The following is a 71,926-nucleotide window of genomic DNA, read 5'->3' as shown; positions in this document are numbered from 1 at the left end:
TTGCCTGCTGCAACTTTGAAGTTAGTCCAAGGATGTTGTAGAGACCCATAACAGTAATTTGAATAACAATTCTGTCATGTTGCCTTTTAAGATTGAGTTTGTTATGAATACTTTAAAATGCAATTAAATGCTTCTGAACTGTATGCAAAAGTAGAACTGAATCAGAGTCCAGATTGTGGTAACATACTTAAATAGAAAAGTAGAATTTGTCTTTCATTGGAATGTTAAAGATTGGGCGACTTTCCCTTTATCTTTGGCCTTCAAAAACATGCATAGTCAGAGCTAGGCAGAGGGAGGGGAGAAGACCACAGCACTTGTTGTGATTACTGGCAGCTTGCAACTGCAACACTTCAATACTGGCTGACATTCCCGGTGCAGTCCTGAGCAGGTAATTAACCGAGGTCTGGTCTGCCCTCAGCTGAACATAAAAGATGCCAAGGCTGCTATGTGGGAGAAAAGCAAGAGTGTTTATCCTGGAATCCTGGCCAATATTTATCCAGTCAACCAGCATCACTAAAACAAGACTATCTGGTCATTATCACATTTCTGTTTGTGGGACCCTGTTGTCTGCAAATCAGGCACTATATAAATGCAACTTGCTTCTTTCTTTAATTCTGTGATTAATCTTTTGTTATTTATTGTCCATGTCCAGGTCAGGAAATATCTTCCACCTGAGAAGAAGGACTGGGCCAAGAGGATGCTTCTCCTTTTCCTGTCTGTGGTCATTGTCCAGGTGTACACTGCCACAGAGGTGAACGAGGAAGTCACCAATGTGGTCATCACACCAGTTGCACCAGGCAACCCGCAGGCCAACCTCAGCAGAGAATGTGCCCTGGGGGTCTCAACCTCATCAGAGGAGCTCTTCATCCTCACCAAACAGCCACATGACCCCACTGCCAAAGTTGCCCATGAGTGGGGATGTTGGCATCAGCCCAGCAGTCACCAATCCACCAGAGGTAGCCATGTGCTGTAGAATGTGGTCTGGGCCTACAGCTTGCTTGTAAATTAACCTTCATCCTACCAGGACACTTCTCAAATGGCACTGTGTCACCTCCAACCTCCAGTAAAAGCAAAGTAGGAACACTACACAACCCAGATGACACATCCAATGAGGAGAGGACGCAAGTCCACAGTAATAAGAAACAATCTTGTCCTAACTGGACAAAATATACAGCCCTCAAGGTGTTACTCACAGTAAGGGGTTGTGGTGGAAGAGTTAATCCAAGCTGGTCTTTTGGTTCAAGCCGGTTTATTTTCAAGACAACTTCTCAATATTACTGACTTCCAAATAGCTTCCACACAAAGTGTTCCAGCTGTATCTTTTTATTCTATTTAGATGGGCTAATCAATGCCCATCACCTGTTTAACCAGCACTTGTCTTTAACAAGGTGATTGCCACATTGAACAAAGGGGTTCACTAGGGAAATCCCAATCAGATTTATGTAACTCTTTCGAGTACAAACACGTTTCCATCTGTTCCTATTCAGATGAAGTTACTTTGTTTCATAGTTTACCATTGTGAGATTTGAACTCTTGATGTGATTTTTGTGGTTTAGCATCTCTTTCTTTTGTAACTCTTTCGAGTACAAACCTGTTTCCATCTGTTTCAGATGAAGTTACATTGTTTCATAGTTTGCCATTGTGAGATTTGAACTCTTGATAATCTTTTAAAAACTTGTTTTCCATCTGTTTTTCAGATGAAGTTACATTGTTTCATAGTTTACCAGTGTGAGATTTGAACTCTTGATCTTGGGGTTACAAGCCCAGTACCATAACCACTTGGCTATTTAGGCCAAGCTAAACAACAAGTACAAACACATTTCCATCTGTTCCTATTCAGATGAAGTTACGTTGTTTCATAGTTTACCATTGTGAGATTTGAACTCTTGATCTTGGGGTTGCAAGCCCAGTACCAGAACCACTTGGCTAATTAGGCCAAGCTCTCAGATTTATGCACATTGAACGAATCTTGTGTGAGTACATTTATCCACTTGTAACTCTTTTGAGTACAAACATGTTTCTATCTGTTCCTATTCAGATGAAGTTACATTGTTTCATAGTTTGCCATTGTGAGATTTGAACTCTTGATCTTGGGGTTAACAAACCCAGTACCATAACCACTTGGCTATTTAGGCCAAGCTCTCAGATTTATGTACATTGAACGAATCTTGTGTGAGTACATTTATCCACTTGTAAATTGTCACCACCAGTAAAGGGCTTCATTTGGGTACTTGAGGCATGCTTTGCAAACGATATTCATTGATTGACCCATTGCCTTCTTCAAGAATCGAATGCAGTTTGAAAAAAAGGAGCAATTAGTGTACACTCTGAGGACGTGTATATAAATATATTGACTGACAATGTAATTATATTGATGGATATGTGAGCTATGAGCATCTTTCTCAGTCGTGACTCAGTATGTTCTGTGAACAGCCATCATTAAATCATATTTGTGATGAATTCTCTGCGTTTTCTTGCTAACAAGCGATTACTAAATTGAAGTTGAAAGTTTCCGCAGTATTATTTTAATGCTTAAAACTGCTTCAAACTTCTTTCTTCCTTTGAATATAGATACAGCATTGTAGACTTTCTCTCCTCTCTTGGTTTCCACACAATGTTGAAATCAATAATTGGCACACTGGCTTCTCATGCAACACACTCTTTCCAGGATCCTAGAACAATGAAACTCCTCACCTGCCACAGTCTCCTCTTCTGACAAGTTAATTGTTTTTGAAGCTGGCATTTCCTGCTCTCTCTTTTTCAATTTAAAACTAAATAATGAGGTAGGCTTCAATGTAATTCATAACAGATATCTATACCTCAAGTATTGGATAACATTGGGGTGAATAACAGGCTAGAATCTCATAGGTTGAGTCAGCTGGTTTATTTATAGAATACTGAATACCTAGGGATGAGTTTAAAATTGAAATTCAATCAAGGGGTTCAGATGGTTTATATAGATAGAATAATGGATACCTAGGAGTGAGTTACAAACTGGAATTTAATCAAGGGGTCAGATGGTTTATATATAGAACAAGTGAAGAGGGCACTCAGGAGACCGTATAACTCTGCCATGCTGTGTTAACTCAACATAAAAATATATGAATTAGGAGCAGAAGTTGGCCACTTGGCCCTTTGAGCCTGCTGTGCCATTCAATGAGGTCATGGTTGATCTGATTGTAACCTCAAATTCACATTTCCGCCAACCCCCGATAAACTTTCACCTGCTGCTTATCAAGAATCTACCTCAGTCTTAAAAATATTCAAAGACTTTACTTCCACTGCCTTTTGAGGAAGAGATTTCCAAAGACACTGCCCTCTGAGAGAAAAAAAATTCTCCTTACCTCTGTTCTAAATGGACAATCCCTTATTTTTAAACAGTGGCCCCTAGTACTAGATTCTCCCACAAAAGGAAACATCCTCTCCGCATCTAATCTGTCACGGCCCCTCGGGTCCTTATGTTTCAATTAAGTCGCCTTATTCTTCTAAACTCCAGCAGATACAAACTTAGCCTGTCCAACCTTTCTGCATAAAACAACCTGCCCAATCCAGGTATTAGTTTAGTAAACATTCCCTGAACTGCTTTGAATGCATTTACATCCTCCCTTAAATAAGGAGACCAATACTGTACGTGGTATTTCAAATGTGACAAATACCCTGTACAACTGAAGCATAACCTCCCTAATTTTGTATTCAATTCCCCTCGCAATAAATGATAACAATCTATTAGCTTTCCTAATTACCTGCATACTAGCTTTTTGCAATTCATGCAATGGGACTCCTAGATCCCTCTGCATCTCAGAGCTCTGCAATCTCTCACCATTTAGATAATATGCTTCTTTTTCATTTTTCCTGCCAAAGTGGACAATTTCACAGTTTCCCACATTATATTCCACACGCCAGGTCTTTGTCCACTCACTTCACCTATCTATATTCCTTTGTAGCCTCCTTGTGCCCTCTTTACATCTTGCTATCCTACCTTTCTTTGTGTCATCAGTAAATTTAGCAACCATACCATCTGTCCCTTCACCCAAGTTATTTATATAAATTGTAAAAAGTTGAGGCCCCACCACTGATCCCTGTGGCACACCACTCATTACACCTTGCCAACCTGAAAAAGACACATTTATGCCTACCATCCATTTCCTGTTAGCTAGCCAATCTTCTGTTCATGCCAATATGTTACCCCCTAAACCATGAACTTAATTTTCTGTGATAAACTCTGATGTGGCATCTTATCAAATGCCTTCTGGAAATATAAGTACAGTATATCCATCAGTTCTCTTTTATCCACAGCACATGTGGCTCCTTCAAAGAGCTTTAATAAATTGGTTAAACATGGTTTCCTTTTCACAAAACCATGTTAACCCCACCTGATTACCCTAAATTTACCTAAATGCCCTGCTAGAACACCTTGAGTAATAGCATCTAACTTTTTCCCTATGACAGATGTTAAACTGTCTGGCCTGCAGTTTCCTGTTTTCTGTCTCCCCTCCCTTTTTGAATAAAGGAATTATATTTGTTATTTTCCAATCAAATGGAATGTTCCCCAAATCTAGGGAATTTTGGAAAATTAAAGCCAACACATCAACTATCAAACTAACCACTTTTTTCAAGACCCGAGGATGAAGTCCATCAGAATCCAAGGACTTGTCAGCCTGCAGCTCCAACAATTTGCTCAGCATCACTTCCCTGGTGATGGTAATTTTCTTGAGTTCGTCTTCCTGATTTACAGCTATTCCTGGGATGTTACTTGTATCCTCTATAGTGAAGGTCAATGCAAAAACTGGTTCAATTCATATGTCATCTCCTTATTTTCCATTATTACTTCCCTAGACTCACTTTCTATAGGACAAATGTTAACTCTTTTCTTTTTTAACTATCTATAGAAACTCAACCTTATTACAACAACAAAGCTCTTCCTTGAGGCTTTTGCCTGCCTGGTTGGTGCTCTGTAACTACAAAGTTATTGGGAGGTGCCACCTCACTGAGGAAGCTTCTTGTCAATCCACATCCAACAACCTGCTCTGAAAACTCTACTCACATTTTGACAACTGTGACAAATTCCACCACAGTGGTTGAGACAATCCACAACATATTAAAACAATCGATAACATTTTAAATCAAACAAACCACAACACTCTTTAAAAAGTCAATTTGCCTCATTGCCCAATGTTAACAGATCTTTTAAAATATTCCAGCATCCAGATCCAGCATCTTTGCCAAAAACTAATCCATTCTTGCTTAGGCCATAACCTTATCTGTGTACCAAGTTCTGTTGAAATCCGTCCTTTTGAAATATATTGTTCACAGACAAATAGACTAAAAATAAGGGGTGAAAGCATTACCTGCATACATCTTCAGTGGCAGAAGTAATAATGGGACTGAGATACAGACTGGAACCTAATTGAGGAGTTCAGATGGTTTCTATGTAGAGCAATGGAAACATGGGAGTGTTATGGTGTCATTTGCATCATTCAGCCTATTGAGTCAATGTTAGTTCTCCATCAAGCAACCCAGTCAGTCCCATTCCCCTTCTCCATCTTTGTAGCCCTGTGGGTTAATTTGCATCAAGTGCCTATCCAATTTCCTTTTGAAATCATTGATCATCTCTCTTTCCATCTCTTTCATGGCAGCAACCTCCAGGTCAGTACCACTCACTGAGTAAAAAAGTTTGTCCTCACATTTCCCCTGCATTTCTTGCCCAAAACCTTATTTCTGTGTCCCCCTAGACATTGTACCATCAGTTAATGGGAACAATATTTCATTGCCTACCTTATCCAAACCTGTCATAATCTTGTACGCTTGTACTAAATCTCACTTGATCCAAGGAAACCAACCTCAACTGATTCATTTAACTTTTTAGCTAATATCCATCACTCCACCATCCTTGGAACCATTCTCATCAATCTCCTTTGCATCCTCTCAAGGATCCTTGCATCCATCCTAATGCATGGTGACCAGAACTGAATACAATACTCTAGTTGTGGCCTAACCAGTGCTTTATAGATTCATCATAACTTCCCTGATTTTGTACTTAATGTCTTTATTTAAGAATCCCAAGATCTCATATGCTTTGTTAACCATTCTCTCAATATGCCCTTCCACCTTCAAAGATTGATGCACATGCAACCTCAGGTTCCTCGATTTATGCACACTCTTTAGAACTATTAAGTCTATGTTGCCTCTACCTCTCCCTCTGCCAAAATGCATCATCCCACAATTCTCTGGTATTAAATTCCATCTTCCACTTGTCTGCCCATTCTGTTAGCCTCTCTATGTTCCATTGCATGTCCTGTTAGTATCATTCTCAGTGTTTGTGTTATCAGCAAATTTTGAAATTTTACTCTGTATTCCAATATCCAAGTCATTTATATATATCAAAAATGCAATGGTCCTAGCACTGACCCTTGGGGAACACCATTGTCTACCATCCACCAGTTTTAAAAAAATACCATTTATCATAACTTGCTGTTTTCTGTCCTTAAGCCAACTTTTTTATCCAAAGTGATACTGATCCTCCTATTCCTTGAGCCAGAATTTTGTTCACCAGCCTTTTATGTGGTTCTTTGTTGAATACTGTCTTAAGATACATATATACAAGATCTATTTCACTCCCTTTATCAACATTCTCTGTTACTTCATAAAAAAAATTCAATTAGATTATTCATGCACAATCAGCCTTTTACAAAACCATGCTGGGTCTCCTTAATGAATTCAAACCTCTCCAAGTGCCTGCTGATTTCTATTCCTCATTATTGTTTCCAAAACCTTATCCACCACTGATGTTAAACTAACTGGTCTGATGTTGCTAGAACTGTCCTTACACCCTTTCTTCGTAAGGGTGTCATATTTACGACTCTCCAATCCTCTGGTACCTTCCCCTATCTAGGGAAAGTTGGAAGATTATGGGAAGAACTTGTATTATCTCCACTCCCATTTCCTTTAGCATCCTGGGATTCAAACCCTCTGGACTAGGTGACTTATCCACTCTAAGCATAGCCAATTTTTCAGGTACCGTCTCTGTCTTCACTTTTCACGCCATCTATTACCTCTACCATCTTTGCTTTTACCAATATTTTGTCATATTCTTGTTCCTTAGTAAACACTGATACAAAGTACTCATTAATTATTCAGCCTTTCTCTGCATCTCTAAGCACATGTATCCCACTTTGTCCCTAATGGGACCCACACCACTTCTTACTACCCATTTACTATTTACATGCCAGTAGAAGATTTTTGGTCTTCAATAGTCTCCTTTCGCCAGTCTTATTTTCTCCTTCACTTCCCCTCTCAAACTATTGTATTTGACCTGGTTCCCGCTTGAAGAATTCACCTGACTCACACCATACACCCACTTTTTTTGTTTCCTCATTTCTCCATCTCTCGCATCATCCAAGAATCTCTGGTTTTGGTTCTCCTACCTTTGATCTTTCTTGGACTGCACCTAACCTGAAGCATCTCTTCCTTAAAAATCACCCATTGTTCCATTACAGTTTTTCATGTCATGTCTTTGGTTTTACCCTGATTATCCCTTATACGTTAGCCCTCTTCCAATTTCAAGGTTCTACTTTACATTGTTCCTTGCTCTTCTGCATTACTAGTCTACACTTTATGGTATGTTGATAATTCTCACCCAAGTTTTACCCCCCAGACACTTGGTCCACTTGGTCCATCTTATTCCCAGCCCCAAATCCAGCAATGCCTCCTTTCTAGTTGGACTAAGAACATACTGATCAAGGAAGCTCCCCTGAACACATTTCAGAAATTCCTCCACCCCCCCCCCCCCCCCCCGCACCCCCCCGCCTTACCATTTACTCTAACATTATTCCAATCAATATTTGGGTAATTCAAGTCCCCCAGTATCATCACTCTATGGTTCTTGCATCTCTGTGATTTCCTTGCAGATTTGCTCCTCCATCTCTCCATTTGGAGACCTACAGAATACCACAAGTGGCATTATCATACCCATTTTGCCTCTCAACTGTAACCAAATGGATTCTGTTCTTGGCCCCTCAAGAACATTCCCTCTATCCAACACTACAATGTCTTCCCTAATCAGTACTATCACCCAACCTCCTTTTTATCCTTCTCTATCTTTTCTGAACATTTTATAGGAACATAGGGACACAGGAATATAGGAGCCGAATAAATCACCATCGAGCCTGCTCCACCATTCAAACAAATCATTGCTGATCATCTACTTCCATGCCATTTTTCCCACCCTATCCCCATATCCCTAGATGTCATTAGCATATAGAAATCTATTAATTTCTGTCTTGAACATTCTCAATGATTGAGTTTCCACAGCCTTCTGGGTACAGAATTCCAAAGGTTCACCATAATACGAGTGAAGCAATTCCTCCTTATCTCTGTCTTAAATGACCTTCCTCTTATCCTGAGACAGTGTCCCTTGGTACTAGACTCACCAGCCAGGAGAAACATCCTACCTACATCCACCCTGTCACTCCCTGTAAGAATTTTGTAACTTTCAATGAGATCACCTCTCATTCTACAAAACTCTAGAGAATACAGGCCCAATAGATATCCTTATATTCTTGAATATCATGCAGCCAATCCTCACCATTTTGAAACCATCTTTCCATTATTGCCATTATATCATATTCCCGTTTGGCTATTTGTGCTTGTGGCTCACCAATCTTTTTTGCCACACTTTATGCATTTCCATACATGTATTGCAAAACTGCCTTTATATTCCTTGTAGTCATTCTTAGTCCAATCCTATCTAATATGGAACTACTTTTTACTCTAGTACTATCCAACATAGTCACTTTATACACCTTATTCCTCATTTCTACTTCTGTACGCTGGTGCACACCCTCCTGCCAATTTAATTTAAACTCTCCCCGATTACACTAGTGTATCTTGCCACAAGGACATCGATCCCATTATGTTGAAGTGCATCTGCCTCTTTTGAATAGGTGCCTCATGTCCCAGAACTGCTCCCAATGCCCCAAGAATCTGAACCCTGCACCTGTGCCTCAAGCTATGCACTGATCCTCCTTATCTCCCTATTTCTACTCTCATTAGCACATGCCATTGGGAGTAATCGAGAGATCACTAACTTCTAGTTCCTACTTTTTAACTTCCTCTCTTGTTCTCTGCTCCCCCCTACAAAATATTCTGCACCCTCTCCATGATGCCTTTCACCCAGTTACAGACAGTTATCCAGCCTGTCTTAGGCTATGGAGTTACTGGCTGGAATCTAATCGAGGATTCAGATGGTTTATATATAGAATAATGAATACCTGGGAGTGAGCTACAGACTGGAATCTAATCGAGGGGGTTCAGATGGTTTATATATAGAATAATGAATACCTGGGAGTGAGCTACAGACTGGAATCTAATCAAGGAGGTTCAGATGGTTTATATATAGAGTAATGGATACCTGGGATTGAGTTACAGACTGGAATCTAATCGAGGATTCAGATGGTTTATATATAGAATAATGAATACCTGGGAGTGAGCTACAGACTGGAGTCTAATTGAGGGGTTCGATGGTTTATATATAGAATAATGGATACCTGGGAGTGAGTTACAGATTGGAATATAATCGAGGGGCTCAGATGGTTTATATATAGAATAATGGATACCTGGGATCCTCACACCTGATCTCATCAGTTTCCTGATGAGCAGTTTAGGTTAAAAATCACCCCCAATGTGTCGAATGGGATCCATATGTATTGCAATATTAATGGTTCTTCCGATTTGCTACTTATTGGGATCCCACTCTGCACAAAAGCTTTATTTATCTATAAAACAGTTCTAGTGTTGCAAATTAACGGATTGCACATCATATGCTTGAGGATATTGCTGACAGCCAAGAAGATCTTGTGTGATGTTATCCCTGATGAGTTGGGAGATACACTGAATAGTGTTCTATGAAACACTGCAACATTTGAGTTCACAGAAACACAGAATTTCACAGTGCAGAAGGAGGCCATTCGGTCCATCGTACCTGCGCCAGATCTCTGAATGAGCATTTCACCTTGTGCCATCCTCCTGCCTTCTGCCCATAACCCTGCAGATTGTTTCTTTTCAAATATCATCTAATTCCCTGTTGAAAGCTTTGATTGAACCCTCCTCCACACACGCTAAGACAGCGCATTCCAGACCCCAGCCACTCTATGTGAATAAGTTTTTCCTCATACCACTTTCGCTTCTTTTATCAATTACCTTACATCTGTGCCCTCTGGTTCTCAACCCTTCCACCGATGGGAACAGTTTCACCTTATCTACTCTGTCCCGGCATCTCATGATTTTGAATACTTCTATCAAATCTCCTCTCAGCCTTCTTTTCTCCAAGGGGAAGAGTCCTAACTTCTCCAATCTGTTTGTGTTTCTGTCAGATAGCAAAGTGGGCAGGCATAACAAGTGTAAGATTATCATGGGTTGATTTAATTACAGCTAATCATTTCCATTTATTTACTTGCTTTTGTCTTATTTCATAGGACTCTGTCTTTGACAATGCAGTAATTTGAGTATTTTGAAGTGTAAGGTACATGCCTGGACAAGGGTCTATTTAAAATTCTATTGTCTAGACAGGTTAGGGACTTTTAGCGAGGACCAGTCTTCACAGCCACTCACACAAACTGAGAAGGAAACCTTAATACAGGAAGTGGATCCCATCAAAAAAAACAGTGGCCCTGATCATGATCACAAGACATTAGGGCAATTTTAAGCAAATTGAAAGATAAAGATACGAGGAGAGTTGCCTTATGTGCCTTGAATACCGACATTAAGGCTAGCAATGACACGGGCCTGTGCACCTACCTGAATGATTGCAGCGGCAACAACACTCATGAGCCTTGACATGTTTCAGGGCAAATCAGCCTGATTAATTGGCATGCAATCCACCAATTTAACCACTGACTTCCTCTGAAGCACAGTGGCAGCACTGTGCACTGTCTACCAGATGCACTGCAACAACATGTCAAGCCTCCTTCAACAGCACCTTCCAAACTCATGACCTCCAGCACCTAGAAGGACAAAGACAGCAGATACATGGGAACACCATCACCTGCAAATTCCCCTCCAAGCCACACACCATCCTGGTCTGGAACTAGAGGTTGGATTCTGCAGGGTGTTGGGGGTTTGGGGGCATATTGCTCCCCCGTCCATTGGAAAAATCAGTCACGAACCGATCAACTTTAAAAATAAGGGCCTCCCCACAGCAATAACATGCTGCAGGTGGCCTAAACAAGTAGTGGGTGGGATTTGCAAACCTCAGTGGGAGGAAGTCCTGCCCTCGAGAGCTGCCAGCCTCTCTGGTCAGTTGGCAGCTCTAGCAGTCCCAGCAGCACCAGAGCTCAGCAGTGGGCGCTGCTGGAACTGCATGCACGCCCCGGGAAGAAGAGCAGTGCACGTGGACTCAGGTAAGCCTGGGATTTTTGGGCGGGGAGGGATTGAGCACTCTAGGGTCAGGGTCGAGTGGGGCCTGATGGCAGGTTTTGGAGGTCAGGTGGGGAGGGGCAGAGTGGGGGTATCATCTGGTTGAGTGGGGAGCATGCCCCTGGTATGCACAGGGCACCCCCTGAATGATGCACCCACTTTCCCCTTTTTCCACTTTTTCACTTCACCTGCCTCTCGCCTGGCTGCCCACACTAACCATTAAGGTGTTGTCAGTGAAATATTCAGGTCAATTGGCTTGTTAACAAGGGAGGGGTCTTCAACAGTGCTATCAAGCGGCACTTGCTTCGCAATAACCTGCTCACTGGCCCCCAGATTGGGTTCTGCCAGGGCCACTCAGCTCCTGACCTCCTTACAGCCTTGGTTCATACACAGGCAAAAGAGCTGAACTCCCAAGGTGAGGTGACAGTGACTGCCCTCGACATCAAGGCCGCATTTGACTGAGCATGGCATCAAGGAGCCCTAGCAAAACTGAGTCAATGGGAATCGGGGGAAAACTCTCCGCTGGTTGGAGTCATACCAAGCACAAAGGAAGATGGTTGTGGTTGTTGGAGGTCAGTCATCTGAGCTGCAGGACATCAAAGCAGGAGTTCCTCAGGGTAGTATCCTTATTCCAACCACCTTCAGCTGCTTCATCAATGACCTTCCTTCCCTCATTAGGTCAGAAGTGCGGATGTTCGCTGATGATTGCACAATGTTCAGCACCGTTTGCGCCTCCTCAGATACTGAAGTAGTCCTTGTCCAAATGCAGCAAGACCTGGGCAATATCCAGGTTTGAGCTGACAAGCGGGAAATAACATTTGTACTACACAAGTGCCAGGCAATGACCTTCTTCAACAAGAGATAATCTAACCATCACGCCTTGATGTACAATGGCATTACCATCGCTGAATCCCCCACTATCAACATCCTGGGGGTTACCATTGACCAGAAACTGAACTGGACTAGCCATATGAATACTGTGGCTACAAGAGCAGGTCAAAGGCTAGGAATCCTGTGACGAGTAAATCACCTCCTGACTCTCTAAAGCCCATCCACCATCTACAAGGCACAAGTCAGGAGTGTGATGGAATACTCTCCACTTGCCTGGATGACTGCAACTCCTACAACACTCAAAAAGCTTGACACCATCCAGGGCAAAGCAGCCCATATGATTAGCACCACATCCACAAACATCCACTCCCTCCACCACCGACTCACATTAGCAGCAGTGTTTACCATCTACACGATCCACTGCAGGAATTCACCAAGGCTCCTTAGACAGCATCTTCCAAACCCATGACCACTACCATCTAGAAGGACAAGGGTAGCAGATAGATGGGAACACCACAACTTGGAAATTCCCCTTCACGTCATTCACCATCCCGACTTGGAAATAAATCGCCGTTCCTTCACTAACACTGGGTCAAAATCCTGGAGCTCCCTCCCTAACAGCACTGTGGGTGTACCTCCACCACATGGACTGCACTGGTTCAAGAAAGCAGCTCACCACCACCTTCTCATGGGCACCTTGGGTGGGCAATAAACGCTGACCCAGCCAACGAAGCCCACATCCTCAATTGCCCATTAATGGGAAACTGTTCTGTTGGCTTCATCTTCATGACTCAGCATCATCATGCTATATTTTATGCATTCAATTTGCAAAAGTAAAATCGAGCCCTGTATCACTGAATCTTCACAATTGCAGGATCAAAATCCTGGAACTTTCTTCCCAGTGGGTGTACCTGCACCAGATGGACCCCAGCCATTCAAGAAGGTGGCTCACCACCACCTTCTCAAGGCAAATTAGGGATGGGCAACAAATGCGACACCCACCTCCCATGAAAGAATGAAAAAAAGTGGCAGTAAGGGGCTGAAGACTTGCTGGACACAGTCTTGGAACATTGAGGGATACAAAGCTTCAATCTAATGTTGTTCTGCGTACAGACATTTCAAGGAAAAGGGGAGTGGAACCTGATGAAACCTGGGACCTGACTCATCTCTAGTTTAAGGATAGAGATGGATTAGCCGAGAGGTAACAAAAAAAATGCCAAAAGTTGGGGGGAAAGGATTAGGGAGAAACGAAACAAAATGGAAGGCCCAGGGCAAAAGATAAAACATGATAAAAGAAAGGCAACATTCTTAAAGAAAAAAACAACTAGGTTTTGTTTTCTATTTGATAGTGTATGAGAGTGTGGGGAAGTGTCCTGACTTGTGAACAAAAGATTTTCTTTAAAAGAGTCTATTTTATGTTTCTTTTTGTAGTAACTATGGTTTTATTTAGTGTGTAAGGTACCTTTAAGGATAATTCTTGTTAGGCAAGATCACATGATGTTATGACTGAGCAGCTGGTAAAGCTGAGTTATTTAAAAATCCCAGAGGGAAGATTTAAACAACTGTCATAACTCATCATTTTAAGTGTTATGTTTGAGATGCAACTCTAAATTCAGGAATCAGACCACCAGTTCTCCAGAAGCTAAATGAAACATTTTATTAATTTACACAAATTAAGTATATACACATGACTACAAATTACTATGATCATAACTTTTAACAAATTCCCAAACTAATCTCCATTAACAGCAACCCATAGATTTAACCAGACACCTGGCAAAGCACTTTCACCTTATGAATTCAGAATGAGGTTCTTTTCACTTTGGTTCCTGTGGAGACAGTTGGAGGTTTACAGCTGCATTTTATCTCACATTGCCTCTGCCCTACACACACAAAACTTCTGAAGCTATACCTAACACCGCCCATTGAATGTAAATGCTCATTGTATCACCAGCCTCTTTGATCCCCACCTTTTAACAATGAAACCCCTTTCATGGTACCAATTTTATTAGTAATATAAACATATTCCTTGGTATCTGCTAGTTAGGTGGTAGTTTTCACTCCACTTCTTGAATGCTTTATACAAAAGATGCAAATGCACTCTACCTCTGTTTACATTTCAAAACTAGTACATATCAAAGCACTCAAGCTAGCTGGCTTTAATCCAATTAGGACACACCCACAAACTAAACCTCTATTTTAAAAGAAAAATATTTTCCAATAATATTATATATATTCTTAGCTTCATGACACATGATGTATAGTAACCGAAAGGAGAGTAGCGTGCGCTACCTCAGCAGTCAGTGTAGAGATAGAGTTAGAGTTGAAAGCACATATGTAGTTGTTGCTGAGCGTATTGTAAATAAACTTAAAGTTTCCACCCAAGAAGTGTCTGCAGATCAACTCCATCATTAATAGTACAACTCAGCCACCCTATAACAAACTGATGACGAGGATGGAACAGGATTGAACAGAAGTCAAGTTAGAAAGAAATCAGCACTGTGCCTCACCCAGCGATTGTAAGTAACAAACTCCATTAGAATTGTTATCCCCTCCCAAAATGCCACAATTTGAGATACTCTTGAGTACTTGTGGGAGCAAAACCTACAGTCTGATTCAAAGTTTGATGGCACCCAGTGCCCCAGATTCAAAGAATTGCGATGAATTGGTGGACCCTGTGAAGGGTCACTTTCAACCAAAGCCCACAGTCACGATGCAGAGATTCAGGTTTAATTTGTGGAATAGACAATTTCCTGCTATGTGGCAAATTTAAAGCAGCTAATGGAACACTGTGAGTTCAGTATAACTCTGAACGAGTCAGAGATGAATGCTCAGGGATCATTTAGTGTGTCATGTGAAAAGGACATTATTCAGAAAAGATTATTGTCCGAAGTGAATCTGGATTTCAAGAAAGTGCTAGAGATAGCGCTGGCTGTGGAAAGCACAGTAAGAAATTCAAAAGCAGTACAAGGTGCGCAAAATGGTGCCATCTTCCACATCAGGTGGGAAACCTCAGCCGAAAGAGGTGCAAAAAAGCGATACTCTGCCAAGAAGTGGGAATAAAGAAAAATAATTTAGCAGTGAAATTGAAGACTAATTTTAATAGAGGTGGAAACAACCAGTCTTTTAGCGATTGGCAGTTTAAAAAAAATCAAATGCTACTACGGTCACAGAAATGGACATATGATGAGGCAGTGCAAGGAAAGACTCAAACAAGCTTGTAAACAAAAGAAGAAACCCAATGAAATCTACGATGTAGAAGAGCCTGAAACAACAAATTCAAACATTTACTTGTTGTTTACTCTGAAAGTCGGAAAAACAGAACCAATATTTGTCAAAGCGAAAGTAAATGACAAACCCGTTCAAACGGAAGTGGACACGGGAACTTCCACTAAAGTAATTGGGGAACATACCTTCAGATATTTGAATAATGGTGAATGTCAATTAAGTTTAGAAGAAACAGCTGGCAAGCTAAAAACATATATGAGTGAAGACATTCAAGTAAAAGGCATAAGCAGAGTAAATGCCCATTAAGGAAGCCTATCGGCAAAGCTACCAGTGTCAGTATTGAGAGGCAGAGGGCCAAGCCTTCTAGGGCAAAATTGACAAACAGAAATCAACCTGATTAACTGCTGAGATCCCAAAAGGAAGCTGGAAGTGTTCCTGTTTTGAAAAAGGAATGTGTAAGGACCCGACAACCTGAAGAAATGCAGGCTGTCTTAAGCCAAAACCTGGCAGATCAGCAGAAGGAACTCAAAGAGACCCCACTTGATGACTGAGTTTGAGACGAGACCTTCGCAGGGAAAGAGAAAACCTGTTGAAAGATCTTCACACATGACAAGATTCCCTCAGGTCAAAGTTTGTACCTCTGGAAAAGTATGAAAAGAAACAGAAAGAATTCAGCATCTCTCTGAACAAACTGAAGAATGAGTTGGCAGACAAGGCTCAACAATGTTCAATTTTCTAGGAGGCAGCAAACAAATACAAAAAAGAGATGGAAGAGCTGAAGAATCAGAATGTGGCCTTGCAGAGTTTGCTCTGTCTCAGATCAAATTACAAAATTCTCAGTCAATTGAAGCTGAAAAATCATATTTTCAAAAATAAAGGGGCATAGTCGTGTGACAATGTATACATGTATATTATCCTGCTGAAACTTGAGTCAGGCTTATGGTGCCAAGCCATTTGAAACTGTGCTCCTGGAAATACAACTCAGCGTTTGGCAATCTGAGTTCACAGCCCATTATAGGGATCGATATTTCTAAGTTGCATGGAAGTATGAAAGTGTCGATATGATTATTGAATGTGTTCATTTCAATTTAAGATTGCTCACCCAGAGCTAGGGAAAATTTTGGATTACCTTTTAAAGAAGTTGGTGTGGATGTTTCAGAGCTCACAAGCTGTGGTAATCGCTGCCCTCTTAACACTTTGGCGTAAATGTTGAATATTATATTTTGCTACTCTTTCTTTAGTTATATTCAGTGCTATTACAGTCATTTGGAAATATGCCTGAAGAAAGAACAAAAAGTGATGGCATCATTTTTTTGTAAGCATGTATTATTTTATTTTTTGTTTTGTTTTGTCTGCTCTGTGTTGTGTTCAATTAATAAAATGCTCATCTGAATTAAATTAGTAGTATTGAAATGAACTAATCTGTTAAATTGTTAAAACCGGACTTTCATTGTGACCAGTGAAATTCCAATTATGAATGTAATTTAAGTGTGTGCTGGGCAGTGTTAAAATTATTTTTCTTAGGCCAGGGTTTTCCAGTCAGCAGGTCATTCAAATGTCCGTTGACTTTGGTGGGCCTGGAAGATCCTGCTGGTAGGAGGGGCCAGAAAATCCCACCCTTAATTTTAAATAGATGGAATTATAATTTGACAAATTATAGGAATTGAAAGTGCGGATGGTAGGACTGACTGGATTGCTCCTCGGCGAGTCGGCATGGACTCGATGGGTCAAATTTCCTCCTTCTGTGCCATAAATAACTATGACAATGACTCTTAAGCAAAGCCATGATGGATTCACTATTTTTCCTCTGAACAGGTGACCATGGTTTTCAGTCTGCATGAATATTCACAGCTCAGCAAGAGATCCAGCAGTTTAAAAGAATTTAAGAACTCATCCGTAGAAATTGGCAGACATCAAATATCACAACTTGGTGACAATCTGGACCAAAGACTTTCCCTTTCAAAGACTTTCAGGTTATTTGTTCCAAGACAAAGTGCTCAAGAAAGGGAAATTGGGAAGTTATCTGTCTAGTTTCTAGCATTTCTGACCTGAATGTTAAAATAAACACCATATAAAAATATAAAGCCTGGGCATTTTCTGAACTGATGATGTAAATTGGTATGAATTGCTGTTTCAAGCACTGAAGGGAATGTATACTTAAGGTTTAAGGGACTATTCAAATTTTAATTCAAGGAAACGAATGGGGAGCAGTTTTCAATGTTTTCACCTGATGAGATCATGATTCATACCTGGTTCTGTGAAACGGTGCAGACAAATGATTGACACCAGACAATTTCTCTGCTGTCATCAAACACAGAAGGAAAATTCACAACAGACTTGAAATCAAGAAGCTTGCTCATTGTGTTTAAAGGAAAGCTGTTGATGACATGAATGGATTAAAACAACACAAGGGAGGGGCACAACACATCATCACAAGGGTACATCATCACATCTCTGTCAATATGTGACATTTAATGGCATTTTTAGGAGCAGACGCCCTGATTATGTGAAGGAATGACAGAGCCGTTTAAACATCTGCGAATTCTATAGCTGCAAGAGGACCACTGCAGTCTACCAGCAAATGTTAAAGTCCAAAATTAAATAGCTACAGTTCTTTTCGTTGGGCTTATTATCACTGTTCGTGCCATGCACACTGAAAACAAAACTTTGTGCAGTTTTCTGTTGAAGGGTACCAGCCTTCAACATCAGTAACCTGGTCCAGAAATTCAATAGGGGTTTTGAGAACCATCTGAGAGAATCCCTTGGTCTCCCACCTGGAGAAGACTAGGAGACATCTATTGTTGTTGACATCTTTTGATGATCTGCTTCTATCACTGCTTGTTTGTCCCTACAACCACACCCCCCCCACTTCTCTCTCTCTCTCTTTCTCTCTCCGCCCCCCACCCCCACACCTTAAACCAGCTTATATTTCAACTCTTTCTTGGACTCGAACTCAAGTTCTGTCGAAGGGTCATGAGGACTCGAAACGTCAACTCTTTTCTTCTCCGCCGATGCTACCAGACCTGCTGAGTTTTTCCAGGTAATTCTGTTTTTGTTTAAGACTAGGAGAACCCTTGTAAAATTTGAACGACACTGCTTTTCTTCCTGACAGACATTTTAACAACTTGCTGTGTGCACGTAGGATAACATAGAGATGACAACACCTAAACAGTCCACTCAGTCCAACAAGTCCTGGATTGGAGTTTAGGGTCATGACCGTTTGACAATTCCATTATAATTTAAGGGGAAATTAGATAAGTACATGAGGGAGAAAGGAATTGAAGGTCATGCTGATGGGGTAAGATTACAAAGGGTGGGAGGAGGCTCAAGTCTGGGTCTACAGGGGGATATAGGCAGGTTAAGTGAGTGGGCAAAAACTTGGCAGATGAAATATAATGTGGGAAAATGTGAGGTTATGCACTTTGGCAGGAAGAATAGAGGAGCTGAATATTATTTAAATGGAAAAAGACTACAGAAAGCTGCAGCACAGAGGGATTTAGGTGTCCTCATGCATGAATCACAAAAAGCTAGAATACAAGTTCAGCAGGGGATAGGGAAGGCAAATGAAATGTTGGCCTTTATTTCAAAGGGAACGGAGTGTAAAAATGTGAACTCTATTTAGACCACACCTAGAATACTGTGAACAGTTTTGGCTTCCTTATCTAAGGAAAGATATACTGACATTGGAGGCAGTCCAGAGAAGATTCATTAGGTTGATTCCGGGATTTTCTTATGAGGAGAGGTTGAATAGGTTGGGCCTGTACTCATTGGAGTTTAGAAGAAAGAGAGGTGACCTTATTGAAACATATGAGATTCTTAGGGGGCTTGACAGGTTAGATGCTGAGAGGCTGCTTCCCCTTGTGGGAGAGCCTAGGACCAGAGAGCACAATCTCAGAGTAAGGGGTTGCCCATTTAAAACAGAGATGAGGAGGAATTTCTTCTCTCAGAGGATAGTGAATCTGGGGAATTCTTTACTGCAGAGGGCTGTAGAGGCTGGGTCATTAAATATATTCAAGGCTGAGATAGACAGATTTTTAATCAGTCAGGGAATCAAGAGTTATGGGGAAAAGGCAGGAAAGTGGAGTTGAGGATTATCAGAGCAGCTATGTTCCCATTGAATGGCGGAGTAGACTCGATGGGCCGAATGGCCAACTTCTGCTCCTACATCTTATGGTCTTATGTAGTTGGGCCAAATGGTGTGTTTCTGAGCAGTACCTTCTATATAATTTATTCAACCAACTTATCTAGGCTGTTGGCCTGGACAATTTTAATCCCACACCAGCACTAAAAATATGGATGATCTGGTCATTGCTGTTTATGGGAGCCTGTTGTTCCACGTTTTCCCTCTTTCTCCTTTCTTAAATAGCAGTGTTACATTTTCTCACTTCCAATCCAGTGGGGCCATTCTAGAATCTGGGGAACTTTGGAAGATCATAACCAACCCATCTCTGCAGCTATCACTTTTAGAACCCTAAAGCTGTAGGCCATTGGATCCTGGGGATTTGTCAGCTTTTAGTCCCTTAAATTTCTCCAGTAATATTTTGCTGCTCATTTTAATTACTTCATTTCCTCACTCTTTTTAGGCCCTTGGTTACCTTTAATTTCTAGTATGTAACTTATGTCTTCTACTATGAAGACCTTGTTCAATGTCTCTGCCACTTTTTCATTCCCCATGATAACAAGAGCAGGTCAGAGGCTGGGAATTCTGTGGTGAGTAACTCACCTACTGACCCTCGTGTCCACCATCTACAAGGCACCAGTCAGGAGTGTGATGGAATATTCTCTATTTGCCAGGATAAATGCAACTCTAACAACACTCAAGAAACTCAACATCATCCAGGACAAAGCAGCCCGCTTGATCAGCACCCCCAACAAGCACCCTAAAAGTTCACTCCCTCCACCACTGGTGCAATGTAGCACATGAGTGTGTACCATCTACAAGATGCACTGCAACAACTTGCCAAGCTTCTTTCAACAGCATCTTCCAAACCCACGACATCTACCACCAAGCAGAATAAGGGCAGCAGAGGCATGGGAACACCACCATCTGCAAGGTCCCCTCCAAGTTACACACCATCTTGACTTAGTACTATGTCGCCGTGCCTTTACAGTCGTTGGGTCAAAACAGCACTGCAGGTGTACCTACACCACACAGACTACAGCGGTTCAAGAAGACAGCTCACCACCGCCTTCTCAAGGGCAATTAAAGATGGGAAACATGAGAAAAAGACAAGAAAAAGTGTTTTCAACAAGGAAATGGATATACCTTTAAAAATAATAACATTGTTGGGCTTTCGATTGATAGTGGAGGTGTGAGACTAACAGGGTCTTTCAGAGGCAGTACAGCTGCAAATAAGCTGTTTAATTCTATGACTCTATGGCTCATGTTACTTGCAAACTGCCTAATAGAAATTGTTTGTTAATTAAAAGATCATCAACGAATCTGAAGGAGAGATGCAAATAGGACAAAAGAATGCATCAGTACGGGAGAAACAAGGAAGGGAGACAACAGCTATTCCAGTCATGAGAGGAAGTTAATATGTTCAATGAGCTGCAAACTATTTATCTGAGAACCAGGAACCTAATGAAATGTCACCTCCTTTAATTATAGCTGAAATGATTGTTTGCCTCTTTTTGTCTCAGTTTCGACTGCACCCCCTATAAAGCATATGGGAGGTTCAATTAGATTAAAAATTGGAAACTAAATGTCACCCCCTCTTGAAAGGATAATTGGACTCCAGGCTTTTCCCTGCCCCCGCTCTGTCTGTGCTCCTGTTCTCTCCGGACTCCCGCTGTCTCTGTGTTCCTGCTCTCTCTGTGCTCCTACTCTCTCCAGGCTCCTGCTGTGCCCTGTTCCCAGTCTCTCGGGGCTCCCATTCTGTTTGGGCTCCTTTTCTCCCTGGGCTCCTGCTTTTGTCATGCTCCCACTCTCTCCTTGCTCCCGTTCTCTGGGCTCCCATTCTCTGCAGGCTCTCGTTCTCTCTGGACACCTGCTCTCTCTGTGCTCCTGCTCTCTCTGTACTCTAGCTCTCTCTAGGCTCCCGCACTCGCCCTGCTCTCGGTCCCTCTGGGCACCCATTGTCTTCCTGCTCCTGCTGTCTCCAGGCTCCCACTATCTTCGGGCTCCCGCTCTCTCCATGCTCCCACTCTCTCCCTGCTCTCATTCTCTCCAGGCACTGCTCTCTTCCTGCTCCTGCTCTCTCTGGGCTCTCGGTCTTTCCATACTCCTGCTCGCTCCAGACTCCTTCTTTCTCCCTGCTCTCATTCTCTCCAGGCACTCAATCTCTTCCGGCTCCTGCTCTCTCTGGGCTCCCAGTCTCTCCATACTCCTGCTGTCTCCAGGCTCCTTCTTTCTCCCTGCTCTCATTCACTCCGGGCACTCGATCTCTTCCTGCTCCTGCTCTCTCTGGGCTCCCAGTCTCTCCATACTCCTGCTCGCTCCAGACTCCTTCTTTCTCCCTGCTCTCATTCTCTCCGGGCACTCAATCTCTTCCGGCTCCTGCTCTCTCTGGGCTCCCAGTCTCTTCATACTCCTGCTCATTCCAGGCTCCTTCTTTCTCCCTGCTCTCATTCACTCCGGGCACTCGATCTCTTCCTGCTCCTGCTATCTCTGGGCTCCTACTGTCTCAGCGCTCCCATTCATCTGGTCACCCGCCCTCTCCTTGCTCCCACTCTCTCTGGGCTCCCACTGTCTCTGTGGTCCCGCTTTCTCCATCTCCTGCTCTCTCTGGGCTCCCGTTCCCTCGGGCTCCCGCTCTCTCTGGGTTCCTGCTCTCTCTGGGTTCCTGCTCTCTCCTTGCTCCTGCTCTCTCCTTGCTCCTGCTCTCTCCTTGCTCCTGCTCTCTCCTTGCTCCTGCTCTCTCCTTGCTCCTGCTCTCTCCTTGCTCCTGCTCTCTCCTTGCTCCTGCTCTCTCCTTGCTCCTGCTCTCTCCATGCTCCTGCTCTCCCCATGCTCCTGCTCTCCCCATGCTCCTTCCCTCTGTGCTCCTGCTCTCTCCATGCTTCCGCGCTCCCGGTCTCTCTGTGCTCCTGCCCTCTGTGCTCCTGCCCTCTCTCTGCTTCTGCTCTCTTCCTGCTCCCACTCTCTCCCAGCATCTGCTCTCCGAGTTCCCGCTCACTCTGTGTTTCTGCTCTCTCCAAGCTCTTGCTCTCTCCAGGCTCCTGCTCTCACTCTGCTCCCGTTCTCTCCCTGTTCCTGCTTTCTCCATACTCCTGTTCTCTCTGTGCTCCTGCTCTCCTTGTGCTCCCACTCTCTCTGTGCTCCTGCTCTTTCCATGCTCTCAGTCTGTCTGTGCTCCTGCTCTCCCCATGCTCCTGCTCTATCTGTGCTCTTGCTCCCTCGCTGTTCCTGCTTTCTCGCTGCTCCTGCTCTCTCTCCTTGCTCCTGGCCTCTCGATGCTCCAGCTCTCTCCATGATCCTGCTCTCTCCGCACTCCCACCCTCCATGCTCCCACGGTCTCAATCTCTCCATGCTCCTGCTCTCTCTCCTTGTTCCTGCTCTCTCCTTACTCTTGCTCTCCCCGTGCTCCTGCTCTCTCTGTGCTCCTGATCTCTCCATGCTCCAGCTCTCTCCCTTCTCTGTGTGGAGAATTCCAAAGATTAATGACCCACTGAGAGATGAAATTCCTCATCATCTGTGTTTTAAATGGGAGACTCCTTATTTTTTAATTGTGCCCAAAATTCTAGACTCCCCTATGAAGGTAAACAACTTCTCAGCATCTACTTTGTGAAGCCCCCTCAGAATTTTATGTTTCAATAAGATCACCTCTCAAAACTCCAAAAGGTATGTAGCCCAACCTGTTCAACCTTTCCTCATAAGACAACCCTTTCAACCTAGGAATCAACCTAGTGAACCTTCTCTGAACTGTCTCCATTGCAAGTATATGGCTCCTTAAGGTGACCTGTATTCTAGGTATGGTCTCATCAATCTGTACAGTTGTAGCATGACTTGCCTATTTTTATACTCCATACCCCTTGCAATAAAGACCAACATTCTGTAACCTTCTTAATCACTTGCTATACCTACATTCTAACCTTTTATGATGCATGTACAAGGACATCCAGATCCCTCTGTACAGCAACATTCTGTCATCTCTCTCCATTTAAATGATATTCTGCTTTTCTATTCTTCCCACAAAACTGGTCATTATCTCATTTTCCCACATTTCATTCCATCTGCCAAGTATTTGACAACTCTCTTAACCGACCTAAATCCTTTTACGGACTCTTTGCATCCTGCTCACAACTTGCTTTCCTACCTATCTATCATCAGCAAATCTGGCTACAATACACTCAGTCGCTTCATCCAAGTCATTAATATAGATTGTAAATAGTTAAGTTCCCAGCACTGATCTAGGTGGCGCCCAACACTAGTTACAGTTTAACAACCTAAAAGTGACCCATTTATCCCAATTCTGTTTCCTGTTCATTAGGCAATCTTCTACCCATGTTAATATATTACCTATAACACAGTGCTCCCTTATCTTGTGTCGTATGTGGCACCTTATCAAATGTCTTTTGGAAATCAAAATACACCGCATCTGCTGGTTCCCTTTATGCATCCTGCTTGTTACATCCTCAAAGAACTCTAATGAATTTTTCAAACATGATTTCCCTTTCAAAAATCCATGTTGTGACTGTCTGATTGCTTCTTAATAATGGATTCCAGCATTTCCCAATGATAGATCTTAGGCTAACTGGCCTAGATCTTCCTGCTTTCTGTTACCCTCCTTTCAGGGATTTTGGAAGATTATAACCAATGCATCTACTATCTCTGGAGTCAATTCTTTTAGGAAGTAGGCCATAAGATCCAGGATACTTGTCAGCCTTTAGTCCAAGTAGTTTACCTAGTACTTTTTTTCTAGTGGCAGCGATTGTTTTAAGTTGCTTCCGCCCTTCTGCCCTTTGATTTTCTCCGATTGCTATTGGGATGCTTTTTGTGTCTTCCGCAATGATGACAGAAATAAAATACTTGTTCAAAGCCTCTGCAATTTCCATATTTCCCATTATTAATTCTCCAGTCTCATCCTCTAAGGGGCAATATTCACTTCAGCTACTCTCTTCCTTTTTATATACTTGTAGAAGCTCTTAGCTTTTTTATATTTCTTGCTAACTCCAGTTAACTCACGTCTTCTAATTTCTCTCTTTATTTGTTTTTAGTCAAGCTTTGCTGGTTTCTAAACTTTTACCAATCTTCTGGTCTACCAGTAATCTTCGTAACATTGTATGATTTTTCGTTCAGTTAGATACCATCCTTAACATCCTTAACTTCCTTAGATTGCCAAAGGTGGTGCATCCTTCTTTTAGAGTCTTTCCTTCTCGAATGGAATATGTCTTTGTTGAGAGTTATGAAATATCTCCTTACTGTCTACCACTGCTTCTCTACCTTCTTATCTTTTAACCTATCCCCAGTTCACTGTAGCCAACTCTGTTGTCATAGCTTTGTAATTGCCTTTATTTAGGTTTAAGGCACTAGTTTAGACCCAAGTTTCTCAACTTTGAACTGAATGTGAAATTCACCATGTAATGATTGCTCATGCCTAGCAGATCCTTTACTGTGAGACCATTAATTAATCCTCCCTTGTTACACATTACCATGTCTAAAATAGCCTGTTTCCTTGTTTCTTCCAGAACATATTGGGCCTTGGAGTGGCAATCATCATCTGGAGGGGGGGTGGGGCCTTGGGGTGTGTGGGAGCATGGGAACTCGGGGGGGTGGGGGGGGATATTGGTCCTCGTCGGGGGACTGGGGTGGGGAGGGGGTCGGTGCTCGGTGGTGGGGTTGGACCTCGGTGGGGAGGGTGGTCGGTCCTTGGTGGGGCGGACCTCAATGGGATGGGATGTGGGGGGAGTTGGTCATTGGTTGGGGAGATGGAGGGGTTTGGACCTTAGGAGGGGTGTTGGACCTCAGGCTGGGTTTGTCCTCGGGAGGAGAGTGGTGGGGGGACACGTTCAGTCCTCGGTCAGACCTCAGTGGGAAGTGGGGTGGGGAATCTCAGTGGTGAGGGGATGGATCGGGGAGGTCGGACTTTGGGGTGGGCTGGAAACCTCAGGAGGGAGTGTGGGGTGGAAAATCAGATCGGGTTGGGCCTGCGGGGTTTGGTTTGGGTGTGGCGGGGGATTAGGTTGAGTCATGTCGGGGGGGTCAGGTCGGTGGGGGGGGCGGTGTCGGGCCTCAGGCTGGTGTGGGGATAAGAGTCAGGCCTGCGCAGATGGAGGGGAATTGCTGGTGGATAGGGGGTGGTGTGAGGAATAATGTGGGGTTGGTTAGTTAGGGGTTGTTTCAGATTCCGCTTGTTATCCCCAACACCCAGTGTGAACTGGTTTTGATACTCTTGCAATGCTTCCCTAATCTCTCCCCAGTTGTGGGCAGCTACTCTTAATTACCAACTTACAGCATGCATTTGACTGCAGCATAATTCCGACATTAACACAATATACTCTCCGAGCAGAATTTTACGTTCCCCTGCTGGCGGCTTTGTAGTGAGGGGTGACCATTAAATGTCTCAGATAGCCTACCCACTGGGCTCCCGCCCGCCCCAGCCCCTCCACAGTTTTACGCTTGGGCGGATGAGGCCTAGACCAGCCCTTGCCCCAGTTGAGGCCCTTAAGTGGCCAATTATTGACCACAAGGGCCGTTTCCCACCCAGGCTGGCGGGAAGAGCTCAGGGGCAGGGTGGAAGCTTGAAAATGAAACGCGTTGAGGCCTCGGTTGGGAAGGGGGTGGGGTGTCTCCATCAGCAGCCTCTTTTTAATGTCTGGTGCCTACCAACCACTCTCCCTACCTCTACCACCAACCCTCCCCCCCACCCCAGAAAGTCTGGCCCTTGCAGGTCTTCCCTCCCCCCATAGCCTTTCCACCAACACCCCCAGCCTCCCCCACTTACCTGGTCCTGGACTCCTGGGACTTAGGCTCAGGGGGCTGCATCCCAGTCCTGACCACTGCTGCTTCTGATGTTGCAGAGATTAGAGAACTGCCAGCCCTCCCTGCAGTGTCAGAAACTGCAGTAGACAGGACTGGGTCTGCATGCAGGGAATGGAAAACCCACCACCCTAAAAATTCTGGCCTAGGAACTCATCCTTGATCTTCAGCTGATAGAGGCTTACAAGTTACTTGGACAGTGTCCCTAATTACTAAACCAATTGAAAAGAGGTCCTTCAACCAAAAATAAAAACAGAATTACCTGGAAAAACTCAGCAGGTCTGGCAGCATCGCCGGAGAAGAAAAGAGTTGATGTTTCGAGTCCTCATGACCCTTCGACAGAACTTGAGTGAGTCCAAGAAAGGGGTGAAATATAAGCTGGTTTAAGGTGTGTGTGTGTGGGGGGGGGGTTTGGGTGGGGGGAGAGAGAGAGAAGTGGAGGGGGTTGGTGTGGTTGTAGGGACAAACCAAAAATGTTTGAGAAACTCTACACTCTACCATGAGTCTTGATCAGGTGGTGCTGTGAAAGAAGTGCCTGAGCTCCCCCTTCCTGCAGTCTGATAAAAAACAAATTGCAACAACAAATCTACATTACGATCACTGCTAGAAATTTGAAACAAAAATCTGAAAACACAAAGCAAAAATACTGCACCTGCTTCCCACATAAGCACTTTGCAAAGTTATTATGGGCGGGATTTTACAGTCCCGCCAAACTCAATGGACTTTTGAAGGGTCATGAGGACTCGAAACGTCAACTCTTTTCTTCTCCGCCGATGCTGCCAGACCTGCTGAGTTTTTCCAGGAAATTCTGTTTTTGTTTTGGATTTCCAGCAGCCGCAGTTTTTCGTTTTTATCAATGGACTTTTGAATGGTTTGCTGCATTTTATGCCGGGGCTATAAAATTCCACCCTATATTTCGATTCTGTCTACTTTCCTGCAGCCCTTTTTAAACGCTACTCACTGGGTCAACCTTGCATGCTAGGGTTTGCATTTGAAATAGGAACTTGTCCATTCTCTCCACAGATGCAAAAATATAGGTTGGGACTCGCATATCTTGACTCCCATATCAAGGAGCATTTGGAGTAAGATAAGGCAAAAAAAGGACAGCTTACATCAGTTGCCAAGGGCTCAATACTGTAGAAAGCCTATTGGAGTGTAGCAAGTACAGGGGTAAAATTAAAAAGGAAATTAAGAAAGCAGAGGCCATGAAGAAACATTACCAAAGAATGACTAAAAACAAAGGAAGAGGAAGAAATTTGAATATAGGAGTAAATTAGCAAGAAATATGAATAAAATCATGCATTAAGTGCTTTGGTCAAATCAATGTTTTATAAATACATAAAGAGAAAGGATTACTAAAGAGTAGGGTCAATTACAGATCAAAAAAGTGAGATCAATCTGAGTGGGAGTGGAAGACGTGAGCATTGCTCCTAGTGAACACTTTATTTTCATAAAAGAACGGGACGAAGCAGATATTGTAGTTGAGGAGACATGTGAAATACTGGATCGGATAAACAGAGTGAGAGAAGAAATACGAAAGTGTTCAGCACCATGAAAGTGGAAAATTCCCCACGCCTAGATAAAACGAATTGCAGGCTGTTAAGAAAAGCAACAAGTGGTGCTGTGCCTGGAGCGTCGCTGCTCTTCCCCACCAGAAGTGGTGCTGTGCCTGGAGTGTCACTGCACTTCCCCGCCAGAAGTGGTGCTGCGCCTGGAGTGTCACTGCTCTTCGCCGCCACTCCGGGGTTGTCAGTGCTCTTCCGCTCCAGTGGTGACGCTGTGACATGTAGGCTGGTTCCTCCCCGCCAGTGGTGGCGCTGTAATAAAAACAAAACGTGATGGACAACTTCAGCAGGTCTAGCAATGTATGTGGAGGCACAAGCATTGTAAACGTCTGGAGTCCAATATGACTTCTTCAAAAGCGGTTGCGCTATATCTGAAAGAGCGGCTTCTCCCCTCCAGTGGCGGGAGGACATAGGCCCTCCCCGCCGAGAGTGGCACTGTAGCAAGAACAAAAATTGCTGGAAGAACTCAGCAAGTCTGACAGCATCTGTGGAGAGGAGTTAACATTTCGAGTCCAGATGGCTCTTGAGTGGCACAGTGACTGGAGAACCGGCCCCATCCCCGCCAGAAGCAGCGCTGTGACCGGAGGACCGGCACCTCCTCGCCAGTTGTGGCGCTGTGCCTGGCGTGTTAACGCCCCTTCCCTCCCGTAGCGGGGCTATGTTGGGAGGCCAGTCGCCTCCCTGCCAGAGGTGGCGCTGTGACTGGAGGATCGGCCTCCAGCCTGTTTGAGCTAAAGCTGAATTTTGGGTGTGTCGATAAGTCTGGAGGAAAACGGAGCTGGGGAAAAGACACAGTCAGGGAATTAACAGGAACAGTTGGTGGAAAAGGTGAGTGGAGACTGTCTAACAGAGACACCAGAAACATAGGAACCAGGGATTAGGGACTGGACTTGGACTTGAACCTGAACGTGGGCCTCTTAGCCTAGGAGCTGGTGATTCGGACTGGGGGCTGGGCTCACACATTGCACAACAAACCAAGATCCAAATGCTACGAGGAAGTCGCAACCTGTGTATGAGAAGAAGTAGAGAAAAGAAATCCAGCACCACTCAGGCAGTTTCTTACTGCTACCAGATTGGGTTGTGAGTGATATTTACAATGTTTAACAGCTTCTGTGGTCACTTTTTGTTTTGCTGTGAATTCTTAAGGCAGGCACTGATAGCACTTTAGTTGCCTCAGTGCTTATGTGCTCCTCACAGAGAAAGGTGCAAGAGGGAAGAGAGACAGCAGTTCAAGCAGGAGATGGGGAAAGATTTGGGGAAAACCTGTGGTCTTTGGTGGGGGAGAGAGACAGAAGGGCAAAGGGAGTTTTGCAGAAAGAATGGTTAACTGCAAACGGTAGAGTGAAAGAGGCAGAGAGAGAGAGAAAAGCTTTGCAGTGCTATGGGGAAAACCAGGGGTGTGGGTCTAACTGAGTTGCCCTTGCAGAGAGCCAGCACCAGCAAAGACACGATGAGCTGAATGGTTTGTTTCTGTGCTGTAATCTTTCATTGATTCTGAGTGTCAGAGTCAGAAGAATGGTTCGGGAGAAGTAGCTGAAGGGCGTTCCTCAGCTGAGGAAGCCAGGGCAATGAGGGCATGGACCGAGTTAATATTTTTCCCATTTTGGATAGTTGGGTGCTAGCAGATCCGTTTTGAACAAGCCTTCGGAGTTGATTTGAAAATGTGAGAAATTATGAGTCAAGACATGGGCTAAAAGAGTGATTTACAGAAAGAGCTGGAATTGCAGAGATTTTTGGTGGTTAGAAGATCTATAATGGGATCACACCGTGCCTTGCACCACTGACAGTGCAATCTTGTGCCTGGGTAGCAATGGCAGAACACAGGGGCTGATCTGCCAAGCTCTTGGCATGTAAATTGGAATGGGTTAAGAGTCTTGAGTTCCAATGATTTTGACGGTTCATTTTTAATGAAATGCTGGCTGCCAGATTAGCAGGTTGGGCAAATAGCTTTCCCACAGGTGAGATACAGTTTGCATCAAAGCATGCCAAAGCACTGGTTAGAGTATAGGGCTTGCAACCACAGGGAGTCATTTAGGTGAATAGTATAGTTGCATTCAAGGGGAAGCTGTATGAACACGAGGGAGAAAAGAATCAAAGGATATGTTGATGAGATGAGGAGGCTTGTGTGAATTATAAACAATAACATGGACGTTTAGGGTGGATCGGCCTGTGGTGTGAGTATACTTCGTATTGATGTCACGGTGTCCAATTTGACCCTGGGGCTGTGCTTTCCACCTCCTTCCCTCCCAATATACTCTCCATCACCAAGACTTCCTACCTCCACCCCTGTAACACTTTCCTTGACTTGACTCATCTGCACCTTTGTTACTACTGTTCTAGTGGTCCTGCAAAAGCAAAATACCACAGGTGGTGGAAATCTGAAATGAAAAACAGAAAATGCTGGAAATACTCAACAGTTTGGGGCAGCAACAGAGGAACAGAGTTTCAGGGCAGCTTTTTTGAAAGGTCACAACCTGAAATATTAACTCTGTTTCTCTCTCCACAGATGCTGCCAGACCTGTTGTGTGTTTCTGGCATTTTTTGTTCCGATTCGCTCCTGGCCGGCCTCCCATCTTGCAACTTCCTGAAACCTGAGCTCATCCAAAACTCTGCTGCCCGTATCCCAACTCGTCCCAAGTCCAGTTCAATCATCATCCCCTCCTGTGCTTGCTGACCTCCACATTGGCAAAGTCGTGATTTTAAAATTCTCATCCTTTGGTCTTCAAATCCCTCCATGGCCCCAACCCAGACTGTGTAACCTCCTCCAGCTGCATCACCCTCTGGGATCTCTGCGCTCTTCCAATTCTGCCCTCTTTCAGATCCCCAATTTTCATTGCTTCGTTGTTGGTGACCGTGTCTTCAGCTGCCTGGGCCCTGAGCTCTGCAATTTGCTCCCTACACCTCTCGGTCTCTACATCTCTTGGTCTCTCCACCTCGCTTTCCTCCTTTTAAGAGGCTCCTTAAAATCCACCTCTTTCATCTGGTGGGGGGAGGGGGTAAGGTTGCCAACCCTCCAGGTTTGACCTGCAGCCTCCAGGATTGAAGATCAATTATCCAGGACACTGCTGTGTGCAATTCTGGAGAAAAATAGTCAGGACATTCAAAAAAGATTGTCTTTTGTCATTTTCTTTGAACTTTTTTGCCGGATATAAAAAATATTGAAGGTGGGAGGGGGGGGAATAGGCTGTTTGGCTGACAGTCAAACATCATCCAATTAGGCCACAAATCTTTTTGCTTTCCAATTGGCGTAGGAAGGCAATGTGTCGTAAAGGTGGATGTGTTGTCCGACTAACGACTGGAGCCTTGGGGGGGGAGGTGGGGAGCGTCATGTGATAAAACCCCCAGGAATACATTTAATCACTGTTGGCAACCCTAGGGTACTAAGAGGCTTAGCGGGAAGACGGAAGCAAATAGTCAGAGGCTTAAGGGAAGGAAAGACTAAGAGTTTTAAAAGGAAATACTAAGAGATACTCAGACAATGTGGCTTGGTGTTAAATTTGACTTGATGGGGCTCTCAGATGCACCTGGGGACTATGTTAATGGCACAATGGAAATGCAAACTGTAAGATTGCTGCAATGGCTTTGCATCCTTTCAGTGTGGGAAGCACTGGGAGGCTGTGAAGCAATGCTGCTGCTCCAGGATGCATTTTTTTTTTAAATGCCAGTGGTAAATGCCAGGAAGTGGGTACAGGTTATGAAAGCACTGCGTGACTTTGTTCTGGAGAATAAAACCGTTTTTGTTTCTCAATAGGCAAACGTTTATACTGTGCCTTAGGGAGGGGTATGTCCCAATCCTAACAGAATAACCATGACCTTTTAATACAGTTTTGTTTTATTTGTTGGATGTGGGTGTCACTGGTTAGATCAGCCTTTATTGCCTATCTTCGGAGGGCAGAGTCAACCATGTTGCTGTAGGTCTGGAATCACTTGTAAACCAGACCAGGCAGATTTCCTCCCCTAAAGGGCGTTAGTGAACTAGATGGGTTTTTACGACAATCGGCAATGGTTTCACGGCCAACATTTAATTCCACCGTGGTTCTGCCATGGTGGGATTCAAACCTGGGTCTCTGGATTACCAGTCCAGCGACATTACCACTACGACACTGCCACCCCCTCCCCTTATCTTACGACTCTGGTAAGTTTATGTTGAAGCAAGTGACTTCTGTCCATTTGAGACAAAATAATCGATGCTGGAAATGCTACTGTCATAAAAGGAAATCTTTTTTAAGTGCATTGTCCTCGATGATGTCGAGCTTCTTGAGTGTTTTTGGAACTGCACTCATCCAGGCAAGGGAAGAGTATCCCATCACACTCCTGTGTTGTGCCTTGTAGATTGTGTATCAGTTTGTGGTCAATGGTAACCCCCAGGTGGGGGATTCAGTGGTGGTAATGCCATTGAATGTCATGGGGAGATAGTTGGATTCTCTCTTGTTGGAGGTGGTCATTGCCTGGCACTTGTGTGGTGCAAATATTACTTGTCACTTATTCGCCCAAGCCTGGATATTGTCCAGGTCTTGCTTCAGAATCTGAGGAGTTACAAATGGTGCTGAATGTTGTGCAATCGTCCATTTACAGATAGGAGTTTCAAATTACTCCCCTCCCTTGTGCGTGCAGAAGAGCTTCCAAATTTCATTCAGGTTTAGGCATTTTTGCCTCGTCTCAGCCTCCCCAACTCATGGAAATAGTTTCTCTCTATCAGTTCCCATTGAAATCTTGAAAACTTCGTCCACATCATCCCGTAACTTTCTTACTTTCGGGAAATACAGCCCTTGTTTATGCAAAGATGCCTCACTGACATTTTCTCAAGGGAAACTGGGCAATAAATGCTGGCCATCCCAATGAATTAATTTTAAGGAAAAAGCTCTCCTCATAATTTAACCCTTGGAGTCCATTCTAAACTCGATCATTCTAAAATTGACAGTGCATTCCCTCCAAGGCCAATATGTTCTTCCTTAAGTCTGGTGCCCAGAACTGTTCATAGTACTTCAGCTTTTGGATTTAAATAAATGTCACCTGGATGTCTCCTTAGTCCGATTTGTCAATCCACTGTTGTCCCTTGGTATTTGAATCTTCTGCTGAAAGCACTTGCTCTTTCCTCCTTTACTGTCCACAACCCTTGCCTTCTACTCGAGCTGATGTGGAGACTTTGCTCGCTATCAAGGAACTCTGCATTCCTTTTTGACTACTGAGTGAGTAATGTGACTGCCCCAATAGCACTGAACAGGACAATCCAGGTTGGAATGCTGCATGAAGCTGAGTTTGACACGAAGGACAATTTAATTACAAACAGTTGCTTGGTAGTGCAGAACTTGAATATTGCTGAAAAGGGAGACATGTTGCCGAAGCCTTTCGTCTTGCACCCATCAGGACAAATGCAAAGGTCCTGATTAGTTCACCATGGCAACACCTCGGCCAATCAGAGTCAACTTGCCAACCAATCAGGACCCTTTTCCCCTGTAGTACAAACTGTTTTGAAATATTGCTGAAAAAAGAGACATGTTGCCGAAGTTTTTTTGTCTTGCACTCTTCAGGACGAGTACAAAAATGCTAAATTTTAAACAACCACAACAATTTATACAACAGGGTAAAAGGGAGTTGATTAGTAATGTAGCTCATTTATGCTTGTTAGAAGTGACATACTATATATTCCTATGCAAGGACTGGTTCTCTCCAAACAAAAAGAAATGTTCAAGCCTTGCACCTGTTATGAATTACCCAGGAGCTTGGGGAGCCTATAATTCCCCACTGCTTTCTCCATGGAAATGCCTTGGCCATCAAAGTTGACTTGCCAACCAGTCAGCTCCCTTTTCTTCTGTAGTATAAATTTTTGTGGTCATTTGAAATTTGACTTTCTTGCATTTGTCCCAACGAGTGCAAGACAAAAAGCTTCAGTAATTTGTGTCTCTTTTCAGCAATAGACAATTTAATTGGCCTCAGCACCCCTGTGGTTTGGGAAAACCAGCCTGGGATTTCCTGCTCCTGATCACTCGCAAAAGAGTCCTGCGTAAAAATGAGTGCTTGTGAATGTTGAGCATGCCTGGTGATGCACGCTATCGAGGCTTGTCAATGGAGAACGGCTACTGGTTTGGTGGGGATAGAGTGAAGGTTGAATGATGCCTATGGATAAGTGGCACGATAAGCAGTCACCACCTACAGGGGAGACGGAGAGAAGCAAAATGAACCCCACTTTGTTACCTGAGAGTCTGTCAGACCTTCAAAAGCTTCAGTCAGCTCATGTTCAGTTGGGACAGATCAAGGTGGCATTGCCTTTGGGTGTCAGCCATGGCTCAGCAAAGTAGCAACGCTCAGCTCTAAGCCAGAAGAATGTGGGGTCCAGCCCCAGTCCAGAGCGCAAAATCCAGGGAGCGCTGCACTGTCAAAGGTGCTGTCTTTCGGATAAGCCCTCTCATGATGACATAAAGGGTCCCACGGCCACTATTTCGAAGAAGTGGCACAGAAGTGCTGGGCAATGGTAATCCCTCATGCAAGTCTTCAAAAATAGAGGGTTTTTTTCAGTATCACATTGCTTTGTGAGGGACCTTGTGCTTAAAAATTAGCTGCTATGCCTACTCCATTACAGCAGTAACTACACTTAGATAAAGTACTTAATTGGCTGTAAAGTATATCAACATTTCCTGATGGTGGGAACGGCGCTATGAAAATGCAAGACTTTCTTCTGGTGTCTCTTAGTTACAGCCTGGAGATGCTGAAGCACTCTTTACCTTTAATTAGCAGCTCCTCTTATCAGTGTAATGGAAAAAGCTTACACTGATGGAGTTAGAAAATGGTTTAAGTATTTAGTATCTTAGGGCACTCCCTCTTAAAGTTCTATTGAGAAACCCAAGGGAAGGCCGAAGATATGTGATGAAACAGCATGTAGGCTGAAAGAGAGAAAGAAAGGTGATGAGGTTAATCAAGACATGTTGATTAGATATTATATTCAAATTTGTAAACCTATAGATGGAACACAGCGAAGAGGGAGCGTGTGAGGGGCGGTGAGCAAGGAGGGAGAGCGCGAGGGGCGGGGAGGGGGAGCGCGAGGGGCGGGGAGGGGGAGCGCGAGGGGCGGGGAGGGGGGAGCGCGAGGGGCGGGGAGGGGGGAGCGCGAGGGCGAGGGGCGGGGAGGGAGGAGGGTGAGGGCGAGGGGCGGGGAGGGAGGAGGGTGAGTGCGAGGGGCAGGGAGGGACCAGGGAGAGTGTGATATTTCTTTGAAGTATTATGCAATTTCAGAGTCACATTGTACTGTTAATATAGAAACTGGATGTAGTTGATCTCCCAAGTGTTAAAAGTGTCAGCCCTCAGACCTGGCCCTTCAGGATGCTGAGCCTCATGTTTTAGAGAGAATGTCAGCTAAAGAATGAGGCAAATTAGTGCTGTTCAGTGATCAGCCTTTCTGTCAAGTGGAGGCAGTCCTGCATCACAGAAGAAGGTTATTCATCCTGTCATATCTGTGCTGGTTCTCTCAAAGGTCGGTTGTGCTTAAATTCATATCCCCACCACATTTTAACTTGTAGCCCAGTGTCGTCTCCTAGGGCCCATTCTTCACACAGTCCTGACTGGCACATACCCAGTGGTGGTGGAGTTAATTGTTCTTGTAATGTAGAACCTGGCACCTCTCCAGATCCATTACCATATCTGCTTGATAGTATTCTGCCATCTGCTTGGATGAAGCGAAGGCTGGATGTTAAAAGCCTGTAGATTGCATGGAGACTAAAGGAAGGAACTTCTGAAAGGCAGAAAAGAAAGACTTGCATTTATATAGTGCCCTTTTTGACCACTGGATGTTCCAAAGTGCTTTACAGCCAATGAAGTACTTTTGAAGTGTCGTCACTGTTGTAATGCAGGAAATGTGGCAGGCAATTTGCACACAGCCAGCTCCCACAAACAGCAATGTGATAATGACCAGATGATTTGTTTTTGTGATGTTGATTGAGTGGTCATTATTGACCAGGATACTGAGGCTAGCTCCCTCTGCTCTTCTTTGAGATCATTCCATGGGATCCTTTGCATCCACTGAGCGGGCAAGTGGTGGGATGGAAAGGTGGGTGGGTCTCTATTTAACATCTCAACTGAGCGGCCCCTCTGACAATGCAGCACTCCCTCAGTACTGCAGTAGGATTTTTGCGCTCAACATCCAGGAGTGGGCCCTGAACATACAACCTTCTGACTTGGAGAGGAGAGTGCTGCCAACAGAGCCAGGCCTGATGCTCACGTAATGGGCCCGAATGGGTTAGCCAGGCCCGATGGATCTTACCGCCAGCGAACTTGTCAACCCTGGGGAAGTGCCTTGGCCTAATCCCCTCCCCCATCTGGGGAGATAGTGATTGGCCACAGGATCACCGCTCTCCCTGTCCCCCGCCATCACCCCAGCAACACCCAGGCAACCAACTCTCGAGACAAGTTGTGGCAGCTAATGATTTCCCCTGCCTGTGTGGCAACCTGTAAATTCTCAACCACTTAAATCTGCATGGGAGCAGTGGCAGTAGTGATATAATGAGGACGGTGTGCTGAAGATGGTGAGCCCTGATTTCTTGAGGGACAGTCAGAAGTCTGCACCTGCCGATTAGAGTGGGACTCTTTACACTCAGGCAACACTTGGAGTTCTACACTGCAACCAAAGTATCTTTTTAAGTGGTGGACCCAACTCTCTCCTAAAACTCCTGGCAGACTTTGTTGGTCTTGCTGGTCTCTCAGCTTGCACCCTCTATAATCCAAAACTCACCCAAAACTCGACTGCCCACACCTTAACTCGCATCAAGTTCCGCTCATCCATCACGCCCTGTGTTTGCTGACCTACACTGGCTTCCTGACTTCCACCGCCTTGATTTTAAAATTCTCATCCTTGCTTTTGAATCCCTCTGTGGCCTCGCCCCCTCAATGTCTACGTGATCTCCTAAGGCCCCACAATCCTCCAAGATAACTGTGCTCCTCTAATTCTGACTCCACTGTTGGTGGCCGTGTCTTCAGCTGCCTGGGCCCCATGCACTGGAATTCCCTCCCTAAACCTCTCCGGCTCCCCCCTTCTTTAAGACGCTTCTTAAAACCTACCTCGTTGACTGAGCTTTTGGGCATCTGTCCTAATTTTTCTTTATTCATCCATGGGATGTGGCTAGGCCAGCATTTATTGCCCATCCTAACTGCCCTTGAGAAGGTGGTGGTGAGCCGCCTTCTTGAACCGCGGCAGTCCATGTGGTGTAGGTACACCCACAGTGCTGTTAGGAAGTTTGAGGATTTTGACCCAGTGACAGTGAAGGAACAAGGATATATTCCCAAGTCAGGATGGTGAGTGGCTTGGAGGGGAGCTTCCACATGGTGGTGTTCCCATGTGTCTGCAGCACTTGTCCTTCTAGATGGTAGCGGTTATGAGTTTGGAAGGTACTATTGAAGGAGGATTGATGAGTTTGTGCAGTGCATCTTGTAGACGGGACAAACTGCTGCTACTGTGTATCGGTGGTGGAGGGAGGGAATGGATGTGGTGCCAATCAAGCAGGCTGCTTTGTCCTGGATGGTGTCATGTTTCTTGAGTGTTGTGGGAGCTACACTGATCCAGGCAAGCGGGGAGTATTCCATCACACTCCTGACTTGTGCCTTGTAGGTAGTGGACAGACTGTGAGGAGTCAGGAGGTGAGTTACTCACCGCAGTATTCTTAGCCTTTGGCCTGCTCTTGTAGCTACTCTATTTAATATGGCTAGTCCAGTTCAGTTTATGATCAATGGTAACCCCTGGGATGTTGATATCTGCATATGTGGCTCAGTGCCAAACTTTGTTTGAACGCTGATATGAAGTCCCTCGGAATGTTTTATTCTGTTAAGGGTGCTATATAAACATAAGTTGCTGTATTGCCCTGGTGTGTCTGGTTTAATGTGATATGACAACTAATTCACAAGTTTTCCCTCTTTCTTCCAGGATTCTCTGACTCTGCACTTCAACATGTCGTTCCAAACATGTGGTCCCAATGAGGCGATGGTGGTTTCAGGTACGGTAACACTGCCTCCATTCAGTGTGTAATCAGCTCAGGCCCTTTGACTGCAGTTGAGCCTGGTTTTCTTCTCACCAGCAATCCACCCCTGTGCGGCTATCACTGGTCTGCGATCAGGAGTGGGAGCGCTGGCTAATTCTTGGTGAAGTCTTCACCCCAAACTCTCCTCATCCTGGGGCCCATTGTTGTACCCTGAAAGGTGAAGAGCAGCTAAGGTTGCAAGTATCGGGACTCGGCCATTGAAGGAGGCAGAATGAATAGAAAAGAGGAACAAAAGGAATGCACGTTGATGTAGTCGCTTTCTCAACATTCCGAAATACTTCGCAACCAGTGAAGTGCTAATTGATGTGTAGTCACTGTTGTGAAAGTTCCACAAACAGCAATAAAATAATAACCAGATAATTTGTTTTTAGTGTCTTTGGTTGAGGGATATATACTGGCCAGAACACTGGGGTGAACTCCCCTTGTCCAAAGTAATGGCCTGTGAGATCTGTCACATCTGAGCTGAGAGGGCATTATTAGGATATTAGGAGATGTTAGGACAGATACCCAAAAGCTCAGTCAAAGAGGGAGGCTTTAAGAAACATCTTAAAGGAGGATTGGCAGAGAGAGGGAGAGGTTTAGGGAGGGAATTCCAGAGCTTGGGACCCAGGCAGCTGAAGGCATGACAACCAATGATGGAGCGATTAAAAGCGAGGATGAAGCAGAGGCCAGAATTAAAGGAGCACAGATATCTCAGAAGGTTGTGAGGCTGCAGGAGATCACAGACACAGGGAGCGGATGAGGCCACAAAGGGATTCAAAAGCAAGAATGAGAATTTTAAATTCAAGGTGTTGGAAGCCATGAAGCCAATGTAGGTCAGCAAACACAGGGCGTGATGGATGAGCGGAACTTGATGCGAGTTAGGATATGGCCAATAGAGTTTTGGATGAGCTCGAGATTACGGAGGGTGCAAGCTGAGAGACCAGCAAGGACAAAGTCTGCCAGCATCTACACTGGAAACATTGAAAGAGGGAGTTTTAGGAGAGAGTTGGGTCCACCACTTAAAAAGAGACTCTGGTTGCAGTGTAGAACTCTAAGTTCTACCTGAGTGTAGAGATTCCCACTGTAATCAGCAGGTGGAGACCTCTGACTGTCCCTCAATAAACCAGGGCTCACCATTGTCAGCGCACCGCCATTGGCTATATCCCATGCTCACTCAAAGATTAAGTGTTGAGAATTTACTGGTTGCCATACAGGAAGGAGAATCATTGGCTGCATGCTCCACCTTGGTTGAACTCTGTTCTCATCTGTAAATCTGCATTTCCGACAGTGCAGCATGCCCTCAGTGCACCTAGATTTTGTGCTCAAGTCTGTGGAGTGGGACTTGAACCCATCCATCATCTTCTGACTCGGAAGAGAAGACAAGGCTGTGGGGTGGGTGATGTGGGCGTATCTGGGAGTGGGGGGGGCAGTTGCTGCTGGCTCACCCTCATGGGTTCATGAACAAGGAAAATAGGTCGAGGGAATGCACGGTGCAATTGTCTTAGAAAAGGAAGCAGTTTTGTTCGGTTATCCCAGATTTGCGAGGGTACTCTCTCCTTTTATGACTTGGCCTCTATCACAGCAATTATTGTGTGTTTGGACGAAGCACTGTACCAGTAACCAGTCCCACTTCTGTTTACAGTGGCAGAGATACAGTCACCGTTTGATTCTTTAATTGCTGCATCTTGTGTTAATGCCCATGCTTCCTGATCAACTGCCTCTGCTGTTCTCTTAACTCGCACCAAATCTTGTTCGCCCATCACCCAACGTATTCTCTGGCCAACGGTGGCTTCCCATTCTGGAGACAACTCAGTTGTAAAATTCTCATCCTTATTTTTAAATATCTCTAAAACCTCTCCCACACCCCCAACCCCACTATCTTTGTAATCTCCTCCAGTCCTCCAACCCTCCGAGATCTCCTCTAATCCTGGCCTCGTGGCACGGCTGATTTTCATCGTTCCACCATTGGTGGCTGTGCTTTCAGCTGTCTGGGCCCCAAGCTCTGGAATTCCCTTCTTAAACCTCCCTGCCTCCTTAAGATGCTCCTTAATTCCTCTCAACTGTTATAGTTTCTCCTTGTGTGCTTTGGTGCAAATCTTTATTTGATAACCTTCCTGTGAAGCATGTTAGGACATCTGTGGGCAGCTGGAACAGCAACATGAGAGTTATTGAAGCTAAGAAATCTGAGGCACTTCGCCCAGGAGCTTCCTGCCATACAAACCCTCGTTTTCCATGTTCCCACCAACAAGATGGTTGTTAACAAGTGCTGACTTTTCTAATTTTTTTTAATGAATTGTGGTTTGTAGTGCCTTTTTAATGTAAGGGTGAGTGATTGAAAGAGCTTGCATTTATATAACTTTTTTCACTGCCACAGGATGCCTCAGAAATGTTTTACATTCTGGTGCTTTTGTGAAGTTTACTCACGGTTATAACGTAGACAGCATGGCAGCCAATTTGCAACCAGTAATGTGGCAATGACCGGATAATCTGATTTTTTAGTGATGTTGGCTGGGTGATAAGTATTTGGTTCAGGACCCCAGGGATCACTCCTGTGCTCCATTTCGAATCTTTCGGCATCTTTCACATCCATCGGAGAGGGCAGATGGTCCTTCAGTTTAACATCTTATCCGGAAGACAGAACCTCCAACAGTGTAGCCCAGGAGAGTAGAAAATCTGACAATGTTGACAAGTCAGTTAACTCATCAAGTTAGTTAATCTGCTCACTTGTGCATGTTATTTGACTCCTAGTCCTGGCCTGACTTGATGTCCACAAACAACAGGGGTTCAGTGGAAAGCCATTGGGAGAAGCAACCTGCTCACTCCTCTCTTAATTTCAGGGTTTTGAGGTTAAATTGCAGCACTTCTGTGGCAGCCGTAGCTGTGTGACTAATCCTACAGCTTTCAGGTAGAACCCCACTATTCACTAGGCTAATGGTGCTGGGCCAGCGTAGAGAGAGATATAGGGGGACAAGCCCTGGAGTTTAGAGGTTGAATAAGGCGTGGCTTGCTGAGGTGTGTTTCAGAGTTAAAAAGGGGCAGGAGTGACACTTAGTCCATTCCTTGTCATACCCCTGAAATATCAAAAAGAATTAGTGTGGAGCAAGTACCTTTCAAAGCCAGGAGGGCTTTGTTGCAATGAGGTCTTGAATCTACCAATTCCTCAGTCGCTGTGACCCTGTACTTCACCAGCTCTGACCCAAGTTGATGCCAGTTGGAAGTTTTAAAAACTATATAACCGCAATTCAGAAGTGATGCGTCCAAGACTCAGTTGATCAGGGGAAAGCTCTGAGTGCGTGAACAAGGATTTGCCCAGAACATGCGGAATATTTGGTAACCAGTTCAACACTGTCTATTGGAGCTCAGTGTAGAAAATCTTGGGAATTGCTGAAGTCAGAATGTGCCCAGTCCCCAACCGAGTCCTGTAAAAGTCAGGTTGGGAGGTGGTCCTGCACTCGCTCGCCCAACCTATTGAACTGCGGGGGGAGGGCCATTGAAAAGCAGCCACGTAAAATAATTTGTTGGTCAGGTTTAACTGTGGAGGGAACCCATATATATCTGCAGTGACCTGCCATTCCTGTAAGATATGAGGGTAAGTGTTTGCAGGTTTTTCCGTAATCTTTCTGTAGCCTGACTGGCACCCCCCCCCCCCCCCCCCCCCCCCCCCCCCAACATAACCACTTCTAAATAGCCCCCTGCATTGTTTTAAGGAATTGGAGAATCTTAAGAGTTACAGTACAGAAGGAGGCCGTTCGACCTGTCATGTCTGTGCCACCCCACCTCTCTGCAAGAGCAACTTGGCTGGTCCCATTTCCCTGCCCTTTTCCCTGTAGCCCTGCAAACTTTTCCCCCTCCAGATAATGATCCAATTTCCTTTTGAAAGCCACGATTGAATCTGCTTCCACCCCCCACTCTCTGGCAGTGCATTCCAGACCCTAACCGCTCGCTGCATAAAAATGTTATCCTTCATGGCGCCTTTGATCCCTTTGCCAATCACAAATCTGTGCCCTCTTGTTCTCAATCCTTCCACCAATGGGAACAGTTTCTCCCTATCTACAAAAAAATGCTGGAAAAACTCAGCAGGTCTGACAGCACCTGTGGAAAGAAAGACAGTTAATGTTTCGAGTCCATATGATTCTTCAGCTCTGAAGAAGAGTCATACGGCCTTGAAACGTTAACTTTGTCTTTCTCTCCGCAGATGCTGTCAGACCTGCTGAGATTTTCCAGCATTTTTTGTTTTTGTTTCAGATTTCCAGCATCTGCAGTATTTTGCCTTTCTCCCTATCTACTCTGTCCTGACCCCTCATGATTTTGAACACCATTCGCAAATCTTCTCTTCACTAAGGAGAACAGCCCCAGCTTCTGAATCCTGCCCAAATGACTGAAGTGTCTCAATCACAAAGCGATTCTCATAACTCCTGTCTGACATTCCTCCATTGCCTCTACATCCTTTCCAAAGTGTGATGCCCAGAATTGGACGCAGTACTCCAGTTGAGGCTGAACTAGTATTTTAGAAAGGTTTCCCATAACCTCCTTGCTTTTGTACTCTAGCCTCTGTTTATAAAGCTTAGCATCCTGTATGCCTTATTAACCATTTGTTGACATGCCCTGCCACCTTCAGTGATTTGTGCACATTTACACAAGGCTCCTTCAGCAGTACCTTCCAAACCCACGACCACTGCCACCTAGAAGGACAAGGGCAGCAGGTAGATGGGAACACCACCACCTGGAAGCCCCTCTCCAAATCACTCACCATCCTGACTTGGAAATATATTGCTGTTCCTTCATTGTCACTGGGTCAAAATCTTGGAATTCCCTTTCTAACAGCACTGTGGGTGTCCCTACAGCACATGGACTGCAGCGGTTTGAGAAGGTAGCTCACCACCACCTTCTCAAGAGCAACTAGGGATGTTCAATAAATGCTGGCCCAGCCAGCTAAGCCCACATCTCGTGAACGAATAAAAAAAAATAAATACCCCCAGGTACTTCTGCTCCTGCACCCTTTTTAAAATTGTACCCTTTCATTTATGTTGCCTCTCCTCGTTCTTCCTAACAAAATTTATCAGTTCGCACTTCTCTATATTAAATTTCATCAGCAAAGTGTCTGCCAATTCCATTGTATGTGTCCCCTTGGAGCCTATCACAATCTTCCTCGCAGTTCACTGTACTTCCCAGTTTTTTTAACTTCCACAATCATCGCGAACAAGTCATGTCCTACATGCTGTGAGACCTCAGAAGTTGCATTTGAGCTCAGCAGGCTATGGTAAATATTGAAGTGGACTCGGACTCAAATGTCCCATTGCTGGATACAGTATCAGCTGCCATCGTCTTGGAAGCTTATCCCCCACCTCTGCTGCTTCGCCCCACTCACCATTAAACATTTCACCGTTCCTTCACTGTCGCTGGGTCAAAATCCTGGAACTCCCTTCCTAACAGCACTGGGTATACTACACCACATGGACTGCAGCGGTTCAAGAAGGCAGCTCACCACCACCTTCTCAAGGGCAATTAGGGATGGGCAATAAATGCTGGCCTAGCCAGCGAAGCCCACATCCCGTGAATGATTTTTTTAAAAGTTGCATAAGTTACCAAGCTGGATCCTCAAGCTCATCAAGTTTTTTTCAGTTTCTGACATGCCAGTGTGTCTTTTCTGTTGTGATATGATAATTTTTTGTAAACTTTTGCAGCAGTGCAAGTCCTTTGCTTTGGTAACATGAGCTTTTGCAGTTTGGGGCGGGGCTTATCAGGAGCATTTGTTTGCAGAGGTTCATGTATTTGTCATGAAGGAAAGTTTGAAGATAGCCATTTTAGTGACCCACCTTGCCCCTTTTGCCATTTGGGAGCTTCTAATACATGGATTCATACAACCTGGAAGGGAGGCCATTTCGCCCATTGTGCCTATGCTAGCTCTCTGTCAGCCATTTAGTCCCATTCACCTCTTTTCCCTACAGTCCTGCTAGTGTTTCCATTTTCTGGAGAATATTTTTGCTAAATATATATCTACAGATATATGTTCCTATTCAACCCCTCAATACGAACTATTAGATCGCTTGGCTCCGCAGCCTTTTGCCTTGTTGCTCGTACCTTTCAAATACTGAGGGGAGGTTGGAATGGCACCAGGAACAAAGGACTTCAATTATTTGGAGAGAATTTCAAAGCTGGTGGTCTTCTCATTGAATCTTCCCTCAATCTTCTTTGCTCTCAAGGATGTGTTTCAGTTTAGGAACGGTTTTTGACAGATTAAATAAAAAGAAACTGTTACTGATGGCAGTCAGGTCACTTGCCAGATTTAAGGCAATCATCAAAAGAGTCGGAGGAGAGATAAGGCGAAAAAGTTTTTATGCAGCAAGTTGCTAAGATCTGGAGTCCACTGCCTGAAAGGCTGATCCAATTGGGACATTCCAAAAGGGAAATGGATAAGGGAGAAACTTTCAAGGTTATGGGGAAAAGAGCAGGGGAGTGCAATTAATTAGAATGCTCTTTCCAAGAGCTGTCTCAGGCATGAGGGGCTGAATGGCCGCCTCTTGTGCTGAACCATTCTATGCTGCAATTCAGAGTTCCTATCGTGTCCAGCCTTTTCCTCCTCCTTTACGGACTTGGTAGTCTGTCGCAGCAAGAGCTTTCCAACGGGATCCGTGGTTGGTAACTGGAGGTGCTCATGCAATTACGCAAATTTAGCCAAGACATTCACTGTCATCCTCTTAACATGGGCTGATTTCTCTGGTCTATTTCAGGATTCTGCCGATCCCCGCCGGTGATGATTGCTGGAGGCCGAGTGTTCGTTTTGCCGTGTGTGCAACAGATTGAGAGGTAACATCCCAGGGAGGATGATAACTGAGTGGGGGCAGTGGGTCAGACACTGTCCCTTCCCCTTCTGGGACTGGATGAGAGCAGCGGGTCAGACATTTAGCTGACTGACTAAGTGGGAAGGGAACCAGCCACATTTCCATTCTCCCATAACATAATTTTGTCAGCAGTCTGATCTCTCTCTGGAACTGTTGTGGCTTCTAACCTGTTCTCTGTCTGTCTCTTTCTCCATCTTTCTCTCTCTCTCACACACTTTGTCTCTCTCTCTCTCTCTCTCTAGGATTTCCCTGAGCACTCTGACACTGAATGTGAAAAGCGAGAAAGTGTACACGCGTCATGGTGTCCCTATCTCCGTCACAGGAATTGCACAGGTATAGTTCTGGTTGGATTGCTTTTCAGCCTAGCATTAAAAGGCAGATTATTGGAGCTGCCTCATTCTGCTCCCCACTCACACCCCACCCCATCTCGACCTCATTAAAATGGATCAGCCTCAATGACTGGTCAACTAGGAATGTCTTCAACAGGAGGGCTGTTGTTTTTACAAATCGTGTGTGTATATTAAAGATATTAAATCAAATTGTTTTGGCTCTGTTCTTCTGAAGGTGCTAATTCTCACTCGTAATCCACATGAGCAAACACCGATTACTTTCTGTTACTTCACACCAGTAACAAATCTCTGCTGCCAGCCCAGACTGTGCATGTTAACAATCTGGTTCAGTTTGCCCCATTGGTGAGAGGCTCAGCAGATAACTCTTCCCAAATGTGTCAACAAATGACCAGTTTTTTTTTTAGCAGTGTTGGTGGAAGGATATATATTTTGGCCAGGGCACAGTAGTGAAAGTTCAGCTCTAATGCCTAATAGTGGCCATGGGATATTATTTATCTACCCAAGGAGGCAGACAGAGCCTCGATTTAATGTCCTGTCTGACAGTGCAGCAATCCCTCAGCCTGGACATTGCGCGTGTCAGCCTTACGAACGTATGAATTAGGAGCAGGAGTTGGCCACTTGGCCCCTCGAGCCTGCTCCACCATTCAATAAGATCATGGCTGATTTGATTGTAACCTCAACTTCACATCCACCTACCTCCAATAACCTTTCACCTGCTTGTTTATCAAGAATCTGTCTAGCTCTGCCTTAAAAATATTGAAAGACTCTGCTTCCCCTGCCTTTTGAGGAAAGGAGTCCCAAAGACTCGCTACCCTCTGCAAGAAAAAAATTCTCATCTGTCTTAAATGGGTGACCCCTTATTTTTAAACAGTGACCTCTAGTTCTAGATTCTCCCATAACAGGAAAAATCCTCTCCACATCCACCCTGTCAAGACCCCTCAGGATCTTATATGTTTCAATCAAGTTGCGTTTTACTCTTCTAAATTCCAGTGGATACAAGCCTAGTTTGTCCAACCTTTCCTCATAAGACAACCCACCCATTCCAGGTATTAGTCTGGTAAACCTTCTGTGAACTGTCTGACTTGATTTTTGTACTCAAGCCTTTAACGTGGGATTTGAATCCAGAACCTTCTGACTCGGAGGAGTTCACTGCCAGCTGCACACTGCAACCAGAGCCTGTGTTGGCGATGAACAGATTTGATTTGCCAAAGACCCTGCCTCCTGAGGATTCTCTCTCTGCCTTCATCCTCTGTTAATGCATTCTCCTGACTGCTTTGAAGACTGAATTAAGATCCATATATGAAGCCTCAACAGTGCATTAGGAACTACTCAGCAGCAATTAAAATAAAAATCAGCCCTGGGCTGCATTACTGTGTTTCCTGCACTGCCTGTTAACTGTCCTCATTTTAAACTGCACCTGTATGAATCAGTGTGGGTATCAAACCCCCACATCAAGCCCCCACATCCTGTTCTGAATCAGGCCGTCTGAGGTAGCAGTAGAAAATGTCAGATGTTCTCAAAGTCAAGATGGATCAAAGCCTTTCAGGGAATTCCAGTGGAAAAAACACCTTTCCGGTCGTCATTTCTTGTTTAGTACAGAATTCTAGAGGATCAAAACCCGCTTTGTTACTCCCGCTTTTCAGTATTCCGACTTGCTCTTCCCCATGCAGCCAGGACTCCTTTTGAGCTTCACTGAACAGTCATTGAGTTTGTGATGCAGGCAGCCCTGACGAATACCTAATTTAGTTTGCGATAAATGTTTGGATCAGTGTATACATATCAGTAATACAGAATCAGTAATACATATCCAAACAAGACCAGAATCTGTGGTGTTTTAATGATATCACAGGATGGAATCCATAATTAATACCAGTTGATGGGGTGTTTGGACAATACGGCTGGGAGGATTTTAGAGGCATTGGAAGTCAGAAAATTGGCAAAGTATTCAGCTTGGCTCAGGAATTCTGCATAGTACGAGTGCATGGAAAAGGATGTGATCCATTGGAAGCTGTACAGGAGGAGCATTTGGGAGAGTATAATCTGTTGGAGTCTGTCCATTAGGAGTGATTGAGAAGCTATTGAGATCTGTACAGTGGGAATGAATGAGAATAAATTTGATCCACTTGAAGCTGTACAGGAAAAGCAATTGGGAGTTAGTATCATCTGTTGGAGTCTCGATAGTGGGAATGATTAAGTGTTTTGAACCTTTGGGGATCTGTATAGTGGAAGTTATTTGGAAAAGAATTTCATCCATTGGATTGTGTAAAGTGGGAGCTATTGGGATTTAGTACAATCTGCTGAAATTTGTACAAATGGAATGCATAGGCGGCAGGGATTTGACCCTTTGGAACCTGTTCCCTAGAAGTGAGTGGAAAAGGGTTTCATTCATTCTTTAAGGATAAGAGCACCTGAACTCTAGTATGGTGAGAGTCAATGTGAAGAGGTTTGATCCACTAAGATTGTGTAGAATTGCCTTGTTCTATCAGGATTAACCCTTCTGCCTATCTCTTGTTTACAGCTAAATGCTTCACTCTGGGGAACATTTCTGCTGGATCTTTCTGTTTAATTTTTTGTTCTATGGAGCTGATTCCTGTTTGGTTTGAGCTTCCCCTTCCCCTGAGTGATCTCCTCTTCTTACAGGTGAAGATTCAGGGGCAGAATAAAGAGATGCTGGCTGCTGCCTGCCAGATGTTCCTGGGAAAATCAGAGATGGAAATCGGGCAGATTGCACTGGAGACACTGGAGGGTCACCAGAGAGCCATCATGGCTCACATGACTGTGGAGGTAGGATTGATCCCCGAATTCTCTCCTGTTCACAACCTTGACCTCGGGGACCCTCCTCCTTTTGCCTGGGATTCTCCACTTGTTAAAAAGTTCTTGGGTGAATAAAAACATCAAGCATGAATTCGACAACCCGGCCTGGGGCCAGGCATCAAGCCAGCCTCACTTGTGGCACACTGGGTGAGGGAGTGCGGTCTTTCAATAGTCAATGAGACTATTTGCCATCTTATTTTTCTCACTTGCCATTCTTGCTTCCGTTCTCTTCCCAGGAGATCTATAAAGACCGGAAGAAGTTTTCTGAGCAGGTGTTTAAAGTGGCTTCCTCCGACCTAGTCAACATGGGCATTGGGGTGGTCAGTTATACCCTGAAGGACATCCACGATGACCAGGTAGGGCTGGAGGGTAAGATCCTCTGCTAGTTAGTGCCCTTTAATACAATCCAGTGCATCTTCGCTGTGATCTACCCCTCACTCATAATGCTGTCTCTCCAGTGTATATTCACAGTGATATGCCCCTCACCTTTAATACTCTCTCCAGTATATTGGCACTGAGATATACCCCTCACCTTTACTACTCTCTCCAGTATATTGGCACTGTGATATTCCCCTCATCTTTAATACTCTCTCCAGTATATGGTACTGTGATATGCCCCTCATCTTTAATACTCTCTCTAGTATATTGGTACTGTGATATTCCCCTCACCTTTAATACTCTCTCCAGTATATGGTACTGTGATATGCCCCTCATCTTTAATACTCTCTCTAGTATATTGGTACTGTGATATGCCCCTCACCTTTAATACTCTCTCCAGTATTTTGACACTGCGATATACCCCTCACCTTTAATATTCTCTCCAGTGTATATTTGCTGCGATACACCTCTCACCTTTAATACTCTCTCCAGTATATTGACACTGTGATGAACTCCTTGTCCTTAATTTATTGGTTGCACTGCAGAGTGTTAAGTGCAGTGACAACACAGTGGTAACTTATTCGAGCAGTGTGCAGAGGGATTGCCCCCTCACCCCCATGTCTGTGAAGTGATGCGTTTTACATCTCAAGTGCTCTCTGAAGTCCTTGGACTCTTTGTTGTCACAGTATCGGACTTGCTGTTCCAATTGCGTTTCCTATCTCCACAGGGTTACCTGCACTCGCTGGGGAAATCCCGTACAGCACAGGTGCAGCGTGATGCCCGGATCGGAGAGGCCGAGGCCAAGCGAGACTCTGGCATTAAGGTACCTGATTTGCAGTAGAGGTGGTGGTGGGGGCCTGAGGGATGAGCTCAGCTTTTGATTTGCCTTCCAGTAGTGGTAGATGTGGATCAGGATTGATTGAGCGATGCCCATAATCAGTGGGATTTCTGTTCAAAGATTTTTTGGTAAATTTTGTGCCCATTTGAGGCTTGGAAGTTGAACATTTTGATACAGAGTAAAGCTCCCTCTACACTGCCCTGATCAACCACTCCCAGGGCAGGTACAGCACGGGTTAGATACAGAGTAAAGCTCCCTCCATGCTGCCCTGATCAAACATTCCCAGGTCAGGTACAGCAGGGAGTTAGGTACAGAGTAAAGCTCCCTCTATACTGCCCTGGGAGTGTTTGATGGGACAGGTACAGCACGGGGTTAGGTAAGATTAAGCTCCCTCTACATTATCCCATTGAGCGCCCCAGGACAGGTACAGCACGGGCTTTAGGTACAGAGTAAAGCTCCCACTACACTACACTGCCCCATCAAACACTCCCACGGCAGGTACAGCACGGGGTTAGATACAGAGTAAAGCTCCCTCTACACTGTCCCATCAAACACTCCCAGAGCAGGTACAGCATGGGTTAGGTACAGAGTCAAGCTCCCTCTACACCACCCTCAGAGCAGGTCCAGCACAGGGTTAGATACAGAGTGAAGCTCCCTTCAGTGTTATCTAACAGTGCACATAAATTCCAATCTCAGAAGGAAGTTGTTTATGACCCCATTTGATATTTTACACGTCCAGCCCCAAGTTGTGTTCTTTCCTGTGGTCAGAGAACAATTTCACTGAGCTGGATAGAGGAGGAGCTCCATGTTCTTCAGTGACACTCCCTAAAACTCTGAGTCAAATCATTTATATTTCAGATAATGTCTTTCACCAGCTGGAATTTCCCAAACACTTTGCAGCCAGTGAAGGACATCTGGTTACTGTTGTAGTGCAGGGAATTGTGGTGGGCAATTTCTCCGGAGCAAGATCCCACAATGGGGGTGGTGGCAGCAAGAGAATTGTTTGCAATCGAACGGAAGCTGCACTGTCAGGCAAGTACACTGCAAGGCTGACCATGGGGTATAATGCTCGTGGCCTGTATCGAGCCCTGTGTGTCTTCGCTGCTTTTTAAATTTTTTTAATGGGATGTGGGGGTTGCTAGCTAGGCCAGCACTTATTGCCCATCCCTAATACCGCTTGAGAAGGTGGCAGTGAACTGCCACCTTGAACCGCTGCGTGTTGGTACACACTGAAACTCTTTAGTTTTAGTAATGAAACTGACCTCTCACCTTTGAACCCTCCACCGGACAGGAAGCCAAGGCCCAGCAGCAGAAGGTCTCGGCGCAATACGTGAATGAGATCGAGGTGGCCAAAGCGCAGCGTGATTATGAGCTGAAGAAAGCCGTCTACGACACGGAGGTGAACACGAAGAAGGCTACTTCTGACCTGGCCTATCAACTGCAGGTCAGTGAGGTCGGGGTGGTGGGGGTCAAACAGGCTTGGCCTACCAGCTGCAGTCATTGAGGTTAGAGGGTCAAGCAGGCCTGGCCTACCAACTGCACATCAGTGTGTTCAGCAGCGGGGGTGGCGCAGGCAGGCCTAGCTTACCATTTGCAGGTCAGGGGGCAGGTATCACACAGGTTTGGACTACCAATTGTGTGTCAGGCGGTAGAGGTAAAGTAGGCTTGGTCTACCAGCTGCAGGTGAGTGATGTCAGGGGTCAGGTAGGGCTGGCCTACCAACACCAAGTCAGTGAGCTCAGGGTCAGGCAAACCTAGCCTACCAACTACAGATCAGTGAAGTTAGGGTGACAGGTCAATCAGGCTTGGTCTACCAACTGCAGGTTAGTGAGGTCAGGGGTCAGGTATCTTGGCAGGCTTGGTCTGTCAACTGCAGGTCAGGGAGCAGGTGTCAGGCAGACTTGGATTGCCAACTGCAGGTCAGTGAGGCCAGTGGTGGGAGGGTGAGGGGGTGAGTCAGGGGACAGGTGTTAGAATAATAGAGCCTAGAGGTAAGAAGGGCAAGGATGAGGGTGTCAGCAGCAGACAAGCTGAGACAATGGATGGAGATGGGGGAAGGGGTGGGGTTGGTGGGGGAGGTAGGTCAGCAGCATTGGCAGAGGAGGCCAGAGTTAACCCTGTTCCCCTCATCATGCACCGCAGGTCGCCAAGACCAAGCAGCAGATTGAGGAGGAGAAAATGCAGGTCCAGGTGGTGGAACGGACCCAGCAGATCCAGGTCCAGGAGCAGGAAATCCTCCGGAGGGAGAAGGAGCTGGAGGCCAAGGTCAAGAAGCCAGCCGAGGCAGAGCGTTACCGTCTGGAGAAACTGGCTGAAGCCGAGAGGTACAAGTGACCAATTTGAGATCGGTAGGAACTGAGGAGAGCGGGAGGGGGAATCAGACAAGGGTGAAAGGTCCTTGGCTGATTGACACAGGGAGACTTGAGTAATCTCAGTAATGGGGATGGGGTGAGTTCCTACTTTTTCAGAAGCAGTCTCTGGTGATCGAGGATGACTTGCTTCCACTCCATTTTAATGAGTTCTAAAATGGCTGCTAAATCCAATGCATGAACTGTAGCCTCTGCCACACATGGGGCAGGTGGTGCTGGAAGGGTTGGGGAGATGGGTTGTCTGGAGGTTTGTGCACTCCCTCTGATGCCTTGACTTCACCTCTGCACGTTCCTGATAAAGGCTTTCGATGTGTATGGCGCCTTCCCAAATGAGCCTTCTCCACTTTGGTCGGTCACAAGCCAGGGTCTCCTGTGAGTCAGTGGGGATGTTTGATCTCTTCAGGGATGCTTCGAGGGTGTTGCTAAAATATTTCTGCTGTCCTCTGGGAGCCTCCTTCTGTGACTGAGCTCCAAGTAGAACAATTGCTTCAGGAGTCTGGTGTCATGCATATGAATGACATGTCCCACCCAGCAGAACTGATTTTGAGTGATTAGTGCCTCAATGCTTGAATGACTGCTGTTGGGATGAATTGCACTGATGGCTAAAGATGGCAGTGAGAAGCTCTGGGTGACCAGGTACAAGATAAAAGTAACAGTGTGGATAGCTGTAGGACTTCTGATGGCGAATGATTGTGTCACTGGGGGCACGGGAAACCAAGAGATATTCGCACGCTTTCCAGTGTGGGGGCGGAGGAGATACAGGAGGTGAAATCTCTCTCTTTTTCCCTCCCCCTCTTCCTTGTGTCCATGGATGGTGCAAAGTGCAGAGACATGCAGGAAAGACAGTAGAATGAGTCAGGGAGCCACCTCCTAATGGTCCAGGGCACCAGTGGTGGGGTGGGGCATGAAACTTACCTGCTGCTCTTCAAATAGTGACATGGGATCTTATTTGCATTCACCTGAGAGGACAGACTTGACCTTGGTTTAAAGTCCCATCTGGGTTAAAGTACTTCTGATGGTGCAGCCTTATCTCAGCGCTACACTGGAGTGTCAGCTTCGATATTTGTGTCACATCTCCAGAGTGGGGACTTGAGCCAAGACATCAATAGGACGAAATGGTGCCTTCGCATCAGGTCCTGCCCTCAGTGTGGCATGAGATCTCTTGGTCCTGTTTTATCTGCCATTTCTCTCTCTTCCCTCAAGGGAATTCTCTTTTCACCTTCTTTCTGTTTTGTCTCCTTTCTTTCTAGGTTGAAGCTCATCATGGAGGCCGAAGCAGAGGCCGAATCCATACGAGTGAGTAATGTCCTTCTCCATATTGTACTGAGCCTTGCTCAGGCACCATGTGGAGACTGCTTTCAGATTGGATGGACTGGGCTTGTGTTCCCTCAGTGAAGAAATATCTTGGGGGGGAAGAGCAGAGGGCAGTGGGATTAATTAGATAGCTTTTTCAAAGAGCCAGCACAGGCAGAATGGGCCAAATGGCCTCCTTCAATGTTGTTTGATAATACAACTCCAATTGTGGTATTTAGAATGAGATTTGTCTTTGCACAGGGGGGCAGTGAAAATCTGGAATTTTCTCCCCTCCTTCAAAATGGGAGGAGAGAGTGCCGTAGCAGTAATGTCTCAAGGGCTAAAGTAAAAGCAAAATACTGTGGATGCTGCAGATCTGAAATGGAAACAAAATCCTGGAAAAACTCAGCCAGTCTGCTGGAATCTATGGAAAGAGAAACAGTGTTAATATTTTGAGTCCAATATGGCTCTGAAGAAGAGTCATATCAGACTTGAAGCATTAACTCTGCTTCTCTCTCCACAGATCCTGCCAGACCTGCTGAGTTTTTACAGTGCTTTTTGTTTTTATTTGTCTCAAGGGCAATTAGAGATGGACATTAAATGCTGGTGTAGCCAGCAACGTGCACACCTTGTGAAATGGGAAAAAAAATGTCACTGGATTCGTAATTCAGAGGCCCCAGGCTTATGCTCTGGGGACATGGGTTCAAGCCCCACCATGGAAGCTGGTGGAATTTAAATTTAGTTAATAAAATCTGGAACTGAAAGCTAGCCTCAGTAATGTAAAAATTTATCTGGTTCACTCATGCCTTTTGGGGAAGGAAATCTGCCATCCTTACTTGGTCTGGCCTGCATGTGACTTCAGATCCACAGCAATGTGGTTGACTGACTGCTTCTCTGAAATGGCCTAACAAACCACTCAGTTCAAGGGCAATTAGGCTTTTCCAGCAAAGGCCACTTACCCATGAAAGAATAAATAAAAAAAGTAATATTGGATGCTGGGGTAAATTTTCCAGTTTAAAATTAGCAGATTTTTATTGGGTAAGGTTATTGGGGAGTATTGCTTAAAAGGTGGGAAAATGGAATTAAGATACAGACCAACCATGATTGAAAGGTTGGGGGGGGGGGGCGGGGGGAACGGTCACAAGTTCATTGATGGTGGGTAGTTCTGATTGTTTCTGAATCTGCATACTGTGATCTGTTTCCTCCATAGGTGAAGGGAGAGGCTGAGGCCTTCGCTATTCACGCCAAGGCCATAGCTGAGGCTGAGCAAATGACCAAGAAAGCCGAAGCTTTCAACGAGTACAAGGATGCTGCCATGGTCGACATGGTGCTGAATAAACTGCCCGAAGTGAGTGCTCTAGACCACAAAATGTTGCTGGACTTGTAGCTGCGGACTTGCGTCAAGCCTGAAGCTGTTGTCTGGAGAAGATCATGTCTAAAATATTCTATCAGTCCCACCTCCCAGCACCCTCCCACCCAATCTGATCTTAGCAAAGCTATTGAGAGTGCAGAAAAGATTTCTGAGAATGGTTCCGGGGTGAGGGACTTCCCATGAGATTGCGAAAACTGGAGCTGTTCTCCTTGGAGAAGAGAAGGTTGAGGGGGTTAGTGCGGGGGCGGGTGGCAGGGGCATTTACTGGAGGTGTTCAAAATCAAGAGGGGCCTAGACAGAATAGATGGAGAGAAACTGACGGGTTGAGAACCATAGGACATAGATTCAAGGTGATTATACTCAGCAACTGGTTAGGATCTGGAATGCACTGTCCGAGAGTGCGGTGTAGGCAGATTCGATCGTGGCTCTTTCAAAAGGGAATTGGATAAGCACCTTGAGGGGGGACAAAAAATTGCAGCTTGCAGGGAAAGTTTGGGACTAGTTGAGTTGTTCTTCCAGAGAGCCAGTGTGGACACGATGGGCCGAATGGCCTCTTTATGTGCTGTAACAGTTATATTCTCCTGGATGACACTTGCTGTCGTGTCCAGGAAATTAATCTTCAATTCCCCAGGCTAGTTTTGGGGAGTTGACAATCGCCTATTTGCACCCCACAGCATGATGTCTCGCTCTCTCTCTCTCTCTCTCTCTTACCCCAGCATAATTTTTCTCTCGCTCTGTCACCACCTACAATCCCATCTCCTCCTCCTCCCTTCATCATTACCATCCTGAATGCTGATTGAATAATATGTTTGTGTGGCATGTGTGATCTGGGCAACTGGGCAATAAGTATATTGAAGCTGTTATTGGAATAGGCATGCACGTTCTCTGAAGCACTCATTTCACTTGCTGTTGTTTTTTTTCTCGAAGGTAGCAGCTGAGATTAGCCAGCCGTTCACCAAGGTTAAGAAGATCACCATGGTCAGCAGCGGGAATGGAGAAGTGGGAGCGTCCAAACTGAGTGGTGAGATATTGGACATCATGACCAGGCTCCCGGAGACCGTCGAGAAGCTCACTGGAGTCAGCATTGTCCAGGTGAGGTCAGGAACATGACTGGAAAAAGCCAGGAAAAAACACTGTCCTTTCCCACCGCCACTGGGACTGGGTGGGATAGTGGGTTCAGACACTGTCCTTTCCCCCCTCTGGGAATGGGTGAGGCAGTGGGTTCAGACCACTGTCCTTTTCCCCCCTCTGGGATTGGGTGAGGCAGTGAGTTCAGACACTGTCCTTTCCCCCTGTGGGACTGGGTGAGGCAGTCATTTGTGTCTCATGGATTTAGCTGTCTGACAGCAGCTTGTGATTACGAGTTTTGTGGAAGAAAGTGACAACATTTAAACTCCAAATTCTCTCTCCTCTTGTCTCTCCCCACATCTTGTTCTGTATGTAGGCACCCACAAGACCCATGCGGATGTCCTAAACTGATGAAGCGAGCGAGTGAGAGTGAATGGAAGGGACGCCGAGCGTCGTCGTCCAAAGCAAGCGCAACCTGAGTGCAGGGTTGTGGGGGTGGGTCCGCTTCTGCATGTATATTCGTCTGTGTCTTTCTCATCTAACCTTATACTCTGCTCAGTGTTGTCCTATCGATAAATCTTAATAGAAGGAGATGTGACAGATCTGGACAGTCATCCCTGTAGGTCATTGCAATCCAGCTTTATTTTTCTGAATCGTGTATCTGCTTTGAAAAGTCCGACCTGTTCTACCTTGTGCATTTTATCGTTTTTTTTCTGGTCAGTCTTTTTGAGCCGCAATGAAGTCAAACGTTTCCATACTTCGTAACTGGAGTCTTTCTATCGGGATTATGAGAGTAAGTCAGGGAAGGGGGAGCCATGTTCTTAGCTTCAGACACTGCAAACTGCCAGCATGGTTTTAATTCTGGTGAAGATGGAGGTTTTTTTTTAAAGAGGCAGTCCCTTACAGAAAACATTCTTGCCTCTGACCAAACCCAAATTTTAGCTAGTTATGTCACTCACTTTGGGATTTTATTTCCTTTGTCAGGGCACTTTACCATGGTCCTCTAAAAATTCACTTCGGCTGTTTTCAGCATAAATCTAGTTTTTGAAAAAGTATATATATTTCAACCCAATTTAATGACTGTTAAAATAGCTCAAAAATTACTGTTAAAGGACGTTGAGGCCCCTGTTGTCTTTTGAAATATGTTGTGTATATATATATAATGCCGAGTCACCTTGTTGCCTAATCCTTCTTGGTGGAGCGTTTAGAGACTCTGGAGGTTACTGACAATTCAAAAAAAAAACTGTCCAGCTGCTCTGACAAGATGAAATAAAATAGCTCATCTGTCTTGTGTCTGCTTCTGTTACTTATTCACTTGGGGTGGAGGGTAAGGTGAACTAGTAGCTCTTCCTTATGTTCTGAATTTCTGCCCTCCCACAGCCCCGGGAGTCACTGGCGCATGGTTAGATGATAGATTTTACAGAAACTGGGCTAGAGAGGGTTAAAGGATAATTTGATTGAGGTTTTTAGGATCTTGAAAGGAATTGGGAGGGAAATAGGAAAAAGATCTTGTTCCACTGTTGGGAAAAGTGTAGGGCAAGGGGACATAGGAACAGGAGGAGGCCATTTATCACCCTCCTGAGCCTGGGCCGTTATTCGGTAAGATTGTGGTGGATCTGTGATCTAACTCCATATACCCCATCTTCCTCTTCATATCCCTTAATGGCTCAGGTTAACAGGAATCTGTCAATCTCAATTTTTAAAAAAATAGTTATTGATCCAGCACCAAATGCCATTTGTGAAAGAGTTCCAAAATATCTACTGCCTGTTTCTATGTACGACTGTTCCCTTACTTCACCCCTGAAAGGCCTCTGGATAATCCTTAGGCTATGTCCTCTAGTCCTCGATTAACTGGCAGAAATAGTTCATCTCCATCTATCTACCAGTTTCACTCAAGACCTTGAAAACTTTCAAATCGACCTTTATCTTATAAATTCTAGGGAAGACCACCCTGTTGTGTGCAATCTCTCCTCATAATTTAACCAGTCGGAGTCCAGGGATCATTCTGGTAAATATATGCTGCATTACCTCCAAGGTCAATTTATCTTTCCTAAGATGCGGCGCACAGAATTGCTCAGTCTTCCAGATATGGTCTAACCAGGGTTTTGTGAAGCTCAGGTGTGACTTTTACCCCCTTGGATTCTAGTCCTCAAGATATAAAGCCTAGCTTTCCATTAGCTTTTTTGAGTTTTTTTTGCACCTGTCCATGATATTTTAATGATCTGTGTATATGAACCCCCCCCCAAGTCTCTTTGATCTTCCACTGTTTCTAGATCTTCACCGTTCAAAAAGTACCCTGAGCTATCTCTTTTTTAAGGTTTAAAACCATTGACTCTATTTGAATCCATTTGCCACAGCGGGGACTGAATAGCTTCCTCCTGTTCCTACGTTCCATCATTTTGTGTGTGTATGTTGGGTGGGATCTTGAACTTTGGGAGGCATCATGTCCAAGACTGCTTCTCAGGAACTCATAGGATGTTCTCACACACATGTTCATTTCCCAGCTGGATCAGGGACTGTAGTCACTTGGATGACTTTCTTTCCCCTTCATTGATGTCCTTCACCCAGGTTTGTTGAGACCTCACCTATTCAACCCCTCCCAATAGACATTACTTGAAGGGCTTGCTGAATTAAATATCTCCCCAATTTCATTTTCAAGTCATTAAAAGGGGAATGTTCAATGACTCTGAGCTGCTTTTCTGCAATAGGTTTATGTTTTTACTATTTTGAGATGAGTAATAAGTCAGGTGCCTTTAAAAACTAAGCAGCCGCTTTGGAAGTTCATGGTCCCTTAAGAGGTTGGGGTGGTGCAGGGTCTCTTTAAGAGTTTGGGATTGATGTGAAGCGTTCTCAATCCGGGTAGAGGAAAATAAAAGTCTGATTTGAAGGTTGGGGAAATGAAATTAAACATCTGTGGTTGGAGGGGGCTGTGGAGGCACGCATGCGGAGTATTCTCCCAAGACCACCACCAGAACGATACCAATCTCTTAAAGGGACCCTGCACCACCAGAACTGCCCTAACCCGTATGGCCGATAGGTGCCTTTCCTAACCACGGGGGATTGTGATAGCCGCAGGCTGCCTTTAACTCCCATTTTTTAACACAGTCAATAGAAACTGTCCAAATACAGAGAAAATGCTGGAATTACTCAACAGGTCAGTGTTGAGAGAGTGAGTCGGCTAACGTTTCAGATCGAGATGCCTTTTCATAAGAGTTTTCCAGACTTTCCCCCGCTCTTCCTCCCAGTTTCAGATTTGAGGTTGAAGCTTTCTTGGCAGCAATTGCACCAGGTGTGTTTTAGTGATTGCCCCCCAGAAGATTACACTCGTATTCACTAATGAATCCCTGAAGATTTTTGCTCTATCTGTGTAGTGCCAGCAGAGGATGGCGTTGCATCATTTTAATCGTAAGATGCGTCAACAGGTTTGAGAAAGAGAACATTTGACTCTCTAATTCATTCAGCCAGTGAGAAAAGATCTCCCTTTGCAACAAGTGGCTTCTGAAATGACTTTAGGGGTTTTACTTCCTCTGCCAAATTCATTGGTCCGAGCATCTTTTACTTTTTTTAACCGCTGGCCTTGCTGTTTTCCCTGCATTTTTTTTATCCGCTTAAGTATTTGAACTTCTAAAAAGATACAAGTTAACATTCCACCAATCTTTAAGGCTGTCCCACCCAATCACCATAACTGAGTATTTTTTTCTCTCCTCCTGCCTGTTGTTCTTATTACAGATTTACAGAACAAAGTGCTGGAAAAAAACAGGTCTGGCAGCATCTGTGGAGAGGGAAAGAGAGTTAATGTTTTGAGTCTAATATGACTCTTTTTCGGAACTCGGGACCACAAATTTGTGTTCCCTGCCTCCTTCTGCCACTGGAAACAGCTTCTCCTTATTTATCAAAACCGTTGGATGATTTTGTTTCATTCTTTCGTGGGAAGCGGGCGTCGCTGATGGGTCAACGTTTATTGCCCAGACCCAATTGCCCTCTGAACGACACTTCGATCAAATCTCTTAACCTTCATTAGACTCTCTACATGGCAACAGGATTACACTTCAAAAGCAGTTGACTGACTGTAAAACCCTCTGGGAAGTTGTGAAAAGGGTGCTAGATAAATGCCAGTTATCCCCTTTAACCTTTCGGCTGCACCGTTTAACGCTGTGAATGGGTCTGTTTGAAAAGCCAGTTGAGCAATGCATTGACCATGGCCATTTCTGGGTTAAAGTGTCTGTTGCCGCTAAGTGGATTGTAACCTTGCAGGACGCGCCTAGTCGGCCGGCAGTTGCTGCCGGCGCCGGGCATGCGCAGTTAGGGCTGTGTTGCTCTGTGATGTCATTTGAGGCGTCAGGGTGGGCAGTGGCCAGGACCAAAGATGGCGCAGCTTAAATCGTCACGCCGGGGCTGCGGTGCCCTTTTTAACGCGGAATGAAGCTGGCTTCCCAACTGCATATGTCTGACGCCCCGGATTTACGCTGCTGCATCGACAAACAGGCAATAAGCTTCACACTCCACTTAACAAACTCCAGCGTGGTGCAAACCAAAGAAACACCCTAATTAATGTTTATTGTGGAGTTAGACTCAGTGCCGCACACACACACAAGACACAGACACTTGTTAAGTGTCAAGTGTTCAGAACCACTGGCCTCAGCAGACTTGACATCTGCGCGGACCAGGGCGCAGGTGCAGGCGGCTACTTTGCGTTGGCAGGGGACACAGTGCTGAAAGTACATTAAAAATCACAAGCAAATTCTTCACTAATTCATTGCGTCAATGGCGCCTGAAGAAATCTTAAATTCCCAAATGTGAACGTTCACGTTTCACAATGAGACAAAGAGATGGAAAGGAAGACAGGAGCTCTGGAGAAGGGTCATATGTACTCGAAAACTTAATTGTTTCTCTCTCCACAGATGCTGTCAGACCTGCTGAGTTTTTCCAGCATTTTCCGTTTTTAATTTCAGATTTCCGGTACCGCGGACAAAAAGTATTTTGCCTTTATGCATGTAGATGAAAGGAGGATTGGTTTAAGAAAGAGAGAGGGAAAGAAGGGAAAAGCACATAAAAAAGGTAAGTAAATATTACATTTGTAAAATCGCCAGCAATAATTGAAAGCTGAAAAAGTTAGCTGCTCAGAATAGCCTCCAGTTTCACCCATGGTCTGCAGAAGTGCTGTTGTGGCTGGCTTGGCCACCTCATCCAACGTCCGTCATCAAGGCCTGTAAGTTCCCCTCCAAGCCACTCACCACCCTGACTTGGAAATATATCACTGTTCTTTCACTGTCACTGGGTCAAAATCCAGGAATTCCCTCCCTAACAGCACTGTGGGTGTACCTACACCACATGGACTGCAGCTGTTCAAGAAGACAGCCCACCTCCACCTTCTCAAGGACAATTGGGGATGGGCATTAAATGCTGGCCCAGCCAGCGATGTGTGCACCCCATGAACAAATTAAAAAAGAAGTCATCTAGTGGCTTTCTACTAGATGTAGAAGAAGAGGGCGACTAATAATTATAGGTCTGATAAACATAGGACTGTGACTTTAAGAATTATCCTGTGTTGTAAGATCACATGACCTGTGTAAACTAATAGGTTAGCAGCGCAGGGAACCTCTTGGAGAGAGTTCTTTAGTTCTGAAGTTTGATGCACACATGTAGTTGCTGCTGCTGCCCTACAAATAAAGTTAAATGTGTCCACCAAGAAAAGTTGCCTTGAAGATCAACTCTATAAGAGTGACCCAAGATGAACTGGTGCCAAACTGTCAGTAGGAGATCTCTAGTTGGTCAACCGAGGCTGGACCGAAGCGAGAACGTTGGCCATGGACAGGAGAAAATAGAGTGCATTGTGTGCGGTGTAGGCGCATACGCATCTGATCCTGGCTCCTTTCCTTTTAGCTACAGGAGCATCAGAGGTGGCTGCAGCTAGGGCATCAAATCCCACTTCAGATTTCTGCTTTATTTTTGGGGATAATTTTGCTGAGTTCACAACACATTGCAAAATGTGCAAAATGGAGAATGTGATTGAAGTTCTAAGTGATGGTCTTCTGAAGCATGTTGGAAAGGTTTTCTGGTGGTAATTCCTGCAACTAGAGTTGATAGTTAATAGGGCTGTTCAGCCCAAAGTCACAGTCTTGAACCCCACATTGGGTGATGATTTTTTTGCTTCATATTTATTTATCGAGGAATTTGTAGAAAATAGAATAAACCTTTTTGACAGCATCTGTAAAAGGCCCTATTAAAAAAGCAATGACCTGTTGTGTTTCTGATGAGAATTTTAAAAATAATGACTGACAAGTGAACAGAACATTTTGGGCAGCAGTCAATCCTAACATGATTCTGTTTAAGTTTATTCCCTAATACAGATTTCAGTTTGCATCTCGAAACTTAATTTAGGATGTTTGTCTAGTTGCAAATGATAAAGTCGCAGACTGATTTAGCGACTGACACTGTATCTGCGCATTTGCAGGAAGTGCTACCCCATGTCTGCAAACTCCTCTCTACATCCTAGATAGAAGATTTGATTTTACTACTCTCTGTGATACAGGAGCAGCAGACGTTGTGTGCGTACCCCTGTGTTACTGGATCTCTAAACAAATATAGACCAATGGCCAAACTAATTCCTCAGCTAGACTCCCTGTCTGCTGTCTGAAAGCCATGCTCATTTAGCAATTCCTGACTCAAATCAGTTTTGGCTTCAATTTTCATTGAGGCTGCGTTTGTTTGTGCCACACACGAGAGTAGCCTCAGGGTCAATCAGGCCGTGGAGAGCTTGGCAGTGAAAGTTCAAGATATGAAACTAAGTGGCAAAGAGGAGGGAATTGAACTTCACTGTGAGGCACATCAGGAAGAACTGAAGCTGTTTTGTGAAACAGACAAGGAACTGATCTATGTGATGTGCCTTGTTGCCACTGGATCACCAGTCCCACAACTTCATGCCCATAGAGGAAGCTGCTCAGATGTACAGGGTAAGATCGCTTGGCTAGTGATGAGAAGAGTGGTCATCTCCTTGCTGCATGGCCGGAGTCTCACTCTCTCCGCACGCTGCCTTTAGTGGCTGTGGTAGGGAAGAGACCATCACCCACCTCCTTCTGGATAGTGTCTTTGCAAAGCAGGTCTGGAAATAGATGCAGTGGTTTTTGTTGCAGGTCATCCCTAGCAGCTCTGTAATACAGGACTCTGTACTCTACAGACTGGCCCCAGGGACACACACCAAGATAAACATCAACTGCGTCTAACAGACCAGCACTTCAGTGAAAGACGCTCTTCGGTCTGCCCGAAACTTGTTGGTCTTCCAGTGCAAAGAGTTATCCCTGACTGAGTGTTGTAGACTGGCACATTCCAAAGTCCAGGACTACGTACTGAGGGACGCACTAAAGCTTGGGGCAGCTGCCGCAAAGGCGCAATAGGGGAAAGGTCGCTGTCTAAGGCCTTTCAGCCATAGTGCACCGAGGGGTTGGGAATTGTATAGACCCCTCGGGCTGTATGAATATATACAGTGAATATTACATGAGTCACAATTGTATTGAAGCACCTGAGAGTGCAACATGATAATAAATGATAATATTTTATTAGCTTCCCTAACTACTTGCTGTATCTGCCTACTAGTCTTTTGCGATTCATGCACTAAGGCACCCTGATCCATCTGACTCTCAGAGCTCTGTAATCTCTCACCATTTAGATAATATGATTCTCTTTTATTCTTCCTGCCAAATTGGACAATTTCACATTTTCCCACATTATACTCCATTTTCCAGATCTTTGCCCGCTCACTTAACATATCTATATCTTTGTGTAGCCTCCTTTTGTCCTCTTCACAACTTACTTTCCTACCTATATTTGTGTCATCAACAAATTTGGCAACAATCCCATCTAGAATGCAACATGATCTATGTAGAGAACTTAAATACCATTGCACTTTCTGTGATGGACATTTGGAAATGTTTTGTAATGTTCTTTTGGATATTTTATGAATAAAGTGTACTTTTGCAAAAAAAAAGTTCTCCCAGGCCAGTCATTCTGGGTGGTGACATCAACTACATCTGCGATGCAGCTGGATTATCTGGTACGGCCGAAAGCAGACTGGACGCCACATGCAGACTCCTGGTGGAAACAGTAAAGGATGCCAAGCTATATGGTGTCTTCAGCACCCAAAATTCTATAAATTCTGCAGATTGGAAGGTAGCAAATACAAGTGCACTATTTAAGAAAGGAGAGAAAGAGAAAACGGAACTACAGACCTGTTAGCTTGACATCAGTAGTAGGAAAATGCTAGAATGTATTCTAAAGCATATGATAACTGGACACTTAGAAAACAATGGTGGGATTGAGTATAGTCAACATGGATTTATGAAAGGGAAATCATGTTTGGCAAACTTGTTGGAATTACTTCAGAATGTACCTAGCAGAATAAATAAGGGAGAACCAGCAGATGTAGTGTATTGGGACTTTCAGAAAGCTTTCGATAAGGTCCCATGTAAGAAGTTAGTAAGCAAAATTAGAGCACATGGGTTTGGGGGGAAATATACTGGTATGGATTGAGAATTGGTTAATGGGCAGAAAACAGAGAGTAGGAATAAATGGGTGATTCTCAGTTTGGCAGGCTGTGACTAGTGGGGTAATGCAAGGATCAATGCTTGGGCCCCAGCTACTCTCAATCTATATCAATGATTTGGATGCGTGGACCAAATGTAAAATTTCCAAGTTGGTTGATGACACAAAGCTAGGTGGGAATGTGAGTTGTGAGGAGGATGCAAAGAGGTTTCATGGATTAGACAGGTTAAGTGAGTAGGCAGGAACATGACAGATGGAATATAATGTGGAAAAATATGAATTTAGAGTACTTTTTAAATGTTGAGAGATTGGGGAAGTGTTGATACGAACATACAAACAAGGAGCAAGAATAGGCCATTCAGCTCCTTGAGCCTGCTCTGCCATTTAATAAGATCATGACTGATCTGATAGTAACCTCAAATCTGCATCCTGCCTACCCCTGATAACCAATCACCCTCTTGCTTACCAAGAATCTATCCACCTCTGCCTTAAAAATATTCAAAGACTCTGTTTCCACCACCTTTTCAGGAAGAGAAAAAATTTCACCTCATCTCTGTTTTAAATGGGCGACCCCCTATTCTTGAACAGTGACCCCTAGTTCTAGATTCTTCCACAAGAGGAAACATCCTCTCTACATCCGCCCTGTCAAGAACCCTCAGGATCTTATAAGTTTCAATCAAGTTGCCTCTTACTCTTCTAAACTTCAGCAGATACAAGCCTAACCTGTCCAATCTTTCCTCATAAGATAATCTGCCCACTCCAGGCATTACTCTGGTAAACCTTCTCTGAACTGCTTCCAATACATTTCCATCCTTCCATAAATAAGGTGACCAATACGGTACACAGTACTCCAGATGTGGTCTCACTGGTGCTCTGGATAACTGAAGCATAGCCTCCCTATTTTTGTACTTAATTCCCCTCACAATAAATGATAATATTCTATTATCTTTCCTAATTACTTGCTAAATCTGCCTAATAGCCTCTTGCAATTCATGCATGAAGACACCCAGATCCCTCTGAATCTCAGAGCTCTGTAATCTCTCACCATTTAGATAATATGCTTCTCTTTTATTCTTCCTGCCAAATTGGACAATTTCACATTTTCCCATATTATACTCCATTTTCCAGATCTTTGCACACTCACTTAACATATCTATATCCTTTTGTAGTCTCCTTTTGTCCACTTCACAACTTACTTTCCTATCTATATTTGCGTCATCAGCAAATTTGGCAACCATCCCATCCATCCCTTCATCCAAGTCACTTATATAAATTGTAAACAGTTGAAGTCCGAGCGCTGATCCTTCTGGGACAACAATCGTTACATCTTGCCAACCTGAAAAAGGCAGATTTATGCCAACTCTCTGCTCCTTGTTTGCCAGCCAATCTTCTATCCTTGCCAATATGCTACCCCCATACCATGAGCTTTTATTTAACACAATAACCTTTGATGTGGCACTTTATTAAATGCCTTCTGGAAACCTAAGTACAGATTACCTTGAACTTATCCAAGTGCCCTGCTACAGCCTTTTTAATAATAACTTCTAACATTTTCCATATGACAGAGGTTAAGCTAACTGGCCTGTAGTTTCCTGTTTTTTGTCTCCATTTTTGAATAATGGCTTTACATTTGCTATCTTCCAATCTAATGGGACCTTCCCCGAATCTAGGGAGTATTTTTAGAGAGAATACAGAAATGTTTAACTCACCCGCTGAATTTGATTATTATACTGTTAAACATCATTATAGTAATTTAGCTGATGCTTTTAATCTAAGCAAATTCGTAACGATGATAAGTGCTATTTTGAAGGTGCTACTGTCATAGGTCTATATTTTTAGAAATCTTGCTGCAGGCCGGATGAAATCGAGCAGCGGGCCGGATCCCGCCCACGGGCTGTAGGTTCCTCACCCTGATTTAGGTCACTTATTGCCACAACTTGCATTTATATAGCTCCTTTAAAGAAGTAAAACATGTCAAGGTGTTTCACAGGGGCATTATAAAACAACATTTGACACTGAGCTGCATAAGGAGACTTTGAGTTAGATGACCAAAAGCTGGGAAGAAGGCATAAGTTTTAAGGAGTGCCTTAAAGATATCTAGAAGTAGGGAACGCAATTTAAAAATAAGGGGTCTCCCGTATAAGACGGAAATTAGGAAGAATTTTTTCTCTCAAAGGGTCATTAGTCTTTAGAATTCTCTTCCACAGACAGCAGTGGAGGCTGGGCCATTGAATATATTCAAGGCCGAGTAATATAGAGTTTTGATTGTCAAAGGAGTCAATGGTTATTGGCGGGGGTGGGGGTGCAGATAAAATGGAATTAAGGCTGCAATCAGATCAGCCATGACCTTACTGAACAGCAGAATGAGCTTGATGGGCTAAATGGCCTACTCTTGCTCTTAATTTTATCCTTTTATGGGATGTGCACGTCACAAGCAAAGCCAGCATTTGTTGCCCATCTTTAATTGCCCTGAGCTAAGAGTCAACCACATTGCTGTGGGTCTGGAGTCACACATAGGCCAGACCAGGTAAGGATGGCAGATTTCCTTCCCTATAGTGAACCCAATGGGTCTTTACAACAATGGATGACTTCTCCATGATCACTATTACTGAGACTAGCTTTCAATTCCAGATTTATTAATTGAATTTAAATTCCACCAGTTGCCATGGTGGGATTTGAACCCTGGGTCAACTAGCCTGGGCCTATTCCAGATTGCTAGTCCAGTGACATTACCGTTATGCCACCACCTCCCTGCATCTCCTATTTCTTATGGTCTCATGTTCGTAGGAGGAAAGAGAAGTAGCGAGTCAGGCCGATTTGGGGAGGATTTCCAGAGCTTAAAGCCCCAGCAAATGGAAGGCAGGGCCACCAATGGTGGAGCAATTAAAATTAGCGATGCTCAGGAGGCCAGAATTAGAGGACCAAAGATGCCCTGGAGGGTTTTGGAGCTGCATTTTGGAGGAGATTACAGAGATAGGGAGTGGCAAGTCCATGCAATGTTCTGAAAACAAGGATGAGAATTTTAAAATTAAGGTGTTGCTTAACTGAGACCTTATCTGCAGATAAGTGAGTACAGGGGTGATGGGTGAATGGACTTGGTGTGTTAGGTCACCAAGCAGCAGAGTTTTGGGTGACCTCAAGCTTATGGAGGGTAGGATGTGGGAGACCAACCAGAACACCACTAAAATAGTCAATTCTTGAGGTAACAATGGCATGGATGAGGGTTTCAGCAGCAAATGAGTTGACAATGTTTATTCATAGACTCATAGATGTTTACAGCACAGAAGGAAGCCATTCAGCCCATCATTTCTGCATGTCCGGTGGTTGTTTGGTCAGAAGCTCATCTGGGGTTAAATTTGATAGCAGGGATGCCAAACAGACTAGTTCAGTCTCAGACAATTGCTGGGGAGAGGGATGGAGTCAGGAGAATGGGAATGAAGTTTGCGATGGGGTCTGAAGACAATGGCTTCAGCCTTTCCAATTGGTTTCACTGGACAAAGCCTCTGCTTATCCAGCACTGGGTGTCAGTCAAACAGTCTCAATCATTTTGAGATAGTGGAGGGGTTGAGAGAGGTGGTGGTGAGGTGGAGCTGGCTGTCACCACAATGTAGATGTGGAAACTGATTTTGATGTTGATATGGAGAGTGAAATGGATGGGTGTAAAACAACAATTCCACCCCATCCTGTCAGTTCATGGGCTGGGTTAGGTTAAAATTGGTCTGACTGTTATTCCAGATTAACTACACTAAATGTGGAGAAACCCAGCATCATCTCAACGTTCTTGTTTGCATTCTGATGTAGATTATTCTTAAAGATTGTTCCATTAACCAGCTGTCACCTTGTTTGGCTTCACAGCCTCTGAGATGCCCCCCTGCTGAGAAAGACATGGCCAAGAGGCTCTATGTGCTCCTGCTCTCCATTGTTATCTTCCAGGTGTACAGCGCTGTGGAGCTACGGGAAGGTGAGCCGGCTCTGGTCTCTGAGGGACTGGAGCTAGAAGCGAGAATTGATCCCACCCTCCCTCTCTCGCTGCTTTTGAAGTCGAATTCTGCTGCCCTCTCCTCGATTACCTCCCCACGAGGAGTTGGAGCCAATACCACGATTCATTCTATTTGACATCTACTGCAGACAGACATTTGAGGGGCAGGTTCACAGCTGAACGAATTTCAGTAGGAAACTGCAAATGGGTAACCGTCTGTGTTACCACCTATCACCGGGTCAATAACCTGCCTGGCTCCCCTCCACCTGTAGCAGAATTCCAGCTAGGCCAGAGACTCGACCACTTTGCAAAATGGAACAGCGATTGTCTGCTGGGGCTGGGTTGAGAGATCAATTCTATTGACCAGGTCATCACCAAGATCCAACGGGCACACTTCACCGGTTTGCAACCCACAGTGGCACCTCACTGGGTGAGTGGGTTCATTCACCCCCTGGAGCAAAGAGGACAGGCTGGCACCCATTGGTCTCAAGGCATTAGGGGACCTGAGTTTTATTTTTAAAGCTGTAACTCAAGAAAGGTGCTCTAGAATAGAGGTTCTCAAAGTGGGATCTGTGATTTCCCCCGGGGGTCTGTCAAGATTTTCCAGGGGATCTGAAATGTAATGTGAATGGGACCCGTTAACTGTGATGGCATGGGTTGGGCATATGCTGTTAGTTGTTGCAGTTATAGGTGGAGTTCCAGTAGCAGAGATGCTGCACCTCAAACAGTGTATCAGTAATATTCCAGTGCAGACAGGCTGGTAAACAGTAGAGGGGAGAAAATACCTCTCAAACTCACTGAGTAGGCGAGCAGTGGAGGTTTACACCTGAAAAGGTGGCAGTGATTTGAACAGGAGCCATTGAGCCTAATCCCACTCCAGGAACATCTGGGAGATGTCAAGCACAGAAATACTCAACAAGCTCGTTAGTGATCTTGTCACGCTATCTTACAGTTGGAGTGAAAACCTTTATCTTCCCATCACCAGTCACATCAATGTTCACTATATCACAACAGTCCCGGCCAAATTTTATGCACGATACTTAAACAGAACACTCGTGAACTTTATACATTTTCATCTCTGAATGTAAAGAGTTTGTTGTCTTATAATTTAGATGAAGGTCCATGATTACCAATCCATTTGAAAAGAGGCCTTTCAACCAAAAAGGTTTGAGAACCGCTGCTCTAGAGCTGATTGTCAGGATTGTAAATGGTATAGAAAATGATGGAAAGTACTGTTTTTAATTACCAACAAATGCACATGACAATGAAGAATGTTATTGAATGGTAATTGAAATGACACAAGTATTCATACTAGGAATATCTTTGACAGAATTGTTTATTCTTGCAGCACACGCAATATTTTATTCTTGAGAAGAGGGCATTTTTCAAGAATTTTGATCTTATGGGATGAGATCAACTCTGGAAAAAACCCAACCAGTTTAAGCTTGTATAATGATGTACTGGGAATTGAGAAACTTCATTTTGTATTAATACATTGCTTAAGAAAGAACAAAATGTATTCTTGCTACCTGAGTGATAATCTAGGAAGGAAACAACTGAAAGGGACAAAGAGTTCTATACAATGTGGGAACTCCCCACCTGTTATCAAATTATTGTCCACACGATGCGCATGACCATCTATTCCAGCAGTTAAACCAATGTCTTCACATCTGACTTCAAAGTATTCATGGTGAGATGGGTTGATGATTAACTGAACCCTCAGGCAACGGAACTAGGTGAAGCTGCATTCTCTCTCTCGACGACATCTGTCCTCAAACACTGAGTGTTCCTGGTATCAGTAGTGACTGTGCTTCCCATAGCACTGCAGTATGCTGACACAGGTTACTGGGTTTTAATGGAGCTAATCCTAAATTTGCATTTTAGGACTGTGATGGGGGAACAAAATTATGGAATTTTTCATAACCTGAAAGATTTTGTTAGTTCATCAAGGTAATTTAGTTTATTCAGTTGCATTGTCATATTTCATTATATTTTAATTGTATTTAAATTAAATTTATTTAAATTTTATATTTATTGTTTTATATCTAAGTTTTGGAGTTGACGTGCCAGAATGTACTGTTAAAGATATCAATAAATAAATGAGGCAAAGGATGCTCACTATTATTTAGGTGCAAACTGAACAGAAACTCTAGGTGTGTAGGAATGAGGAAATCTGCAAGTTGGGATCTGAGAAGCACTGCTTCTCCTTAAGTTACTCAGAAATAGCCCATCACCCTCTGACTCAAGGTTCAAGTGCATTGAACAGTATAACATTCCTGTATTTGAGCAGTAGCTACAGACTGAGCTAGCCACAGATACTTGGGGCTTTTCTATTTCAATCTAAATATGCTTTCTGAACAGCATGATGAGTCTTAATTACTGCCAAACAACCTCTTTGGGATTGAAAATTGTCCTTCACCATTCAGAATTGAACAAATAAAATTAGAACCTTTAAATAAAATATATAACATTTTATTTTTTTCTTTTTATCTCTCTCAATCCAATCTTTCTTTCCTTCTTTTTCACTTTTTTGTCCTTAATTTGACATTAATTTCACTATTGAAAATTGCACTTCCTGGTTTATGATCTGCACTGCTCATAACCAATCAGATTGAAAAATTGTTAAAGGTGACCCAGTTGCTGAGTCCCACATGCCCTGTAGAGAGTGCCACACCACACCATGTTGATGTCCTGCTCCCCATCCATAAGTGCATGATAACACGTAAGTTAGTTATTTGTTTATTGCTTACAGTAAATTCTGACCCATAATGTTTCTGACATGGTTAGAAATTCTTAGTGGGAAAGGTCATCCCTAAGCACTTATGCAGTATGGCTGTGTGCAAGTTAAATTCGAATATTTAAATTAAAAAAAAGCATTTTACTTTTTTTCCCCTTCTTTCTTTCTCTTTCTCATCCTCTCTTTCTCTCTCTCAATCATATCTTTCTATTCTTTAACGTGCCTATTTTAAAATCCCTTAAATATTGCTTTCCTCCATTACAGCAGTGAGCCTACTTCATTGGCTGTGAAATATTTTGAGACTCCCTGAGATGGTGAAAGCTGATTATAAGTACTTAAAGACAGAAAATGCAGGAAATACTCAGAAGTCTGGCAGCATCTGTAGAAACGAAACAGCGTTCACATTTCAGGTTGATGTCCTTTCGTCAGAACTGTTTGTTTTCTTTCACCCGCAGGGGTGGATTACAAGAACATGTAGTATTCCTGTATGAATTTTATCAACCTGAATGTCTCTCTAGTTTGACACTGGTGTTGATGCAGCTTTTCTGTAGGGTGTAGGTGTGATGGTGGGGCTGGGGTATGGGGAGGGGGGGATGGGTAGGGGAGGGAAAATGGTGAGCATTGAATTTGGGCTGTCCTGCATGGTTATCATGTATCAAATGGTTTCAGACAAGTGCCATAACTTCAAGAAAGAATGTTGATGCAATAAAATATCTTATTTATTAAAATATTCATCAGTTATTCATTGAATGTATTTTCATTAAACACTTATGAAACCACTGTGAGTCACAACATGAAAGCATTCTAGTCGAAATAGTGTAGCACGACACCTTCTCTAGGGCACCTTGCCCATGTTTGACCTGATGCTATGAGACTTCATGGGGTCCAGGGTCTATGTTGAGAACCCCCTCCCAGCTGTATGCCATTGTGACTTTGTAGTGGTGTGTTATAACTGAGTGGCTTGTGAGGACATTTAAGAGTCAACCAGGGCACCTGTTACCTGTGAATAGACTAAGCAACAAGTAAAATTGAAGTAAATGAGAATCAGGAGGAAAACTCTCCACTGGTTGGAGTCATAATTCGCACAAAGGAAGATACTTGTGGTTGTTGAAAGCCAATCATCTTAATCCCAAGACATGTCTGAAGGAATTCCTCAGGGTAATGTCCTTCCCTTCATCATAAGGTCAGAATTGGGGATGTTCACTGATGAATGCGCAATGTTCAGCACCATTCGCAACTCCTCAGATACATGTCCATTTGCAGCAAGACCTGGAAAACATTCAGCCTTGGGCTAATGAGTGGCAAGTAACATTTGTGCCACATAAGTGCCAAGCAGTGACCATCTCCGAGAAGTCAGTGAATACCCACAGTCTTATGATCTTCAATG

At 44.4% G+C, this 71,926-nt stretch overlaps 1 protein-coding gene and 1 long non-coding RNA gene across 6 annotated transcripts in view; one reads left to right on the top strand and one right to left on the bottom strand.

Moving 5' to 3' along the window:
• Positions 1–1,341, bottom strand: part of LOC121291142 — a 7,847-nt gene extending 6,506 nt beyond the window's left edge. The window contains exon 1 of the long non-coding RNA XR_005945967.1: positions 1,194–1,341. This is a non-coding gene — a long non-coding RNA (uncharacterized LOC121291142). The remainder of the gene's footprint in view (positions 1–1,193) is intronic.
• Positions 1,342–28,280: 26,939 nt separating this feature from the next.
• Positions 28,281–56,572, top strand: LOC121291363 (flotillin-1-like). 5 transcript variants are annotated; one of them, XM_041212433.1, is made up of 13 exons: positions 28,281–28,785; positions 37,865–37,934; positions 44,693–44,768; positions 45,046–45,136; positions 47,794–47,937; positions 48,204–48,323; positions 49,073–49,168; positions 50,475–50,627; positions 51,326–51,507; positions 52,803–52,848; positions 54,056–54,193; positions 55,145–55,309; positions 55,662–56,572. In XM_041212433.1, the coding sequence occupies exons 2-13, from the start codon at positions 37,889–37,891 to the stop codon at positions 55,689–55,691; spliced, it is 1,287 nt and encodes a 428-aa protein (XP_041068367.1). In that variant the 5' UTR covers positions 28,281–28,785; positions 37,865–37,888; the 3' UTR covers positions 55,692–56,572. The 5 variants fall into 5 exon arrangements, with proteins under 5 accessions (XP_041068367.1, XP_041068369.1, XP_041068371.1 ...); XM_041212434.1 differs by lacking the exon at positions 28,281–28,785 and adding an exon at positions 28,812–29,037; XM_041212437.1 differs by lacking the exon at positions 44,693–44,768 and having other exon boundaries at positions 28,288–28,785.
• Positions 56,573–71,926: the final 15,354 nt, after the last annotated feature.

Source organism: Carcharodon carcharias, chromosome 19, assembly GCF_017639515.1.
Source record: "Carcharodon carcharias isolate sCarCar2 chromosome 19, sCarCar2.pri, whole genome shotgun sequence".
Classification (NCBI taxonomy): domain Eukaryota; kingdom Metazoa; phylum Chordata; class Chondrichthyes; order Lamniformes; family Lamnidae; genus Carcharodon; species Carcharodon carcharias.
Note: the sequence above shows the minus strand (reverse complement) of the source record. Positions and strands in the feature narration are given on the sequence as shown.

Coding starts and splice junctions, on each gene's coding strand:
- LOC121291363 (XM_041212433.1), top strand. CDS start 37,889: ATGTCGTTCCAAACATGTGGTCCCAATGAGGCGATGGTGGTTTCAG. Junction 51,508..52,802: donor AAACTGGCTGAAGCCGAGAG/GTACAAGTGACC, acceptor CTTTCTTTCTAG/GTTGAAGCTCATCATGGAGG. Junction 52,849..54,055: donor CAGAGGCCGAATCCATACGA/GTGAGTAATGTC, acceptor TTTCCTCCATAG/GTGAAGGGAGAGGCTGAGGC.